Here is a 72,089-nt window from a genome sequence, read left to right as displayed (position 1 = left end):
ACGTTTAGCTAAAGCATGCTAGACGGCATCTTCACCTGTGAGAGCAAAAGTGAATATGTCATTCTGATCTGTCGAGAGAAGGTTAGAAGAATGTGTTAACAAAAACAAGAAGTACTTCCAGAGATGGAAGCAACCTTGCGTTCAATACATTTGTCCCTGTTTCACCACAGAGATGTGAGAATGCAGCCGATCACCGATAGGTATACATCAAGGGAAAAGTGAGACCGTATGTATGTCGTTAACGCAATTAAAGAACTTGCGATGTTTGTACTAATTATCTTTTCTCTTTCTGTTTCACACATAAGACTTGTCACCGCATAACACGATCTATGTATATCTTCGCAGTCAGCCTTGACCTCAGTATCTTGTATCATGAAACCTGTATCTTGTATTATCTTAGATTAGATTTACTTTATTGTAATTTACTTTAACGCAATTTATTTTATTATCGCAACTTTACCGCTTTACTTTACTTTATCGCAAGTTTATATTCTTGTACACAACAACTTTTATAAATTGAAAAATCCCTAGTCACATGTATCACAAACATAACACAATAACCTCAGACAGTCCCTGTGTTCGACCTCGGATCACACCGAGAAACTTGCGATAGAATTATACTTGGTTTCAATGCAAGAAACTTATGACAACACATAGTATACTACTAGATTCTTATAAATAACGCATATCTACAAGTAGTATCGCATATAGACAATAAAGTCATCATTCTATTCTTGCATTACATTCTAGGTCCACAAGTTTATGCGTATGCCTAAGATAGAAACCTTGCATCAAAAGATGCATAACAACAGTCCAATAATAACATTAGCCAATCACATTGCAGTAGTAATATTAATATCATGAACAAAAATTTTGTTTCTATAAATTGGAGATTAAAAAGTATTATGCAACTATCTTGATTAGAATTATTTTTTTGTTCAAATATTCCATTTTTAGATTGGAATTTGATCGCTTTCACAAATATATGGTGATGTGGTATTTTATAAAATGACGACACAGACAACGTGGCATCGTGGGCTTCCACCAATCAATATTTTCCAATTAACCAAACACGTTGCCTTCATTCTTCTAACTTGCAAGATAGTTCAAAATGAAAGGAAAAAAAAAAAAAACAAATAACATAATAAAATAATGTTTTTTTCCCAAATTATCATAGCTTTAGCCAACCTGCCATATAATGTTGGTATTATCAGTTTCAAAATTAGAGATTTTATTCTCTCACCTCATATATTCATATTGAAAAAAAAGAAAAGAAAATATAACTCACGTGAGATCATGTAATGTCGATTTCGAAATCAGAGATTTGATTTCTCATCCCCACATATTATGAAAATAATCAATTTAAAAATTTTATTTTTATTCTTTTGTGTTTTTATTAAATTTGATTAAAAAAAATATGAAAACTATAATAAAAAATTAGAAGAAAATAAGTATAAATTTAAAAAACTTAAAATGAAATTGTAAATCAATGAAACTTAAAACTCTGTTTAGTAATTATTTAGTTTTTTTGTTTTCTATTTTTTAAAATTGTACTTGTTTCATACATGCATCTTCTTAATCATGATTTTCAAATTTTCTATGTTAACATTTGAATCCTTAACTATATTCTAAATCTTAAAAACTAGTTTTCAAATTTTGATTTTGATTTTGAAAGTATTTTATAAAATGTTGATAAAAAGAATTATAATAATAAATTTATGAAAGTGGCATTTAAATATAGATTTGATTTTCAAAACCAAAAAATAAATGGTCACTAAATTGAATAATTTTTAAAGAAACAAAAATATGAAACATAAATGTCTATTTGATTACCATTGGTTTTATTTACATTACTAAAAAAAATAGAGGTAAATAGTAGTAATTAGATTATAGTCGAATTTAAGCAATGCATTTTTTTTCTTTTTTGTAATATTGTTGTTTTTTTAATATAAATATTAATATAGTGTTTGTTATTTGGATCTTTAACATATTTGGTTATTTGCCTTGGATATTGCTATTGAAAATTTAACATATCTCCAAGTATATATATATAGTGGTTTTGTTTTAAAAACATACATATAAGTCATGAAAAATATTACAGTTATGCTCCCTTCCAATTTTAAAGTATAATATTTCTACTCCTAAGTTTTGAATTAAATTTATATTTGATAACTAAATTTCAAAATATTATATTATCTCATTTTTTAATTTAATTTCTATTTGATTCTTAGATTAATAGATTTTATACTTTTGCTCCCGTAGTTAATGCTTGCTTTTGGTCTATTGTGTTCACTTTCAAGTTTAATTTAAAATTATTATGATGTTGATTTTTCAATTAATTCTAATGGTGACAAAGAATGAATATAATTAATTAAAATAAAATAAAATCAACATATCGACTAAAAGTGAGCATTGGTAAAGATTCTTAAGTAAAAATGTGAAATCTTGAAACTTATGAATTAATGGTAGAGTTTATATTGATTTAATTATTAATTTGTAGTTTAAATTGATATTCTCAAATTTAAAGATATAACTTGATTTTTTTTTTTCAAAAATCAAATATTGAGGTTGAGGGAAAAGATCTGATAAGGGACGAGAAGAATGTCAAATTATTGTGGCCCATAAGATATAAATGATGATATAAATTCAAGGGATTTTTATAGGTCCAATACCTTTTCAAAACTTATTTTCATAAATATCCAAATTTTCTTATATTTTTGTATATAAAATTTAATGAATTATTTGAACTAAGATATCCTTGAGTGTGGTGGGTGGTTGGAAAGAGAATGCGCTATTGGATTTTTTTTTTTCATATTTACTAAACACCCTTAATATACTTTATAATTTATTGGTTTATGTGGTGTGTGTGGGTGCGTGCGTGTGCGTAGGGTTTGAGCGAGAAATTGAAGGATATAGAAACTTGTGGGTATTTGAAAATATTATGATTTAATACATTTTTTTAAAAAAAGCATGTCTCATTTAAAACTATTTTTCTCTTTCCTATTAAAAAAAATGTATAATTAATTTATCGTTGGGATTAAATGGTAATTTCACCTTAATTTTATTGTAATTTTTTAAGAAAGTTAGACATTCTTATAAATTATAAGAAAAAAAAACTTGAATATTAATGAAATATAAGTCCCTTATTAGAGCTTCATGTGAAGAAAACCCTAGATTCAATTGGTGACAAATACCTCTCTCAATAATATATATATTGAAAATAGTTCCCTTCAAAAAGAAAAAGAAGGAAAATGTCTATTTATATTTCTAAATCTTAGGATATACCAATTTAACCTATAACTTTTGAAAGTGTATCAATTTACACATTCTATTACATTTCCTTTAGAAAAACATCATACAAGACTTATAATTACATGAATTAAACTCTTACACTTTAAAAAAATAAATAGATCTCGACTTTCAGTTAGAATTTTCTTTGACAATTGTCTATGAATCAACTTTTATCGTCCATTTTGTTAAACCAACATTTGAAGAACTCTACATACCTATGACAATTGTGAACGAACTCTATGAGGAGAGAATCTTGAGTGGAAGTAAGATCATCCTAAATCCATTTTTCATTGAATATAAGTTTTACAGTAAAACAAGAACAAGATATGCATTTACATAAATTATAGCATGTATTAATAAATGAAAACTTAGGGTTTCAGAAACCCTTACCTTTGAAGACTATTCTTCAAGAATTCCTCGAACAAGTCACGAATGGATCTTCTTCTCCAAAAGAGACACTACCAAATGGAGTCTCCTATATTCTCCTTAGGGATTGAAAATGGCAGGAGGTGTAGGTTCTGCCTTAGGGTTTTGGAAAAGGGAAGGAGATGGAGAGGAGGAAAGGGAGGAGAAGAATTTTTCTACACTTTTCGCTTTTTCCAGAGAGAACTATTCTCTCGGTGTTTCATGGAGGAAGATGAATCTTGCACCATCACTCTCTATGACACCTCTCATCACGTATTATTTGGCTGAGAGAAATTAGGGGAGGAAGTTAATTCCCACCCTTTAATTAATTAATATTAATTTAATAAAATTAAATTAGTAATAATTATACATATAATAACAACCTTACTATATGTATATAAACTATATGTTATATCTCATATAACACATAATCTATAGTTACATATTATATCAAATACAATATAACCTATAGATATATTTTCTCTCAACCATACATGACGTTTAATATAAATCACATTTATAATAAACTCACTTATATGATTCTCATTCATATAATTGATATTTGGATCATATCCAAATATTTAATTCCTCTCAACTTATTTATGGTATTTAATATAAATCAAATTCATATCATTACAAGAAAAATGAGTTCTCCCAATGCCTAAATCGAGCGTCGGGAGTTTGGTCGTCGGGAGAAACAGTCTCTCCTGACGACGTAAGAAGGCGTCGGGAGTTCTCTGGGAACTCCCGAGTCGTAAAGGCCCGTCGGGAGTTCCCGGGGAACTTCTGATGCCATACATTAGTCGTCGAGAGTGGAACTCCCGATGGCTCTCCCGACGTCCATCGGGCGGCGTCGGGAGATGGGATCCGGTAAAAACCATATCCCTTCTTCCCCATTTTTCCCCATTCTTCCCCCATTTCTAACCCTAACCCGCACCGCCCAACAATCTCCCCCCGCCGCTGAAGCTTTCCCGGCCGGTCTCTCCCATCTTTCCCCTCATTCCCCGCCGATCTACTCTCCTCGCTCCTCTCCCTCGCGTGCCGACCACTCTCCCTTCAAGAACCCGCCGCCTCTCCTTCATCCTTCAAGAACCCACCTCCGCCGCTCCTTCAACCTCCACTGTCGCCGCCGCCTCCTCCCTTCGGTCAGCAGTCGCATTCAACCGCTCGCCACTGCCGCCATCTCCTCCTCTCGTTCAGTCGTCGCTGCCGGTAATCTTCTCGTTTTATTTTATCTTGTATATTAATTTAAATCATTATTTTCTCTTGTTTATTCATTTGATCATTATTGATCGATTAATTGAAAAATTATGATTTAAATAATTTATGCAAATTGTTATTGTGTTATTGTAGATGTTTCAATTAATCATTATTGATCAATTCCATTTATTGTTGAATGTGAATTAATTTTACTTTCCAAATACCATTTTCAAAAGCTCCAAAAATCAAACCAAAACAAGATTCCCATTTTCACAACATCCAAAAAACCCTTAATTTTAATGTACAAAACACCTCCATATATTCAATTTTATGTCCATACACAATCACATTTTCATTGATATAAATTATATAATGCATTGGAGAATTCAACAATGATTATTCAAAACATGATGATGATGATGATGATAATTCTAATTCAACAACAATAGTTTCCCATGTGATCATCTATCGGTTTAAAAAAGTTTTTTTTTTTAATTTACCAATAAATACCTTTGTTTGCATGATTTTATAAAATCCATAAAATTTTATTGTGGAATGTGAATTAATTTATGGATTGAGTTGTTATTGTTGATGGTAGATGTTTCAATTTATGCAATTTTTTGTGGATTGTGGATTAATTTATAGCATGTTATTGTGGATTAATTTATAACATATTACTATGGATTAAGTTGTTATTGTGGATTGTGGACGTTTCAATTTATGCAACTTTTTGTGGATTGTATATTAATTTATAGCATATTATTGTGGATTGAGTTGTTATTGTGGATTGTGGATGTTTCAATTTATGCAATTTTTTGGAGTATGAATGTTATTGTGGATTGTTTTTAATTAGCATTGTTTTTTATTTAAGCCATTGATTGTGGATGTTTCAACTTATTTAATTTTGGACTTAGTTTAGGGAAAAAACATCAATAACATTAAGGGCAAAAGAAAGTCAAATCACGTATTATAAATTAGTTAAAATTTTAAATACTCCGAACAAACTTGAAAATTTTTAATCAAAGTTCATGCTTAATAAATACTTTGTACTTTGTCCTCTAATCCAGGTTATTGTTTTAGATTACAAGTTGGTCAGAAAAAATTTATTTTTAAGGATGAATAAAGAATGGATTAAACTAAGGAATAAGTTATTAGTGAATAATAAATACTTTGTACTTTTTCCTCTAATACATCACACTTTTGACATTTATTTTTTTGTTGAAATGTAGGAAATGTCTGTGACGAACAGGAAGAATAGAGAGAAATTACCGTTCGACCACGTAGGTGGATCAAAGTCATTCCTGCAAATTCAGAGAGAGTTGCAGGCAAAGGAAGGTCGAGAAATAGGACGTGTTGACCTATTTAGGGAAACACACTCTAAAGGTGGCAAGTTCGTAAACAAGGCAGCTGAAAATGCACATGTAACATTTTTTTGCTTTACTATCGTGTTGTTTTTCATTTCTAACTTTAGTCTCTCGTTCTTACCTATTTAATTGATATGTCTAGAATCAAATATTGGAATTACAATCCAACCCCAGTCTAGAAGGTTCTCAATTACTAACAGGGGATGAAATCGATGAGACGGTTTTGGGTAGACAACTCAGATATTCAAAAGGCCTAGGTTGGGGCCCTAAGCCTAAGTCAAGAAGGGGTAGCATCTCATCAAGCTCGTCATCTACTCAAGGAACGGAGAGGGGAATGGAGGAATTGAGAGCCAATTTCAAACAGTCTCAGTCGAGGATTAAGGAACTTGAAGACATTCAGAAACAAATGAAAGAGGATCATGCAAGACAAATGGAAGAAATGAAAAAAATGATTGAAGACATGATACGATCACAGAGAGAATACCCCCGAATTAGGTATGGTTACTACATTATTTAGTTGTTTAATATGTTGCTATCTTGCAGTTATGGTAGAAAAGTAGTTATGTCTTAAGTAGCTTTATGATAAAGAATTGTTGGCTATCCTATAGTTATGGTAGTCAAACAACTGGATTTTGATGTGTTTTTTGTTGTTTTGTGTGTTTTTTATGTGTTGGCTCTTCATCTTACTTGTTTTGTGTGTTTTTTATGTTCGGGAGGTTCCATATTTGTCGTGGGGGGTGGGTAGAGTTTCATTACACCCGTTTTGTCGTTGAACTTGGAGTTCTTGTGTGTTTATGAATGTTTACGAAGTTCTATTGTATTGTAGGGGGTGGGTTGGGATTGGTTTAAACCATTTTGGGGACAAAGTTTGAGTTTTATGTGTGTTGGTTCTTGTTTACTTGTTTTTTATATTTTTTATGTTCGGGAGGTTCCATGTTTGTCGTGGTGGGTGGGTAGAGTTTCATTACACCCGTCTTGTCGTTGAACTTGGAGTTCTTGTGTGTTTATGAATGCTTACAAAGTTCTAATGTGTTTGGAGAGGGGGGAGGGGGGTTGAGATTAGTTTAAACCATTTTGGGGACAAAGTTTGAGTTTTATGTATGTTGGTCCTTGTTTACTCATTTTGTGTGTTTTTTATGTTCAGGAGGTTTCATGTTTGTCATGGGGGGTGAGTAGAGTTTCATTACACCCGTATTGAAGTTTGAACGTATTGTGGATGTTTACCGACGATGACATTTGAATGTTTTTGTTTTATTGTAGAATGTTGTTCAGAGATGAGCTGGGACAATTGTTGAAGATGTTGTGTTCCAGACGTGTTCTAGACGTTGTTTTCATTTTATTTCTACTATGTATTTGTGATATGAATGTTTATGAAGTTCTAGTATCGACTTTGTTTTGTCTGAGGATATTGTAATTTTTTATTTACTTGTTATAATATGGACTTTATTTTCGTTGTTTAATTATGTGAATCTTTATTTGATTAATTATGTTTTACAAGTTATTCAGATCAAATTTTAAAAAATTACAAACGATAAATTAAAAATATTCGATAGACAATTTTCAACTAACGAATGAACTCCCCACACATATATTACTGCGTCGGGAGTTCTTGTAACTTCCGATGCATTAAATAAAATCGTCGGGAGTTCCGGAACTCCGGACACATGGAACAACTGTCAGGAGTTCGGGAACTCTCGACGCACTTTAAAACGGCGTTGGGAGTTAGTCGGGGAACTCTCGACACACATATAGGGCGTCGGGAGTTCAAATAACTGCCGACGCCTAATAAATGGCGTTGGGAGTTTTGGATCTCCCGACGCTCTATACGTGCGTCGAGAGTTCCCCGACTAACTCCCGATGTTGTTTTAAAGTGCGTGGGGAGTTCCTCTCCCGACCAAACTCCTGGTGACTCTTTATTCGTTGGGAGAGACTCTCACGACGCATTTTCCACACTTTTCCGACGAATTGTGACGTCGGGAGAAGTTAGATTTCTTGTAGTGTATTAAATTTAATTACATTAATCTCATTCATATAATTAGTATTTGAATCATATTCAAATTCCTCTCATATTACCTTATAGTATAATGTATCAAATACATTATATTAATTATATCACATATATAATTAATTTAATTAATTATATTAATATAATTAATTCCCTCAATTAATTTGAACACTTTAAATTAATTAAAAAATAATTATCAATTAAATCCCCGGAGACCTTATGAACCTCTAGATTGAAGCTCCAACGGTATTTGGATAATTAATTAAACTCTTCGACAATTGCACTCTTCACACTACATATAAATTTATGTGTCCATTGTATATAACCAATCAGTTGGATCATGTTATAGTCCAACTATGACTAAGTCTCTCTTGAGCTAGGAGAGGGTGTGGTCACTATGTTCAAGTCTCAAAATCAGCCCTTAAGGAGAAATTTATCTGCTTGTTCTGTATCGGGAAATGAGTGAATTCCGTCTCGTGTAGTTGTGTTCCTAGCTTCCAGTCAAATTAGAAAAAGTAGCACATAAAAAAGCTTAATCTCTTTATCGAAATGGATATTGGTGTGTGAAACTATAGGATTTTATTTAATCAAAACCATAAAATTGAAAAACTTGAACTGGGCTAACGTATTTAATTAAAAAAAAATGATTTTTCTCGAAATTTCGTTGAAATAGAGAAATCAGAATATTCTTGAATTTTTTTCTCAAAATTTCATCAAAATTGGGAGGAAACGAAATTTTCTCCGATCAAAATTCAAGCCCTTCGAAATCTTGAAATTTTGATTTGATAGAAATTTTGAAGATTTCAATAGAAATTTTAAACAATGATTTATACTCATAAATTTAGTTTTAAATTTTAAATTTAAGTTTTTATAAGTCAAACAATTTAGATTCTCATTTAGATTTTATTTGGTAAATTTTGAGTGAAACCTATAACTTGTATCAAATAATCTCTTAAATTATTAATTTAGAAAAGTTTTGACAATAACATTTGAAAATCATCAATGCATCAATTTGTTGGGATTGATGTCCTAAATCTCCTTGTAATCACTTAAAATAAGTGTTAATTTAAATAAGTATGCACAGACATCTTGTTTAAAAAATATCCTAAACGATGGATAAGGCTAGGAACTTTATCCTGGTAACATTACACAAAATCCTGGTAACATTACGGATACGGCTCGCTTTGTAGGTGTTATAAGTGTTAAGTGCTATAAATGATCTGAGATCATCCAGGTAGAGACATATGAGTGGGGTATCCTATACAAAGAGTTTGTATAAGACCGGACCATGAAATGATTAATTTCTGTATATAACGTCGTTAATAATAGAGACTTACATTTCACTAGGATTACCACGGGTGACATGACTTGAATCAGATACTTTCATTTCTAAATAAATTGAATTTGAAAGAACCACAAAAAATAACCTATATTTATTTTTAACCTCATCTAAATTTTTTTCATTAGATTTTCACATTATTTCACCTCAAAATGGAATTGATGTAAGTTATCTTTTCTTTTATCATCCAAAACTTTCATAATTTTCACATTAAAATATTCATAAACTTTATATTATTTTGTAATTATTTTTCATTTCTTTTTTTAAATTTATGCTCTCGCATGAACATATACACATACATTTACAATAGATATCCAAATGATGTCTTACTTTATAGAAATTACGATTAAACATTCTCAATTATAATCTAATTAAGTCACAATGAAAATTTTATTAACTAACTATAACAATTTCCATCCGTTTCCATAATTTTTTCAAAATTTTCATCGATATTGATATTTTCATAAAACTAGGATCTCGATATTTTCATTGACATCGATATTTCAAATTTTGGTATAAATTTATATTTTTTTAAAAAAATAATTGAAAATAGGTGACATATATGTTGAAGAAAGGGTATTCCCTGGAAGTGATAGGAGCACTCCATTGTAGCCGTTGGGAGTGTATATAACAAATTTAAGATTTGGGATTGTGACGCGTAAAGCGGTGGATATAGTAATAGTTACTATCACATGATCGCTTTGAGGCCCCATCTATCTTGATTGAATCCCCGGATTTTTTTGAAAAATGGCATAGTCACAGATGATCTCAAATAAAAGGAAATGAAAGATAGGTACTATTTTGAAAATCAATGAAATTTGACCTTCTGCTTATACTATCACGGTGTAAAATTATCATTTTAATCCTAAAGGCATTATTCTTTTATTTTCTCCGTTTTGCCGCATTTTTTCTCCATTTTTATGAGTTTCTTCTTCTTCCTTCTTCCTTTTATCTGCGATTTTTTTTTTTTTTTGCGTTTTTCTTTCTACATTTCTTCTTCCTTTTTTCTTTTGTATTTTTTTGTGCATTTTTTCTTGTTTCCCCTTTCTTTGCGTGTCTCTTTTTTTTTTTTACGTTTTTCTTTCTGCATTTCTTCTTTCTTTTTTTTTTGTGCATTTCTTCTTTTTTTCCCCTTTCTTTGTATGTCTTTTTTTTTTGTCTTTTTTAATCGAGCATCAAATATAGAGTATATAACATTAGAGTATCGAGTATCAAGTGAACTTTTGAATCAAGCATAGAGCATACAACATAAGGCCTAGAGTATCGAAAATCGAGTGGCATGTAGCTAGTATATAACATAGAGCATATAACATAAAACATAGAGTGTAATGCATCAAACATGAAGCATCAAGTATCGAAGATCGAATAGCATGTAGCTAGCATATTGCATAGATCATATAACATAAAACATAGAGCGTAGAGCATCAAGCATTGAGCATAAAATATTGATGATCAAGTATCAAGTATCGAGTATCGAGTATTGAGTATCGAGTATGAAGTATCAAGTATAAAAAAATCCCAGATTTTTCCCATTTCCCATCTCCAAATTTTATACAAAATCTTCTTAAACTTTTGGCTATATTTTAATTAAGCGTTTCAAATTTTGTAGAATTCCAATTAGGGATTTTTAAAAATTTCTAAAGTGATGGATGTAAATGATGTGTTTGAAAATTTATGAGGTAGATGATTTTAATCATATCTTTGAGTTGAAATATATACCAGTAGCCATCTTAATCTTTTATAGAATGAAAATTAAGTAGTAAACAATGGCATCTATGTTTTTCAATTTATATAGCATCATTTTTTTAGAGTAACAATTGTGTAGACGGGAGATTAAACTTCCAACCTTAGCAGAAGATCACACCAATTATTGTTGAGATAAACTCACTTTCGCTTATATAGCATCCGTTATACTCTAATTTCATATTAACTTTAATGAAAAACTCTCAATTGTTTTTGGACAATTTCAAATTCAAAAGTTGAAATAAAAATTTTGGTTAAATTGTAATTCTGGTTTCTATGATTTAGAAAAAGTTAAAATTTAGTCCATATGATTTATACTCGGAATTTAATCATTATGGTTTGATAAAACCCTTATAAGTAATCCCCACTAAGGAACTATTTATGAACTATTCATATTTTTTAATTATAAAGGTTTTATCAAACCATAAATACCATAAAGATAAATGGTACCTTTTCTCCCAACCTTTTGTAATTTAACCCAAGACTTTTCAAAATTTAATGATTTAATTTAAATGTTATCTTTCTAAGCATAAGGATATTCATATAGTGTAAGCACTTTCATATGATGACTATAAAACATTCTAAAACATTTACGATATTTTTTTTAACAACTTTTAAGAAATTGTATTTCAACCAAGTTATTGATTTATTTCACTAATAAAAGTTGAAGAATATATATTTTGAAAATGATATATTTGATGAATAATCTACTCTAAGAGGAACTTTGTCCAGGTAAAATAATAGTTGAAAACAATGGAGAGAATTCGAGAGATTTAAAAAAAAAAATAAAATAGTTATCAGAGAGAATTAAATTTGAACCAATTCCAACATACGAAGACTAAAATGATATTTTTAACGTAGTAAATTAAAAAAATGTTCTAAAATTTAAAAACCAATCAATAATTAAGTCAAAGGAAATCTAAGCACAAAATCCCTCCAATATTATAATTTATTTATTTCCATCTGTTTTTTGGAATGCATTAAATAATTAGACATCCTTCAAACTTGTATTACTTTTATTAACTTAATAGTTTCATTAATTTGTTTGTTGATATATTTTGTTTTTTTTTAAAAAAAGAAAATCATGTTTTTTTTAATACAACAATGATGGGTGGGAGATCGAACCTCCGACTTTTAGGAGCAGAACACATAAAACTTATTTTGACTGGGATATCTTATTTTGCTTTTACATTTAGTTTAGGAATACTTTTATTTACTTTTTGCATATACTCTAAATATAATCCATTTAAAATGGGAAATTGTCAGAAAAGTCGTTAAACTAGTTTTTCTTAATTAGACGAGATCGACCATTGAAATTTAGTTAAAAAAAATTATTTTCTTTTTTTATTGTTTTGGTTCTTTTGGGCCATCTCGAAGAGATTGAATGTGAGATTTTAGTAACTTTTCTATAATCTATCCAAATCTTATATATTTTCAAATTTCTCTAAATTTGTTATATTCACCGAGTATTATATTCAATTTATGTAATTTTATGTCAATCTCTATTCCATGATTATATAAATTTATAAATTTCCAAATGAATTTATCAATTAGATTTTTTTGGATGATTGCATTTTGATTTTTAAATTTTGGGGAAGACTAAATTTTGCCAAAAAAAAAAAAAAATCGATTTTCTGCCATTTGCGGGTCCAATGCTTCGGGCGAAACCCATTCCCAGGGGGGCAACCTGTGAAGCATTCCATGGCGGCTTAGAAGATCCATGGCGTACTTCAGACAGTAAACTGGTCGAAAAGCCTCTGGCACCGAGTTTTCCGGGGGGGGGGGGGGGGGGGGGGGGGGTGACTACAAGGTGGGTAGTTTATGGAAAATATATAAAATCTTGATATTAATATGCCCGAGAATTCACCGATCGGTGTTAATCTACTCGAGATTCATATCGAGATTTTATATATTTTTCATAATCCATCTAAAAAATTCATTTGGACAATTGGTAAATTGATTTGAAAATTAGAAATTTGGCTAAAGATTTTAAAAATTACGTAAGATTTTGATATAATATTTAGTAAATATAATTAAGATTTAGGAAGATCATGTGATATTTTGGAAAAATTATTAAAATCTAGCTGTAATCTCTCCGAAGATGTATGAAGAAAGGCCAAAACAATCGATTAAGCTAATTTTTTTAACTAAATCTCAATGGTCAATCTTACCCGATAGATCGAGAAAAACTATTTGAACGAATTTAAAAAAAATGGTGCTAGTTTTATAAAGTAAAAATTGAAAGGTATCATTTTCGACAATTTTCATTAAAAATTTCTACCAAAATTAATAATTATACTGTGTACATTTTTTTTTATAAATAACAGGAAAAAAACAAAAATTGTGCATTGCTTTTCTAAAGATGGTTATTTATTATTATTTGTGCATTAAATTGATAAAAACAGCTCTTCGTTCTGTGTGGTTAGCACATTTAATTTTATTCTATTTTTCAATATAGATAAAATATTAATATATCTGATTCGTTCAATATATTATTTCTAAAAAAACCGTGGAATCAAAACGTATTAATGAGATATTTTCGGGGCGGATGTGTTATTTGTGAAAGTTTTGCAGTCAGCACGTCTTCTTCTTGATTTTTGTAATTAAAAAATATTAATTAAACGGACACGTCGGCCTAAGCCAACTAATTTAACAATATTAATTTTAATAAATTAAATATGAACCATACATTAACAGGGTGTTTGGCTCATGCTCACAAAGATGAGTTGAGTTAATATAATATACCAACTCATTGTTTTGGTCCACCAACTTTAAATGAACTCTCCCTTTCCTCCCATGTTTTCAGTGGCTCCACTCATCAACCACTGTCACACTCCGAGAATTAGCTCTGGGCTCCGACAACCACCACTAATGACAATTTTGGACTCTAACAACCACCTTCGATGACAACTTCGATGATCAACTTCAGGCTCTGACAACCCTCCAATGACAATTTGAGCAACAAAATTCGGACTCCGACAACCGCCTTTGATAACAACTCTGGCAACCGCTCCGACAACCTTCGTGCGACCAACTCCGACAACCAATTATGGCCTCTGACAACTACCTTCGGTGACCCAACTCCGACGACCACCTTCGAGCTACCAATTTCGGCGAACAATTGGCTCCAACAACAAACTTCGATGATCGATTCTGACAACCATCTTCGTAGGCTCCAATAACTACCTCTGACTACAAACTCCGATGAAAATCACCTTCGATGATCACTTTTGAGCAAGTAACTCCAATGACCAACTCGAGGCTTAACAACCACCTTCGACGAAAAACTTTGAAAGCCAACTCTAATACCACCTTCATGCGACTAACTTCGGGCTCCTACAGTCACCTCCGACTACCATCTTCGTAGGCTCCAATAACTACCTCTGACTACAAACTCCGATGAAAATCACCTTCGATGATCACCTTTGAGCAAGTAACTCCGACGACCAACTCGAGGCTTTAACAACCACCTTCGATGAAAAGCTCTAAAAGTCAACTCTAATACCACCTTCATGCGACTAACTTAGGGCTCCGACAGTCACCTCCGACTACAATCTTCAGGGAAAATAATTTTCGATGATCAACTTTGACGATCACTTCCGTTCGACCAACTTCAAGATTCGAAAATCATCTTTGATGACAAACTTCAACAACCAACTTCAATACACCTTTATGTGACCAACTTCAGACTTCGACAACCATCTCCGACTACAAAACTCCAACAAAAATCATCTTTGATAATCAACTTTGACAACCACTTCCGATTACTATAAGACTGATAACTGTTAAAGTATGTTGTAGGATTGTTAATTATATATATATATATATATATAAATACTATTTTGTCTTCATTAAATGTAATATTTATACGTAATGAATTCACATATCAATTGAGTGTTAAGAATATTTAGATGAAAAGTATGTATGTAGTTGAAAAGTACGTAACATGTAACAAAAAAAAACATAAAATGAATTTTTTTTTTCCTGAAACATTTTCCAGCAGTAATTAGTGAAAAATAGAGATGTGTTATATCCTCCCGATTTAGAGGAAATGAAAGTAAAACTGTTGAAGAAATGTGATGACATTCAATTACCTGTTATAAAGATGAGGGAGATTTAATTTAAAAAAAAAACCATGACATAGTACAATACAGGGCAACGATAGGAAGAAGAAAAAGAAGAAGATGATAATCAAATTCATGGAGAAAAAATAGTTAGAATCAAAAGTTTTGATTTCACTTTAGTTTCTCATTTTATAACCATATTTCTACAAGAAAGGTAATGGGTTAATTATTGTTCATTACCAAAGAAAGAAAGAAAGAAAAGTTCTAAAAATTAAAAAAAAATGCAATTCATATTTTATTCATACAAAGATGAATAGAATTATTGAATAAAAAATTTTCAAAACAAAAATAGTAATGAGAAAAACATATTATTTCAAAAATCTGCATTAGATATCCATACATATGAACTCAACTTTGCACTCAAAACACAGACATATGAACTCAGACCAAATGACTTTGCACCCAAACATAGACAATAAACTCCATAAATATATGAACTTTACATATTTATAAACTACAGACATCCTATCTCAAACTCAGTACTCCAAACAGCCCCTAATATTAAGAAAAAAAACCCATATATTTACATCAAATGGACGAGATAACAACCCCACTTAAAAAGGAGTTTATCGTACGATTAAAACTTTACTTTTTCAAAGTCACGTGTTTAGTTTAATTCAATTTCAAATCAATTTTTTTTTAATTTTTAATTATTTTTATCCGTTCATCTTCCTTTCTTTTTTTTGAACAATTACAAGAGTGAAAGGAATTTTCTATTAACATTATTAGAAATTATGGCCATTCTAAATTTACTAGTGAAATACTATAATTTTATTAATCATCGTCTTTTGAAAAAACGAAGGGCAGTCCTCATCTCTTCAAAAGATAAGGATGATTAAATTTATTAAAATAATATACATTAAAGCACATAAACTCATAAAAAATAAATATAAAAATGATAAGTATCTATGTTGTCGAGACACACTCACCAATTTAAGGGACAGGGGCTCGAACCTCCCCTTGAGTTGGTAGGTGAATACCTTTGCCTATATAGACACTAATCATTTCCAATTTGTTTGAATGTTATCAATTGAACTATAGATCATCTTATGAAAATGAATTGGAAATAACATAAATATAAAAAAGTTAGGTCGGAAGAAATTTGACCGTTTAATTTTTTAAAATGAAGATGTGTGTTCAAACTAATTAGACTATTAACTTACAAAATTTATTTTTTTAAGTAGAGAATATTATACTAAAATGATAATAGTAGTAAAGTAATTCCAACAAAAAGTTAGTACTAGGTTTGTTGAAATAAAAACAAAAGAAAACATGATAGTGAGGAGAGTACCAAGAAGATCCTGTTCTTCCTCAACCAACTTCTGTAAGGAGGATCTCTATTCTAAATACACATTACTATTTGGCACAAGGTACACTTTAGTTTAAAGTATGTTTCTTCTTAAGTAACTAATTGCACATATTTTGTATTCACCTTCATCAATTCGATAATTTAATCTCTTTTGCAAGAGTTTATATGGTATTCACAAGATTGGTCATACATACTTGTTTAGTTTATTTTTAAAATATGTGTCAAACAAGAAAGTTAACTAATCTAACATGTTAACAATATGTTCATTGATGTTAATGTGATTACAAACTCTTAATTTAAAAGAAACAACGAAAACCAATATAGTTCAACCAACATCGTGATTCGAAGTTAGAGGTTATACTTTTCTCCTCTTACATATTATGGGTAAAAAAATACTTTAAAAACAACAAGTTGCACACATTTGATCATTTATCTTACGAGACAAAAGTGGTGCTTTAAGTACTGAGCCATATCATACAATCCAAAGTAGTGAGATTCCTTTTTCATGGTAAATGGGATTCGATAAAAGGCGACTCTTTAAAGCAAGGATATGTATTATTGAGTAGTAAATAAAACTTTTCGAGTTTTTTTCTTTTTTCTCTCTCTTTTTGGCGCAGAGACAGAATGAAAGGATCGGACTGTAACTGACTCTCCCACTGCTTCAAAACCAAAACGCTCTTCTTTGTACATTTTCTGTGCTTCGTGGGAGCTTAACGTTGGTGGGTCGTCCTCATTTTCGCTCCCAACTGATTTGCTCTAATCAAAATCACTTCTTTGGCATTTGGGTGTACGCATTTGTTTGTTTCGGTTGTGCATATTCTTGGAGCTCGTTCTTGGGATTTTTCTGATGAGTTAGGATTTGAATGTGCTTGCACAGATAATTAGTGAGATATACATAGAGAGAAGTGTAAGGAGTGAAAGGAAGAAATGGGGGAAAAGCCGGAAGTGTTGGAGGCCGTGTTGAAGGAAGCTGTGGATTTGGTAACAGATCTGAGCATTTTGAAGCCCTTTTGGTGTTTGGGTGTTTGTTTAAGTTGCCTTATTCTCATTTTGTTTAATTGCAGGAAAATATACCCATTGATGAGGTTTTTGAAAATCTGAGATGTAGCAAAGAGGGTCTTACCAGTGAGGGTGCTGAGGAAAGGCTGAAGATTTTTGGGCATAATAAGCTCGAGGAAAAGAAGGTAACGCTTTACCTACGAGGAGCATTGTAACCACCTCTGTTAGTTTGGTCTGAATTTTTGTTGTTGTATGCTTTCAGGAAAGCAAAGTTTTGAAGTTTTTGGGGTTTATGTGGAATCCTCTATCATGGGTTATGGAAGCTGCTGCAATTATGGCTATTGCACTTGCAAATGGAGGAGTAAATGCGCAGCTACATGGATTGTTATTTATGTTTCTTTCTTTCACATCTCCATTTCTGTTCATTGTTCTGATTACTATTTACTCATTTGCAGGGAAAGCCACCCGACTGGCAAGATTTTGTTGGTATCATTACCCTGCTTATCATTAACTCCACAATCAGTTTTATTGAGGAAAACAATGCAGGAAACGCCGCAGCTGCTCTCATGGCTCGTCTTGCTCCCAAAGCCAAGGTATTAGAGATGAATTCTTGTATGTGTTGCATTTTTGCTGGAAACTGTACCTTGTTGGCTTAATTTCATCTTTGTCTTTGAGATGCTTAAAGTTTCGTGGAAGCACAATTTGAGGTGATATGTACTTGAATTTCTGTGTTTGGCTTTTGATTTTCTGTGGAAGGTTCTTAGAGATGGAAGGTGGAGCGAGCAAGATGCTTCCATTTTGGTTCCTGGCGATGTAATCAGTGTTAAACTTGGGGACATTATTCCAGCTGATGCACGTCTTCTGGATGGGGATCCACTAAAAATTGACCAGGTTGGTAACCAACCATGATATCTGGAGATTTTAACTTGATTTCTCACACACCCCATTACCCTGTAATCCTCAGGTTGTAACTGTCTATCTCCTTACTAAGTTTGGCTTTGGGCTTTGTAGTCTGCGCTTACAGGTGAATCTCTCCCGGTAACAAAAGGTCCTGGTGATGGTGTGTACTCTGGTTCTACTTGCAAGCAAGGAGAGATTGAAGCTGTGGTCATTGCTACTGGTGTCCACACCTTTTTTGGTAAAGCTGCTCATCTTGTTGACACCACCAATCAAGTGGGACACTTCCAAAAGGCAAGATTTGTCATTGTATTGCTTGATTTTTGGTTCGTGCGACTTCTTTCTTTTAACTGTCTTACTTTTATCACTGTCAATTTCTTTGTAGGTCTTGACAGCCATAGGGAATTTCTGCATATGTTCCATTGCTGTGGGAATGGTAATAGAGATCATTGTAATGTACCCAATTCAGGATCGTGAGTATCGTCCTGGAATTGATAACCTCCTTGTGCTACTGATTGGAGGAATTCCAATAGCCATGCCTACAGTTCTATCTGTGACAATGGCTATAGGTTCTCATAGGTTATCCCAACAGGTTGGCTCTTGGCTTAGTTATTTTGGAGGCTTCCTGTTGAATGTTGTCTGACATATGAGTTTTGGAATAAACAATGGGATCATTTGATGTCGATTTCAGGGTGCCATCACAAAGAGGATGACGGCTATTGAAGAAATGGCAGGCATGGATGTGCTTTGCAGTGATAAGACAGGAACCCTGACTTTGAACAAGTTAACGGTTGACAAAAATCTTGTTGAGGTTGGCAGGGAGTTGCTTCTTGCTTGTTAATGGGAGATCTCTTCCTCCCAGGAGCATTTATATTGTTTGTTTCTAATTTTGTGTCTAAATGTAACTTTAGGTTTTCGGTAAAGGGATAGATGCAGACACTGTTGTTCTAATGGCTGCTCGAGCATCAAGAATTGAGAATCAAGATGCTATTGATACTGCCATTGTTGGGATGCTAGCTGATCCAAAGGAGGTAAGTCATCAATATCTGAATCTCTCTACACTTTTCATATGGCTATCAAAATGTTTAAAATGTTCATTGCATCTTCCTTGCTTTCAAAGGCACGTGCTGGGATTCAGGAAGTACATTTCCTTCCTTTCAATCCTACTGATAAGCGAACAGCTTTGACTTATATTGACCATGAGGGAAAGATGCACAGAGTCAGTAAAGGCGCTCCAGAACAGGTAAAAAGGCTGCTCTATTTGTTCTTGTGGAAATATTGTCTCTGTTTTACCTGAGAACAGATTACTGAATATAGGTTCCGGTTTTTACTCTCTCTTTTAGATTCTAAATCTTGCATACAACAAGTCAGAGATTGAGAGAAAAGTTCATGCAGTGATTGATAAATTTGCTGAACGAGGTTTGCGTTCACTTGCTGTAGCATACCAGGTCAGTTGAACATCGGGATATAGATTTATTGATCCCTTGGTTATAAGACCACTATGCATCTTCTTTAGCCCAGCAGTTAAAAGTGTATTTGATTGCGAGTCTTCCGACATCTATCTGAATCATATCAGGAAGTTCCAGAAGGAAGAAAAGAAAGTGCCGGAGGTCCTTGGCAATTCATGGGCCTCTTGCCTTTGTTTGATCCACCAAGACATGATAGTGCAGAGACAATTAGGAGAGCTTTAAATCTTGGTGTAAATGTGAAAATGATTACCGGTACGTTTCACATTTACCCTGCTCGTGTACATGCCTGGTAAAAATGCTCTCCATGTATGGAATGCCACCAATATTCTTGTGTGATTCTGACTGGAGATTGCTAAAACATTGCCACATCTATTAAGCTGACTAATTTATCTAGCTTGTTGGTTCATTTAACTTGCTTTATTTATTAGGAGATCAGTTGGCTATAGGCAAGGAAACAGGACGTCGATTGGGCATGGGAACCAACATGTATCCATCATCTGCTTTGCTAGGACAAGAAAAGGATGAGTCCATTGCTGCTTTACCTGTTGACGACCTTATAGAAAAAGCAGATGGTTTTGCGGGTGTATTCCCTGGTATTTTTTTCAGTAATTGACTCAAAATGTTAGTTTGGAGAACAAAAAAAAAAAAATTGTTTTTGTCCTTGAATACTGGCTCACCATGATATTTTGTTGGTTCAGAGCACAAATATGAGATTGTAAAACGCTTGCAAGCTATGAAACATATCTGTGGGATGACTGGTGATGGAGTGAATGATGCTCCTGCGCTTAAAAAAGCAGACATAGGAATAGCTGTTGCAGATGCAACTGATGCTGCTCGGAGTGCTTCTGATATTGTTCTTACTGAACCTGGTCTTAGTGTTATCATCAGTGCTGTTTTGACTAGTAGAGCAATATTTCAGAGGATGAAGAATTACACGGTAACCTTGACCTTAATTTTTCTTCATTGAGTAGTTGGTTTTTCAGGTTGCAGCCTGTGAGATAGCATGATTAGCATCTCGCTTTCTTCTTATGAAATTCTAATTTGTGTTGGCTATTCTCTGACTTGCGTTTAACTTTTGTCCATGTCAGATTTATGCAGTTTCCATTACAATACGTATTGTGGTAAGTTGTGATTAGAATATATATATTAATTATGTGTAAAGTCTGCTGTTCTGTTCTGCCATGTCCTGAATGACAAGTTATGTTGCTTTTATAATCATAAATTCACATGATATTTCTAACATATGCTTCTGATTTTGTTTGTTGCAGCTTGGTTTCATGTTGCTGGCTCTCATTTGGAAATTTGATTTTCCACCATTTATGGTGCTTATCATTGCTATCCTTAATGATGGTTTGTTCAAAATCCCTGTATTTGATATGCAGATTATTTGAAGTTCATATAAATCAATGTCATTCTTTTGCCACTGTCAATGGTAACTCATCAAAATGATTAATGTGTAGGTACAATCATGACAATTTCAAAGGATAGGGTTAAACCATCTCCTCTCCCAGATAGTTGGAAGTTGGCTGAAATTTTTACCACTGGCATTGTACTCGGTAGTTACTTGGCAATGATGACGGTCATATTTTTTTGGGCATCGTATAAAACTAACTTTTTCCCTGTAAGACAATCCAATTTCCTTAATACTAATTAATAATCTGTTAATGATGGGTTCAGAAGGACCCATTGTTTATGTCGTGTTCTGTAATCTAATATCTAATACTCTTTTTTCCTGCTTTTTTTTAGTTCTCTTGTATTTAGCTTGCTTGTAGTCACTGCAGTTCTTCTGATTTCTGCTGTGCTGATCTGTCTCATTTTGTGAAAAATTCAGCGAGTCTTTGGGGTACCAACCCTTGAAAAAACAGCTCACGATGATTTCCGGAAGCTAGCCTCAGCTATATATCTGCAAGTGAGCACTATCAGTCAGGCCCTCATTTTTGTTACGCGATCTCGAAGTTGGTCCTACGTCGAGCGTCCTGGGGTATTTCTTGTAGTGGCTTTTATTCTTGCTCAACTGGTAAGGCAAAACTTGTTTGAATTGTTGCACCTGTATTTTCAATTATACTTTGGAATAAAACACCAAGTTTGTATCTATTGTTGAACAGGTTGCCACTCTGATTGCTGTCTATGCTAATTGGAGTTTTGCTGCCATTGAAGGAATTGGTTGGGGTTGGGCTGGTGTAATTTGGCTTTATAACATCATCTTTTACATTCCTCTTGATCCAATAAAATTTGCTATTCGATATGCTTTGAGTGGGAAGGCTTGGGATCTCATGCTTGAGCAAAGGGTAGAAAATTTGCACTGTTTCCTGCATTTAACCTGTCAAAGTTGTGCATCAGTTGGTTTATTCACTTGTATTTTCTTTCTTTTATAGGTTGCTTTCACAAGACAAAAGGATTTCGGTAAGGAACAACGTGAGCTGCAATGGGCTCATGCACAAAGAACGCTGCACGGTTTGCAACCGCCTGATACTAAGATGTTCACCGAGAGAACTCATTTCACAGAACTCAATCACATGGCTGAAGAAGCCAAAAGGAGAGCTGAAATTGCTAGGTATGTTGCAAAACTTCATCTTTGGTTTGACATATATCTGTTTCTGAAATTGTGAGCTAGTTTAAGTTATCATTCTGCAACTGCCAATTCGGTTTCATTTCATAAATCTTGCAGATTGAGGGAACTCCATACACTGAAAGGTCATGTAGAATCAGTAGTGAGATTGAAAGGTCTCGATATCGAGACGATTCAACAAGCATACACGGTGTGATGGGAAGTCCAATACTGTAATATACTGTCTTGTAGTTGTATGTTGACTGCTGGCATTAAGATATGCAATTGGCACATGCTATTTGCAAGTTAAAGAAGGATGAAACAACGGTTAACACCGGTACTTGGCTTTTGGTCTTTTAGCATATTAGTGGACTCTGTCGTTTTCGACGTTATTCTGTGTTATATTAGTCTTTTTTCCATTGCCGGACTTGGCATATCTTGTAATGCACTGCGCTCCCAGAAGGAATTCTTATGAAATGTGTCATTTATGTTCATTCCAAACTTTTTGATACCTTTTCTACTGGATTCTCATGGCGTTTACCGTTGTCAGCATTTCCAAATGAACCAAATATAGACGGTGTTTGGCCCAAAAAGATGGTGAATCCTACGACTAGAAAACATCAATTTTATGTGTTATTAACTCCATACGCAGTGGGCCTTAGAAGTTCATAACTCTCTGAACTTTACACCTCAATGTAGTTCACAACTCTACTCCTTGCCCACAAAAGTCCAACAACCTTAAAATTTGCCATTTTCTGCAACATGAAGACAAACAGAAATGCTGACGCGATTCTATTGACATTACGTTACATGTCTCCTTGTTTCTGTCAAAACAGTTGATACTGTGAAGGTGAAAGTTCTTACAGGATCTCATGATCCTGAACTGATCTTACCTAGGTTTGCAAATCCCAAGTTGTCTATGAAGAGCAGATCTAATTATATTAATGTCTATAATTGTTTTCTTCTGCTTTTCAATTAACAAGAGTTATGCAGGATCTTACGACTTTCTAAAAGCTAAAAAGTACACAAAATTTAGAGCTCGTAACTCGGCTCCCAGGCAGTAGAAATTTCTAATCTTTCTTTGTTAAGATCCTCAGCAGACAATTTCCAGTGGCACTACCATTTGTCTTCTCATGAACCAATATAAAATCAAGAAATATCAAGGTAGGTAGATATTGCACACCCGACAAAAAAACGACCCTCTGATGGGATTTCTTTGGAAGGGAACTTAATCTGAGCAATGGATGTGAAAGCTTCAGAAATGTCTTCTCTTGTCTTTAACAGAAGCAGAAAGAAGCATGGCGACAATGTTAGGTGCCACGCCAATGCCTATCCTTTCTTAGACGTGGTCTGCCACTTCATTTGCCAGGGAATCTAGAGAATGATGGTACAAGGATTCTGTCTAATCATTGTAAACATGATGATTGATGCTGCCAGGATCTCGAAACCATGGTGGCCAAGATGACAAAAGTAAACCAAAGATCGAGGATCTATCCAGTAATTCTTAATCTTCTGATTTTTCAACATAAAATTTAATAGAGAATCAACACTAGAGAGAGAGAGACAGAGAATCCAAAGTCTTGTAGTGGCCAAAGTATCAGAAAGGAATGATCCAGTCAAGGATGTGAACCTGTTGGTTCCATTAAAGATGTTGACAAGATTGGTTACAGTTATGGCTTTCAGGTGAAAGTGGAACACAAAAGTGAAGTAAACCAATAGGTTTGATGCTGTCTCAATTGTTCCCTGTCTCTCTAATATCTCATTTCCTGCAGCATTCAGATGAAACTCAGAGAGAGAGAGAGAGAGAGAGAGAGAGAGAGAGGGTGTACCTATAATGAAGGACATGACTTTGATTCCTTGATTCTTGATCTTTGGTGCTGATCCGCATCAGTAACAACAGCACTATTCTCAGCATTGTCCATGGCTTCAAAAATCTTGGAAGTCTCTTTCTGATCTTCTCCTAATTTCTTGGAATTTCTGTAAATGGGTAAGAACCCCCACCAGCAGTTTCAGTACGAGAAGATGGAGCAAAGGTCTGGAAAGGTCACTGTTTCTGCGATATGAATGTTATTAGAGGGATCTTAAGGGTATATTAGTTATTAGTTAAAGAGTTTGTTAGAGAAGTTTGGTTATAAATACAGTGAGTAGAGAAGAAGGGAGGGAGCAATATATTTTGGTAAGTGCCTCTAATAACTTGGTTTATCTTGTAATTTAGTTACCTATTATATCTCAATATATTTAGGTTCTTTCAGTTTAATTGTGTGGGATCTATTGTATTTTTAGTTAGAAAGAGGACCATTGGAGGTGAGATATTATATTGGTGAATATTTGTTGGGTGGAGGTATCTCTTATTAGGGGTGTTCAAATACCCGATAATCCAAATAATCTGAACTATCCAACCCAAAATATAAGGGTTGGGTTGGGTTAATTTTGTTTTTGGGTTGGGTCGTGGGTTGGCTAGAAAAGATTTTGGGTTGATCCAACCAAACCCGAATTTTATATATATTAATAATAAATATTTTTCTTTGTTTAAAGTTTGATTACTTTGTGAATTTTTAATTTTTTTAAAAAATTGTTATGATATTTATCTTTGTTGAAAGTTTGCAATAAATATCTTAGATATTTGATATTTAACATTTGAATTTTATGAGATTTTTGTTATTAGTCATGTGTTGTATATAAATTTACATAATTTTAATTAAAAAGAAAAAAATAAGTTATAACACGTGTCGGAAATAATGGTTTGACCAAGGTACGTTTTTGTAATTTACCATGCCCCTAGGGTTTCCTACTTGTCTATTTATTTGTGCAATCTTCTTGTATTCAGTGTATCAGAATAATAATAAATCAGTCTTCTATCGTGGTTTTTTCTCTTTGTTCTAGGGTTTTTCATGTAAAAACTCTGTGTTCTTTTTTTTTATTTATTTTTTTTTTTATTTTTTTTATTTTTTTTTTATCATGGTATTAGAGCATGACGACGAAACCTTAGTCGTCACTAGCGAGAATCAACCACAGTCTCCTTCAGCAGCCTCCGTCCGAATCAGTGGAGCCGCGAATGTTGATATTACCACAGCGATACAGGCAACCGTCGAAAGGTATCTCCAAATCGCATTGCCACAACTCCTTCAACCGACAGCTCCAGTCGTCCAGCTGATTCAGACCAGCGCCAAATCTAGACCAGCCAATCGCCGCGGTGCTTCCGTCAATCGACGTCGCTCCAGCCGAATCCTCTTGCCGCTCGCAGCCGACCGGCTTCGGCCAGCAACCAACGCTTCTCCCACTCACAGCTGAGTCCTCCCGATCACAGCCAATCTCTTTGCCCAATAGCCGCTAGTCTTCAGTCAGTTGATCGGTGATGGTTCTCTGCAACTGGGCCGAGGCACCTCCTTTGATCAATGTACTCCAGTCGCGCCTAACAACAGCGGCGCGACTCACGGCCCAAATGAGGTCCAATGTCGATTTACCCATCTTCAGCAGCAGATTGCAGATTTCGAAACAGTTCTTGGCACAAACCCACAAATAGTCCAACTAGAGTTCTCTGCTAACCTACCGATGTATTATAAGAATACGGTAAATTCTTTCCCTGTTTTACCCATAACAAATTTTCTGTCTGGAAACTTTGCAAGGTTTATTATTGGAGAAAAGTTGAATGGCCAGAACTATTTTTCCTGGTCTCAATAAATCAGAATGGCTCTGGAAGGACGTCATAAATTCTGATACTTGATGGGAGAGATACTGAAACCAGGGCCAGGTGACCCTCAAGAATGTATCTGGAAAGGAGAGGATTCTTTGTTGCGATCAATTCTGGTTAACAACATGGAACCCCAGATTGGCAAGTCATTACTTTATGCTGCAACCGCCAAAGAAATTTGGGATGCTGTGCAGAAGTTATATTAAAAAAGACAGAATGCGTATCGCCTGTACACATTATGCAAGCAGGCCCATGAATGTAAATAGGAATCAATGGATGTGACATCCTACTTTAACAAATTATCCCTACTGTGGCAAGAAATGAACTTGTGTCAAGAAATGGTTTGGGATTATTCTTGTGGGGGAGTTCAACACTACAAAATTGAAGAAACTGATAGAGTGTATGACTTCCTAGCTGGGTTGAATTCAAAGTTCGACGCTGCTCGGAGTCGAATATTGGGCCAATATTCTATACCTTCCCTTATGGAGGTGTGTTCGGAGATACGTTTAGAAGAGGACAGATTAAAGGCCATGAATAATCCAGTAATCACATCAACAGATGCTGTTACGTTTGCTACGAAGTCTTCCGAGTCTGACAATGATAAGTAGATAATAGACCCCCTCATGTTTATGAGCACTGTAAAAAGCCCTGGCATACGAAAGATCAATGTTGGAAGCTGCACGGGAGACCTCCAAATAGCAGACGATGTCAGTCATATGACAAATTAAACCTTGGACGTGCTCTTGTGAGTAACTCGACAAGTGGAAACCCTCAGACTTAATCTTCAGCAAATGGTCAAGATAATTCAAGTGCTGTTGGAGTCAGTACTATTGCGCAGTCAGGTATGGTTCAATCCTTTGGCCTTTTTAGTGTTCATGGTAAAAAACCCTGGATTGTTGACTCAGGAGCTACAAATCATTTAACTGTATCATCTGACCAATTTACTTCATACTGTCTGAGTACTGGTAATGAAAGGATTAGAATCGCAGATGAGTCATTTGCTCCTGTTACAGGAAAAGGCCATCTCTCTCCATGTGAGGGTCTAGTATTGCGTGATGTGTTACATGTTCCCAAGATTTCATATAATTTATTATCTGTTAGCAAAATTACAAGAGATCTGAGTTATCAAGCTGTTTTCTCAACCGACTCTGTTTTATTTCAGGATCTGAGCTTGGGGACGACGATTGACACTGCCCGATATGATAAGAGACTCTACTTCCTGCCTGATGATACTTCCTCTAGAGATTGTTATAGGACTAGTTTCATTTCTTTGAATTTTTCTACTTTTGAAAGTGATTTTATGTTATGGTATTTTCGCCTTAGGCATCCCAGTTTTTAGTACATGAAATATTTGTTCCCGCATTTGTTTTGTATATTAATATCTTTTCCTTAAATTGTGATGTGTGTATATGGGCCAAACAGAGTTGTGTCTCTTTTTACTCTCAGCCTTACAAACCATTAAGACCCTTCACTCTTATCCCCAGTGATGTTTGGGGTTCCTCACTAATCACCACCTCTACAGGTAAACGCTGGTTTGTCATCTTTATCGACGACCACACTCGACTTACTTGAGTTTTCCTTCTTACTCATAAGTTCGAGGTGTCATCTATGTTCCAGCAATTCTATGCCACTGTGGAAACCCAGTTTAACATGAAAATTGCAATTCTGTGAAGTGACAATGGGCGTGAGTTTTTTAACAACTCTTTTTGGGATTTCCTTGCTTCCAAGGGAATTGTCCACCAAAGCTCTTGTGCCTACACTCCTCAGTAAAATGGAGTAGCCGAACGAAAAAATTGCCATTTGGTGGAAGTCGCTAGTTCTCTCATGTTGTCCACCTCTCTTCCGTCTTACTTATGTGGGGATGTTATTCTTACTACTGCAGACCTAATTAATCACATGCTTTCTGGTGTTTTAAACTTTCATAATCCTCTTGATTGTTTTAAAGAGTCGTATCCAACCACCCGCCTTATTCCTGATGTGCCACTCCGGGTGTTTGGTTGTATTATCTTTGTTCATACCCACGGTTCAAATCGCACGAAGTTTACCCCTCGTGATCAGAAATGTGTGTTTGTTGGGTATCCTCTCCACCAACGTGGATATAAATTTTACCACCCACCTTCTCGAAAATATTTCGTTTCCATGGATGTTACCTTTCTCGAGGATCGACCGTTCTTTTCTATTAGTCATCTTCAGGGGGAGAATTATAGTGAAAAGATTAATTGGTCCACTTATTCAGTACCCTTAGAGTTGTCTCCTGAACTTGATCCTGTTGAGTCTGTCCTTCCTACCAATCAAGTCCCGTGGATAACATACTAAATGAAGAATCTCAGGAAGGAAACAGTGTCACCTGTCGTTCCTCCAGCTCCGGTTCATGAGTCTGACCCAAAATCAGCTCCAGGTATTTGTATTCCTGCCACTAATGATATTGGTACTTGGGTTGAGACTGATACTTATAGAGTGGGTAAAAATGAAAAAGGTGTCGACGGTGCTGCCAAGGACACCATGGGAGATGTAGAGACAGCTAAAAATAACAGTGCTGAGGAAACGACTTCAGAGAATGAAAGTGGTACTAATGAAGATGAATGTGTGAAAGGTTCTTCAGAAGATGAACCCCTGGAGCAAACAACCGAATATGGTGAAAAACTAGACAAGATGGAGAGCTATGACGTTTCTCTCAATCTTCCCATTGCCCTAAGGAAAGGCACTAGATCCTGTACAAAGCATCCTATGCACAGTTACATGATGTACAGTAACCTGTCACCCGAGTTCTAGGCTCTTACTACCAGTTTAGATATAGTGATGATATTGAGTAGCATACATGTAGTGATGGAGACTCCTGAATGGAAGGCTGTAGTTATGGAAGAAATGAGAGCTCTTGAGAAAACTGGGACATGGGATTAAGTTGTTCTCCCCGAAGGACACAGATGGTTGGATGCAAATGGGTCTTTACCATAAAATACAAGTCTGATGGGACGATTGATAGATACAATGCTAGACTGGTTGCCAAAGGGTTTACTCAGACCTTTGGAATAGACTACTCTGAGACCTTCTCTCCCGTGGCCAAGCTTAATATTGTCCGGGTGCTATTGTTCGTTGTAGTGAACAAAGATTGGCCTTTTCATCAACTGGATGTAAAAAATGTGTTCCTTAATGGGGAACTGGAAGAAGAAGTCTACATGAGTCCTCCCCCCGATTTTGAGAGTCAGTTTAAACACCAGGTTTGTAGACTGAGGAAGTCACTTTATGGGTTGAAACAGCCTCTGAAGGCGTGGTTTGATAGATTCACCACCTTTGTTAAAGCCCAAGAGTATAACTAAGGGCACTTAGACCACACGTTGTTTACAAAGAAGTCAGTTTCAGGGAAGATTGCAGTCCTCATTGTTTATGTTGATGATATTGTTTTATCTGGTGACGATGCTGTTGAAATTATGAGACTTAAAATGAAAATGGCCGAGGAGTTTGAGATTAAAGATTTGAGAAAGTTAAGATATTTCCTCGGGATGGAAGTGGCTCGATCAAAAGAGGGTATTTCAATTTCTCAATGGAAGTACACTCTTGACTTACTCAAAGAGACAGGTATGACTGAGTGTAAACCTATTGACACCCCTATGAAGTATAATGCGAAGTTTAGTAATACATATAGCAGAGTTCCCATCAACAAAGAAAGATACCGTCGAGTAGTTGGGAAATTAATCTACTTATCCCATACTAGACCCGATATATCCTATGTAGTGAGTGTTGTCAGTAAGTTTATGCAAGCCCCCTATGTGGAACATATGACGGTCGTTGAGCGCATTTTATGATATTTGAAGGCAACTTCTGGTAAGGGCTTAAAGTTCAGGAAGTCCGATAAACGCTACATTGAAGCTTACACAGGTTCTGACTGGGCAGGTTATGTGGTTGATAGAAAGTCAATGTCTGGGTATTACACCTTTGTCAGGGGTAATCTGGTTACTTGGAGAAGTAAAAAACAAGAAGTTGTAGCCAAAAGTAGCGCTGAAGTTGAGTACAGAGCCATGAGCTTAGGAATATGTGAAAAGATCTGGTTGAAGAAAGTTTTGTCAGATCTCCATCAAGACAGTGAACTTCTGATGAAACTGTTTTGTGACAATAAAGCAACAACAAGTATTGCAAATAATCTGGTTCAGCATGATAGAACAAAATATGTGGAGGTCGATAGACATTTCATCAAGGAGGGACTGAACAATGGAAGCATATGTATTCCCTATATCCCTTCAAATCAGCAAGTCGCAGATGTCTCATGAAAGGGTTGCTCAGACAAAGCTTTGATTATTGTGTTAGTAAGTTGAGTCTTATTGATATCTACGCCCCAACTTGAGAGGGAGTGTCGACTCTGACCTAGGGGCATTTTTGTAATTTATCATGCCCCTAGGGTTTCCTACTTCTCTATTTATTTGAGCAGTCTTCTTGTATTTAGTGTATCAAAATAATAATAAAAATCAGTCTTCTATCGTGGGTTTTTCTTCTTGTTCTAGGGTTTTCCACGTAAAAACTCCATGTTCTTTCTTCTCTCTTTTTCATCAACCCGAAAATCCAATCCAATCCAACTCAACCTGAATTTTAAGGGTTGGGTTGGAGACTTTATTTGGGTTGCCAACCCAACCGACCGAATTTTCGTGTTGATCCTCAAAACATCCTCAACCAACCCAACCCAACCCATGTACACCCCTATCTGTTATGATAGAAGTGAAAGGAACAAACAAAGAATAAAGAACCAGAAAAAATCTACAGAGATTTACGTGGTTCATTAATAGCGTGTTAGTTACATCCAAGGATAGAGGAAGAGAGCAAATTCAAGGCATTCCAAGAGTATCTTTTTTAAGACATATTTTATGTACATTCACTGGTAAGAATTGAGAGAGATAGAGAGCTCATATATATATATATGTATATAATATGTATATATATATTTTTAAAACCTTTTTTTTTTTGTTGACTGTTGGCTTAGGCCAGATTGATCAAACCATTAGATCAAAGTGGTATACAGAAAGACAAAAAAAAGTTAACAAAGCTGGGTTTTTTTTCAAGAGATTGATCAAATTTAGCTGTTCAAATTGATTAAATATATTTAAAACTTGAAGATTACATTTAAACTAGTTTCACAGCCAAATAAACATTCCTCTCTCTTAAATCACACTAAGGGTTACTTACATCAAGATCCTTGCTACCAAATTCTTTGTACCTATACCACTTTGCACAAACTAAAAAATAAACCAAATTTAAGATTTGCAATCCAGCATCTAGACAGTAGAAATTCTTCAGCCAACCAATCCCACATTGGCACCTCCCTCCTTTGTCTTTCCATGAACAAACTTCCCAAGTAGCTAGATATTGCATACCCAACAAACAAGAAAGACCCTCGAATGCTTATCATGTTCTCTGGAACTTACTTGTAATAGAACTCATTATGAGCAATAGATGTGAAAGCTTCAGAAATGCCTATCAAGATGAACTGAGGTATCAACCACAAACTAGACATTGAAGAAAGGGCACCTCTTCCAAATTCTGTCCCAATTGGTTTTTCAAGAGCTAAATGCCTTCTCCTACTTTCAATAAAAGCAGAGAGAAAAAGGGTTGCAATGTTGAGTACCAAGCCAACACTCATCTTTTGGAGAAGAGTTGTGCCACTTTCTTTTCCGGTGAGTTTACGGAGAGCCAGTATGAGAATTCTGTCATAGATTGGTAGCCAGACGGTGACGCCAATCATTGTAAAGATGTAGAAGGAGGCTGTCGGTATCTTGAAACCAGAAGCGCCTAGACGGCGATTAGATTGGAGAGCTTGAAACACTCCATAAGTTTGATGGACTATGGGGGCAAAGTAAATGATATTGGTAAACCATATAGGAATGATCCTTAGAATGCACTTCAGTTCTTCAACTTGCTGAATGCTGCAAAGCCTCCATGGATGAGCGGCTGATCCATCATGATTGATTTCGTCTTCTTGAGTTATAATTGCAGCCTTGTCAAGGAACCTACCATGAACGAGAGTATCAAATAAGTCAGTTTTTAGAAAAATGAGAAACAAGAAACAAGAAATAGGGAACGGAAACATAATCAAATGAGCCCTAAAAAAACTCGAGCTTGAGTTAGAACTAGAGAGCATAATCTAACCTGAACTTAATTTCAAATGCTTTTTGATTACCTGAACTACTTGCTATGACAAAGCCCGGAATTAATGGAGTTGGTTGGAACATAGTTGAAAAGAGATGCAATTGGTGGTTATTCAGGCAGCTTCAACTTTCGCTTCTTAAATGAAACCACAGCAACATTCACAACATTTATCAAAGGATTGCCAAATGGTTTCACTCTGACATAAATTCAATGAAGAAGAAAAAGCATGAAAAGAACATACAAAATGCAGGAATGGAAAACCCCAAGCCCAGCTGATATCAGATTGGACATAGACAATGGCTGTAAGAGAGATCATTGCTGCGAAAGTGTAGGTAAAATAGTACCAATTGAAGAAACTATTGACTGTTCTTTTGCCTGATTCTGTATTGGGGTTAAATTGGTCTGCTCCAAATGCCAGATTACATGGCCTGATGCCGCCGACTCCAATGACCAGAAATCCGAGTCCGCCGATCAGAAAGGCCATTTGCCATGGCTTTGCTCCGTTGCAGTTGGCGACGTTGATCACCAATTGGCTACATGGTGGTGGATGTAGCATTCGGATTCCAGCCGTTAGTGCCATTGTTGTCATCCCCTGTGCCACAACCGTTATATTATGTCTTATGAGACATGCAGATCTTTGAAAATCTACATCCAACGGTTATTAAGCTATCTCGTTGAATAATTTATCCTAGATATTTAAAACAAAACATCAAAATTGTCTCGACTCTATGGTTCACTTAATGTCAAATTCAATTGAAGGACATTACATAATAAATTCAACCCAAAATAATCCAGAAGTTAACCATATTACTTTAAAGCACCCTATTTGATTCTAATAACAAGATTGATAATAAATGTAGTTATTAAGAACTACCAACCAAAATATACAAATATGAGCAATTAGCTTTAAGAATAAATATTGCAATTAATTTTATGTAATCAACTATAATAACACATTAATTGCAAAAATAAAGTAGTATATGGATAGAGAAATTAACACCAGAAATTTTTATTGTGGTTCGGTCATACTTGACCTACATCTACTTTTCTAAGTGCCTCTTGAGATTTTGAATAAAGATCTCACAACTCTTTTCATGGATTAGAGCCCAACCGCTACACCACTCTTTTTTGCAAATTCAAGAGCAAAGTCAATCCTTTCTATGGATTAAGATCAAACCACTACAACCACTCTTTTTGAGATCAAGAGCAACCCTTACAAAATGTTTGTTAAAATTAAAGCACACATGAGAAACTCTCTAACAGAGTGGATTTACAATTTTTGAGCTCACAACAAATCAATTCTCCTCATACATAAATCTCTCTCAAGAATAAGATGAAAAAGATGAAAACTGAAACTTGAAGAGAGGATTGTAAAAAGATGTGAAATTGTTATTTGATTTTGGAGAAGATGAAGAGTTTAAAAAGAGGTGGATTATGTGAAAATTAAATTCAATTTGAGCCATTAGATGTTGGTAAAAGAAAATTGAATGGTGAAGATTTAACCTCAACTTACAAACAAAATATAATATTAAATTCTTTTTCTTTTTAAATTCATTTTTTTTTAAAATCCAACAAAAAAACAAAAATTGTCCAAAACTAACCGTTAAACACAAACATAGATAATATTAAATTCATTTTCCTTTTAAATTCATTTTCTTTTTAAAAACCAATCCAAAAATCAAAAGCCCACCGTGCGTCATTTCTCCATTACTCCAAATGACACTTTGGTTTACTTTGATGAGAAAAAATTTGCCACGTCATCAATTTGAAATTTTCCAGTTAAATTTGTTTCGGTCATATCTTCATTGTTTAAACTCCGATTTGAGTGATTCAAATTGTGTTGGAACCCTTGTTCCAAGCTCTATAAAGTGGATACTTTAAACAATCAAATTGTTAATAAATAAAAGTAAGTTTGTTATTATCAAAATATTAATTAATTAATTAATCAAAATTAATTAATTTGAGATTAAAGTCCAAAAAGCTAACAATCTCCCCTTTTTATGATGACAAAAAACTCAAGAAAAATGAAATTCAAAGAGGTCTGTGATATAAATTATGTCCAACTTTACCACATGAATAACAAGTAACATTAGGTAAGAATTTCTTTTTAACTAATTGATTTTTTACAATCTTTTTCTCAAAGAAATTCTTTATAGGAGCATTTTTCAATTTAATATGATCTTTAACTCCACAAAAATGACATGTAGGTACAAATTTTAGTTTTCCATGATCTCTATCAGTTTTATGATTAGACACAAATTTAGCAACATTCATGCGATGAGTTTTAGCATGGGAATGTTTAGGCATAAACTTTGACTTTTCAAGGACATTGCTAGCATTTTCATGCTCATTAACAAAATTCTTATTATGAGCACATCTTGATCTAGCATGAAATTGTTTAGGTACAAATTTTGATTTTTCAAGAACATGTCTAGATTTTTCATGCTTTGTCACATATTTAGATTCAACAAATTTAGGTGCAACAAAATTGGGCACATTAGGTAAAACATCTTTAGACATAATAGGGTGGCTTTCACAGAAATAGTGCTCTTAAAAGTAGATGAACATTTTTCATTCATATAACCTAATCCCTTTTTATCATTCAAAGGCTTACTTTTATCTAATTTTTTAGCACCTATAGTCCTTTTTTTATTACTTTCTTTAACACATTCAAGCTCATTTAAAAGATTTGATTCTTTTTCTCTTAGAGTTTTAACAAGTTCTTTTTTATCAAAAACATCTTACGCAAGAAATTTAAAATTTTATCAATAAGAGAAAATTTTTCTTTTTTCTAAATAAATATTGTTAGTTTGTAACTCAGTAATTCTATTTTTCAACAGAGCAATTTCATCAATTAATTATAAAGAGAAAAATCTAAGTTTTTCATTTTCATTCCTCAAATTATTTAAATCAATTTTCATTTCACATGATAAAGATTTAAGTTCATCACTTTTTAAAGAAAGGTAATTCTATCATTCAATACGATTTTCTCATTACAATACTCATCATGCAACAAAGAGTTATTAGCCCTATTTTTTAAATAAGAATTTTCATCTATCAAATATTTATTCTCAAGAGATAATGCTCTATACTTCTTTGATAATTTCATATATTTAGAACCAACATTTTCAAGATCACACTGCATACTTTCAAATGCATCAAATAGTTCATCATAAGAAGGGTTTTATGATTCACCTCATTTTTGTCACTTTCAGGCGTCGTTCTCCGAATGAGCCATTAACCACAATGAGGATCTATCACATTTATCTTTCTCTACTTTATGGATTTTTCCTTGATTTTGAGAGTAATAAATCCCCTTTACACCAAATAAATCATTAGTACTATAAGGAAAATTTTCTACATTATACAATATTATCAAGAAATTTTCAAACATCATATGCATAATCAAAATGTAAGATTTTGTCACATATTTATCTTTCTAATGCACAAAATATGATATTCATAGCTTTGACATTAAAAGGGAGCAAATCATTATTCAATTGCAATTTAGATAAATCATGCTCACAAACATACATAATGTTAAAATTCAAAGTAAACATAAAGGTTATCATTTTGTTTATCCAAATATTGTAATTTCTAATACCATCAAAGAATGGGGTCTGTTAATACCATCAACTTTCACCTTTTAAAGTTTTCATAGCTCTACCAATTAAGATTTTCAAATAATTTTTAAAAGTATTAATAAGAGACTTTATATATCAAAATAATATTTGAAAATGATTTAGGTAAAAGAGCTCCTTGCTCCGATACCAATCATCGGATTAACATATTTTTTGTTAACAAGTAATCTAAACAATAAATTCAATACAAAATATCTGAGAACTTAACAATATTACTTTAAAGCACCCTATTTGATTCTAATAACAAGATTGACAATGAATGTAGAAATTTAAGAACTACCAACCAAAATATACAAATATGAGCAATTGGCTTCAAGAATACAATTAATTTCATGTAATCAACTATAATAACACATTAATTGCAAAATTAAAATAGTATAGGGATAAAGAAATTAACACCGAAAATTTTTATAGCAGTTCGGTTGGACTCAACCTACATCCACTTTCCTTAGTGCCTCATGAGATTTTGAATAAGGATCTTGCAACTCTTTCTACGGATTAAAGCCCAACCGCTACATTGCTCTTTTTACTTACAAAATGTCTCGAAAAATTAGAACACACTTAGAAATTCTCTAAAATAGTGGATTTACAAATTTTGAGCTCACAACAAATCAATCCTCACCATACTTAAACCTCTCTCAAGAATAAGATGAAAAAGATGAAAATTGAAGCTTGTAGAGAGCAACAATTGAGGTTTAATGAAATTATTGGGGATTCTAAAAAGATGTGAAATTGTTATTTAATTTTGGAGAAGATAGTTTAAAAAGAGGTGAGATATGTGAAAACTAAATTCAATTTGGGCTATTAGATGTTGGTAAAAGAAAATTGAATAGTAAAGATTTAACCTCAACTAGCCGTTAGCCATAAACAAAATATAATATTAAATTCTTTTTCTTTTTAAATTAATTTTATTTTTAAAAACTCAACAAAAAAAAAAAAGCAAAAATTGTCCAAAATTAGTTGTTAGACACAAACATAAGATAATATTAAATTCCTTTTCCTCTTAAATCTATTTTCTTTTTAAAAACCATCTAAAAATAAAAAGTCCACCATGTGTTCATCCTCCATTACTTCAAATGACACTTTTCAATTGGTCCACTTTGATGAGAAAAATTTTGCCACGTCATCAACTCGGAATTTTTCCGCTAAGCTTATTTTGACCATAGTTTCTTCGTTTGAACTCCAATTTGAATGATTCAAATTGCGTTGGAATCCTTGTTCCAAGTTCTACACAATGGATACTTTAAAAATACTCAAACTGTTAATAAATAAAAGTAGATTTGTATCATCAAAATATTAATTAATTAATTAATTTGAGATTAAGATCCAAAAAGCCAACATCATTTACAACTATATAGAAGATTAAGATTGTTGTTAACATTATCTTTTATTTCATCTCAAAATATGTAATTGGCATGTTTGGAAATGATTCTGAAATGGTTAAAATCACTTTTGTCATTTTTAAATTCACTCAAAAGCATGTTTTTAATATTCAAAATCAATTTCTATCCATTGAAAACGGTATTCAAAAGTGTAAAATTAAACATTAAATTGATTTTATGTGATTAAAGATGAGTTTCAAAGTGATTTTAAACTGTATAGAATTGATTTTAACAATTTCAAAATCATTCTCAAATATACTCTAAAATCACTTACATAATCAATGTACATAAATGATATTGTAAATGGTGTTACTTTGAATACAATAGTTATCGCCTCAATTTACACTTTATTGTAACAGAAAAACTCTCTAAGGATATTTTTCAAAACTCAAAAGGTAAAAATGAAAATGTCAAAGTTTAGATATATATAATTGATAGAAACTCCAAAATTCAGTGGTATTTTATTTAATTTAACCTTAAAATAAATTATCAATTTAGAAGTTAATCACCCACAAAAATTGGATGTCACCCAAAGTGTGATCTCCATTCATATGCAAAACAGAAAGGCAACTGTGAAAGAAGTGTGAGCCATTTTATGTGCGTCATTGTATATACAAATTACAATAATGATGAGCGTAGACTTCAACCTAACCATTATTTCACAGAATTTATTATAATTAATTAATTAATTCGTATTCACAACCACTTATCCATCTTTCATTGTATCCTATTTGTATAAGTTTTATAGGTATTCTTCATCCTTTTATCTTGACCTACTTCTTATGCTTCAAACTAACTATATATATACACCTTGTTTTACGTGAGATATATAGTTTTGTCTTTTATTACAAAATTATTTAATGAGACCATCACGATAATGATCATTAGATCTAGATTAAAAAATCTATGTCTTTTAACTATTTGTAGTGAAATTTAACTTTGTTTATACATGTCATAATTTATGTGCAACAATAAACTCCTCCATGATATGCAAAAATTATATAGCACTCAAATCAAAGTCTCACAACACTTTTTTTACACTCAGCTTTTCTATTTTTCTCACTATGTTTTTCTAGGCAAAAGCACAATAAATAGCAACAACGGAATCATCTAAAATCACACCTCTCCATAAAAAATGATGGGAAAATGCTATATAGAAAAACATATTTTTAGGACGAAGGCCGAAGTTGACAAAGCAAGAACATATTTTATTCTCCACACCATATTTTACATTACAACAACATAGTATTTATTACGAAATTACATCATAGTTAAAAGTAATCTGGGGACGTTTCACACGAGATAAAAAACGGAGAATTGAGTTGGTAATTATTGTTTGGGGAGTTAAATTATATGGAGAGTTAGATTATTTGTGTTTGAGATATAGAGTTGGATGAATTGGTAATGTCTGTATTTGGGGATGCAGAGTTGAGTTGAGATAGAGTATTTAGTGCAGTTTTTTTTAAAGACAATTTTTTTTTTTTTTTTTTTTTTTTTTTTTTTTTTTTTTAACTTTGCTATTGTTGATTTATTTTCAACTATACACCTACTTTTTTTTAACTATTTTATGAAAAAAAAATTCTAATTTTTTTAAATTTGTAAAACATAACAGATTTTTTTCAACGTATTCATGTACTAAACACAAAATCTTCCATCCATTTTTTGAACACTCAATTACATAGTATATCTTTTTCTTCATTTCTAAACAACAAACATATTCCAAATAGACTATAAGTAAACATAAGTACTTGCACTCAAACATTGACACCCATTAATCTTAAAAATTAGACAACATTTCATATTTTCTCTTTTTGAAAAATATAACAAAAAATGTAATGTGTTTAATTGTAATCACACAACTTGGAGACTTAATTGCGAAACAATATTATGTTTAACACTAAAATACATGTCATATTGTAATAAAATGAACATTCTTCCTTCTATCTGATAATCACTTTTTAATCTTCAATTACTATATATATATATATATATATATATATATATATATATATATATATATATATATATAAAGTCTTGCTAATTTAACATTATTATTAAAAAAAATTAAATATTCTACACATAAAAATTGAAGCAATCAATAATTTAACAGTTTAAGTTTATATAATATGCATCGTCTATGTCAAATGAAACTGTTGGATCGATATGGTAACCCTAGAGGGGGTGAATGTGGTTTAATTAAATTTTTTTCTAAATTAACCCAATTAAACTAATAAATACACTTTTTATAAATAATAAGAAAAATTCAATTTATGCAACAAATAAGATGACAAAAAATGTAATAATTTAATTCTATCAAATTTTAACAAATAAATAAGAACAAACTAAAACATACAATAAATTGCTTAAATTGATTTCAAAAATAAAAAGGAAAGAGTTAGAGAAGAAGACATTGTAATTTTTATAGTGGTTCGGTCAAACTCGACCTACTCCACTCCCCAAGCGCCTCTTGGGAATTTGAATAAAATCTTTTCGACTCTTTCTATGGATTAGAGCCCAATCATTATACCACCGCTCCTTTTACGGGTTCAAGAGTAAACCCAATCCTTTTCACGGTTTAGGATCAAACCGTTACAAATGTTGCAATTTTTGAAGAACACAATACAACCCTCACTAGAGTGGATTTACAAGTTTAAGCCCTCAACAAATTTATCATCACAATACAAAAATACACTCTCAAGAATAAGAAAGGGAACTTAGAGAGAGCAACAATGGAACTTTTGAGTTTTGGAGGATTATGAAATGTAAAATTTGTTGGTTTAAAATTTGGAGAGGAAGATGGTTTATATAGAGATGGAAAAATTTTTAGAAACCACAATTAATTTGGATCATTGGATTTTGGAAAAGAAAAATCAATGGTGGAGATTTTAAACTATACAAGTCATTAGATACAAATAAAATATAATATTAAATTCATTTTCTTTTGAAATTCATTTTCTTTTTAAAATTAATCCAAAAAAATAAAAAAAACATACCATGTGTCAAAAACTAGCCGTTAGACACAAACATAAAATAATATTAAATTCATTTTCCTTTTAATTCATTTTCTTTTTAAATTCATTCTTTTTAAAGTCAATCCAAAAATAAAAAAACATATCATGTGTAAAAAACTAGCCGTTAGACACAAACATAAAATAATATTAAATTTATTTTCCTTTTAATTCATTTTCTTTTTAAATTCATTCTTTTTAAAGTCAATCAAAAAATAAAAATATATACCATGTGTAAAAAACTAGCCGTAAGACACAAACATAAATTAATATTAAATTTATTTTCCTTTTAATTTATTTTTTTTAAATTCATTCTTTTTAAATTTTAAATCAATCCAAAAATCAAAAGTTCATCATGTGTTAATCTCTTAATGATCCACCATTCAACCAATATGCTGTCACATGTCTACATGCAAATGGTCTGGTTATATCACGTTATCCACCATAGTATTTTCTTTATAGATTTGTTTCGGTCAAATCGTCTTCGTTTTAGCTCCGATTTGAGTGATTCAAGAGGGATTGCTGTTTTATCCTACTGAAGCGAACATTATGAAAGTTGAGGTGTTAGAATCGTTGTTCCGAGCTCTACGCTATGGACATATTAAAACACTAAAATTTTTCGTAATTAAAAATTGAGTTTGTTATCATCAAAACATTGATTGATTAATTAATTAAAATTAATTAATTTGATATTAAGGGCCCAAAAGCCAACATAAATTGTATGTAGAATATTTACCCTTCATTTCATAATAATGTTGAGAATGTGATAGTATAGTAAAGTTACATTCTTTTGAACATCACAAAATCATATCGAACGGTCGAACATGTGCCCGTTCCAAAAAAAAAAAAATCACAAAACATATATTTTTGGATTGAAATATTAGGTGGTCAATCTAAAGGGTCCGAGAAAGTAAGCGGATGCAATACCGTTTTCATGCCTCTTCCGATACAATAAGGAAGATATCTGTCTTTTTTATGTCTATACCAATGATATCAATTAGATTGAATCTATCATCCTCAGTCAGCCTCTCAATACCAAATATAGCGTCAACTACCTCCTTTCGACCTCCGAATTCCATCTCGTACTTCTCCATTTCCCACGTAACGAGTCTGCCCATGTGTGCTGATTATATATCAACAGTTAATCGCATGATGTTGATCATTTCATTCTAGAATGTTAGCCATTTCTTTTTACTCCCTCTGGATGGCTCGACTGATACACTTGTCCTGCTTGAGGAGATATCTGGTGCACCTGCTCTTCCCGTGGACATATCTACGTGATCTTCTTCCATTGCATCCTCAAACAAATGGATTTGTTTATTATCTGGGTTAGGATATTTCCGTGATCCTAGCTAAATCTTGTCCTCTATTTTTCAGAACAAATTTGGCACCACCACCATTGGGGGCTCTCAAGAATGTCCAGTTGCCCTGTCCTTCCCAAATACATTTGATAATTCATCATAATAGGGAAATGACTAGTTCCACAATCCCTTCGCATTGAGATGTCTCTGCGTTAGTACATGGAAGCAATATTATAATTTATACGAAAATAAGTATGGCGTATATTATTTAATTTTTTTTATCTTACCCAAACCCAGAGGTTAAAGATCTCCATATCCACCTGAACGCTCTTGAACTCCTTGTTCCATCTAAACCCTGATTAATTTAACGTATCTGATACTATCATGTATTATTTCTTTAAACTCCCAACCTTGCATTCGATGGTGTCTTGGTTTAGCCCACACCCCGGCAACTTGTCCTCCATCATTCGCTCTAAGTGCTATAGATATCCTGGTCGAAACATTCCATTGTTGGACTACACTCCACCAGAGAGACTGGGGCATTCACCAACCCAGCATCCTCGACTTTCATCCATGTGTGTTTCGATTTTTTTCCATCATCTACTATTCTGATGCATGCATGTATATGTGGTAAAGACATTATTCAAAATTAAATAACTTTGTGCCCCATTATAAAAAGAAAAAAAAACCATGAAGTTACATAGTTGAATTAAACATGTTCACGACATAAATGAACTATGTAAATATCGTTCAATAAGTAGATAAGATGTTCAAATATTTTTTTATCAGAAACACAAACATGATTGTGCCACTAAGAAAACATTTCATCAGTCAAATCATCTCTAAATTGGGTTCATTTGTTTGATATCTTAATGAATTCAATATTCTCCTCCTCGTAACAATAGATGCAGAATTCTCGTCCATAAACTCATCATGTAAAGCACCTATCTCCATCTTTCTTATGATTAGGTTGTGAATTAGGCAATACGCAACTACCATTTAACATTGGACCCGTGTACAAGGATTTGCTCCTAAGAATTTTCAACATTTCTTGTTGAAGAATACTTTTGTTGGGATGTATGCCCTAAAACCTTGTAGTTATATGTTATTTAAATCAATGGTTGATTAGTTTTGTATGCAACAATCCATTAAAGAAAGACCTAAGGTTATTTTATGTAACTTAAATATGTATGTAGTTGACATATAGGTGGATCATGTTTAAGTAATAACCTAAAAGGTCTATAGTATATAGATAAGGTTGGGTGTCTTATCCTGGCAACATTACTCATATGACCCACTTTGTAATTGTTACAATTATTGTAAAGTGTTGCAAATGATCTGATCCTAATCATTCATGTGGAGAAATATGAATGAGGGTATCCTATATAAAAGTTTTTTATAAGACTAGACTAGGATGACTATAGGTGACTTGACCTTTATCCTGAGTGAATCGTGAACTTCTGCCTATGAGGGTGGTTTTTTTATCTGCATAGGTGAGAGTGACCAAATTCGTGAACTTAATATGCCTACTATTTTGGGGTTCATTTGATTGAGAAGCTAGGAACACAACTACACAAGAAGAAATACACTCCTTCCCGATTGTTGAGGCAAGTAGATAAGTTGCTCCCTTAGGGGCTGATTCCAGAGCTTGAACAATGAGACACCTCACTCTCCGTCTAATGAACAATTAGTTATAGTCCACTGTAACTGAACCTCTCCTAGCCCAATAGAGGTTCAGTTACAGTTGGACTATAACTAATTGTTCATTAGATGGATCAACGGTACTTAAGAAGTTAGATGTAACTACAAGGGTAAAACGATAATTTTGACTTAGCTGTACTTAAGAGTAATTTATGGAGGGTCAACATATCATTAATTGGTTATATCCAATAGACACAAAAATACATCTATAATGCAAATAGTGCAGCTGTCGATCTTTAGTAGAGTGACCGACAGTTAATGAAGGCTGATTAATTTAATTAAAGAGTTTAATTAATTTATCAAGTATCATTGGAGCTTCAATCTATAGATCCATAAGGTCCCCTTGTTAGCTCAATAAGGACTAATGAGAATCATATTATTTTTTGTTTTAATTTGAATTATTCAAATTAATTAAAGGGAATTAATTGTATAAGATACAATTAATATGGTGTATGTTGATCCATTATAAAGTATAATGTACAGTTTTATGAGAGAGATAAGTAGTTGAATATGATTCAAACATTTATTATACGAATGAGATTCATATAAAAATTATATGTTAAAGTTAATGTGAATATGATTCATATTAAATCTATATAGTTTTATGAGAGAAATAAATATTTGAATATGATTCAAATATAAATTATATGAATGTGATTCATATACAAATTATAGGTTAAAATTAATATGAATATGATTCATATTAATACTTTAGGTTTTATGAGAGATCATAAATTATAGGTTATATTATATGTGCTATAGTATAAACTATAGTTTATAGGTTATATTTAATATAACCTATAGTTTAATATGCATATATATTAAATTCAAATTTTGAATTTGAATTCATATTAGTAACTTCCTTTGGGAGTTATCTTCTCAAATTAATTAAAATGAAAAAGGGAGTTATCTTGGGAAGGTAAGTGTATGTGAAAAAATAGTTTTTCAGAGATGCCATCATCTTCTTCATCCCTCTTCTTCTTAGAGATGTCCACGGGGCGCGGCGGGGATGGGGAAGGCTTCCCCGCTCCCCTATTTTATTCCCCGTCCTCGCGAAATTTTTCGTGTGGATCAGAGCAAGGATTCTGGAGAATTCACGGGGATCAGGTTCCCCGCAGGGAAAATTTCCTCGTTTGTTTTTTTTGATATATTCATTTTTAGCAATTTTATTTATTCTCAACCAGATAAAATTATATATATTAAATGAGTTATTTTCAATAAATTTTTCATTCAAAGAAAGTAGTATAAAAATGATACTATTATACGTGTAAAAATATAATTTAATCCTATAATTTTTAAAAGTTAAAATTTAAATATTTCAATATCATAGTCAAGCTTTCTATCTAAATACTACAACATTTATGACTTAAGGTATAAAGTCTTAAATGTTAAAACAATTTAGAAATGTATTAAAGTATGAAAAGGTTGAAATGAAAATTAGAGAATAACTAAGTTTTTGTACCACAATTTTTGTAAAAAGGTATATAGATAAAATAATGAGACAATTGCAAATATAGACACTAGACCAAAAGTATTAGCAGATATAACATAATGTAAAAAAATTGCAAATACAACAAAATTTAAATAGTTTATCAGTGATAGACCATATTATTGGTAGGAGTCTATTAGTGATAGACCATATCACTAGTAAAAGTAGAAGTTTATCGCTGATAGACTTGTCTATATTTGCAATTTTTTAAAATTATGTTATACATTGGTTATTGTTTCTAAAAATGCTACAAATTGCAATTATCCAAAGAATTTTTTTTAATTTAAATAATATATATTTATATAATAACTAATTTACTATATATAACATATATCAAACTAAATGTTATATCTAATATAACATATAACTTATAGTTCATATTATATCATATATAATATTACCTATAGTTTAATACTCTCTCAATTAACATGTAGTATTTAATATGAATCAAATTTACATTAAATTTAACCTATAGCATTTATATGAATCATATTCATATAAATAATATTTGAATCATATTCAAATATTTATTTCCCTCAAATAAAACTTCATATTATAATGTATCAAATATATTATATTAATTATATCATATATAATCAATTTTCTCTTAATTTGAACAATTCAAATTAATCCAAAATTAATTTGATTCTCAATAACCCTAGTTGAGCTATTGAGAGGTCCTTATAGACCTATAGATTGAAGCTCCAATGGTACTTGGTTAATTTATTGAACTCTTTATTCCAATTAACCAACTTCCATTAACTACCGGTCACTCCATTAAAGATCGATAATTGCACTCTTCGCACCATAGATATATTTCTGTGTCCATTGGATATAACCAATCAACGATGCATTGACCCTTCACAAATTGCTCGTAAGTACAACTGGGCCAAAATTACCGTTTTGTCTCTGTAGATACATCTAACTCTTTAAATACCATCAACCCTTAATGAACAATAAATCATAGTCCAACAATGTCCAAACTCCTCTCGGGTCAGGAGCGGGTGTGAGGCCATATTGTTCAAGCCCCAGAATCAGCCCTTAAGGGAGCAATTTCTCTACTTTTCCTAACAATAGGGAAGAAGTGAATTCGTTCTTGTGAAGTTGTGTTCTCAACTCCCCAATCAGACGAATCCCCAAAATGGAAGGTATATTGAGTCAGGCTATTCTCACCTATGCAAATCAAATGATTGCCTTCATAGGCAGGAGTTCACAATTCACTAATGATTTAAGTCAAGTCATCTATGGTCATCCTGGTGAAATATAAGTCTCTTCTATCAACGATGCTATATAGCAAGGCTAATCATTTCGTGGTCCACTCTGATACAAACTTTTTGTGTAGAACACCCTCACTCACTTATCTCCACATGAATGATCAGGATCAAATCACTTGTAACACTTTACAATAATTGTAACAACTACAAAGCGGGTCATGTTCATAGTGTCACTAGGATAAAGTACCCAGTCTTATCCATTTACTACAGACCATTTAGGTTATATCTTAAACATGATCTACCTGTATGTCTCCACATATATGTTTAAGTTACAAAAGATAACCTTGGATCTTAGTTTATTGGTTTTTTGGGGTTAATGCTATATATCAAATAAAATATCTTTTTATTTTATTAGATAAATAAATTGTTTATACATTTTGATTACAAACTATAGAACCCACAAAGTTTAGGGCATCAACCCCAACAATAATAATTTAACTCTAACTCTTAGAGAATTACCTACAACTGTCATTTAAAAGCCAAAGACATGTATCCCTTTAGGAGAATAGAATCTATCTTCTTTTCTTGATTCATTAATCCTTAAACTCTCTCAGTTAGTAAGTGGATGTGTTAACCTTTAACATATAAAAATGTTTTTATTTAAAGTTGAACATATTTTCAAAACAACTTTTGAAAACATGTCTTATCACTAAAACCATTATACTCTGTGAAATATTTAGTAAAAATTTTTGGAGAAATTGAATTTCTCTTTGAAGAAACTCTAAATGTAGAGGACCCTTGAGCGGAAGCAGATCGTTCCAAACTTCATTGTGAAATAACTCAAACATGTACAATCATACTAAACAGATTATGCACATAAGTTAAATTACAGCATGCTTCGAATCAAATACAAAGGATACGAGAGACAATACCTTTGAAGAACTCTTTCTTCACGTATATCTCTCGAACAAACTCGAATGCAACGAGCAAGAACTCGATCTCCTTCGAACACCAACAACAAGTAAAACTCGATCCTCAAACACTCAGACATTACCACAAGATTGCCTTGGTATTCTCGATGTGAGAATCTAGGAGTTGTGGGCTCTAACTTATTTTGGATAGAGGGATGGATTGGTGTAAACGATCGAGTAAGCAACAGAAGTTTCGTGTAGAAGAAGGAAGCCTATCGCATAGACTCGATACTCGGTCGTTTAGAAAAAAAATACTATCGTATAGAAAACTCGATCTCTATCGTGTAGTCTCTCGATTAGTTATCTAATAACTTGTTTTCGTAGTAGATTTTGAAATCTAATTTCCTTTTATCTTATAGTTGTCATAAAACGGTGTAACTACCCACTAAGGCCGGTTATTGAGAAAAAGAAATATCAACTATCATATAATTAATAAATTATAAATAAATACAATAACTAACTTATCATATTATATTTATAACCTATAGTTTTAATATTGCATCATATGCAACATATAAACCATAGTTCTTTTTCTATTTTATGGCATTTAATATAAATCATATTTATATTAATTCCTCCAATCAAATAATAATGTATCAACTAAATCATATCAATTATATCATATATAATTGAATTAATTTAATTATATCATATATAATCAAATTCCCTCTTATTAATTTGAACATTTCAAACTAACCCAAAAACTGATTCTCAACTTGAATCCCTTGAGCCACCAAGGGGACCTTATGGACCTATAACTTGAAGCTCCAACAGTACATAAATAACTGACTAAACTCTTTAATCACATTATCCACCATCTATTAACTGTCGGACACTCTACTAAAGACCGACAACTGCACTCTTCGCACTACAAATATATTTATGTGTCCATTAGATATAACCAATCAACAGTACGATGACCCTTCATAAATCGCTCGTAAGTACAACTAGACCAAATTACCGTTTTGCTTATGTAGTTACATCTAACTTCTTAAGTACCATGAATCCCTCTAATGAACAATAGATCATAATCCCACTATGACTAAACCCTTCTCTGGCCAAGAGAAGGTGTGGCGCCACATTGTTCAAGTCCCAGAATCAGTCCTTAAGAGAGAAATTTATTCACTTATCCCTGCTTTGGGGAAGGAGTGAATTACATCTTGTGTAGTTGAGTTCCTAGCTCCCCAATCAGAAAAATCTCCAAAATGGTAGGCGTGTTGAGTCGGCGATCTGATCACTCTCACCCATGCAAATCAAAGGACCACCCTCATAAGCAGGATTTCACAACTCACTAAGGATTAAGGTCATGTTACCTATGGTCATCCTAGTGAAATGAAAGTCTTAATTATGAACGACGTTATATAACGGGACTAAACATTTTGTGGTCCGGTCTTATACAAATTCCTTTGTATAGAATATTTTCGCTCGCATATCTAATACATGAATGATCAGGATCAAATCATTTGTAGCACTTTACAACATTTGTAACACCTACAAAGCGGGTCACACTCGTAGTGTCACAAGGATAAGGTATCACTCCTTAATCCATATACTATAGACCATTTAGGTTATCACTTAAAACACAATCCACTTGTATGTCTCCACATACATGTTTAAGTTACAACAATAACCATGGATCTTTGTTTATTGGTTTGTGGTTAATGCAACTAAAATATCAAATATTTCATAGACTGAAGTGAATAAAATATCATAATTATAAATCACAAAATATTTGTTCATACAAGTGTTTACAAACTATAGGACCCTATGAGATTTAGGGCATCAATCCTAAAACTCTTATGGTGATAAAAGCACCATATTCAACATAAATAAACAACATTTTAATGTCTCCCACTACTTTAACTGAGATGAGCTTCTCGTTGACAACAAGTAGAATTATTCCACTAAATTAAGTATTCACCAAGATTTATAACTTAATTGTAATAAAGAAATATTCTGATAGTGAATCATTAATCGACTATCAAGGCGTGAATTTGTATTCTCCATCAAGAACTTAGTAAATCAAATTCACTTATTCTTTTTTTTCCCTTCTTTTTGAGGTATTTCTAAAATTCCTCATCATGTGACATTCCAAACTAATTTGGAAACATTTTCCTTCTTAGCTCTAGTCATAATGATTTTCTTGGATGCTAATAATATTTAACTTTGGAGGTCATATAACGTCTCATGACTCCGACAAACAATATGTTTTATCATGACTTTATCTTATATTCCAGATATATCATATGTTATGTAGATAATAAAAGTAAGCTATCATTGCAAAGATTATTCATGAACACTTCATAAATTGACAGCATTTTTTTTTTTATAGAAATTTTCACAAAAAGACAAAATTGTACTGTCATTATGTGTTAATGACATTTTTTGAAGTAACATATTTATCAAACCCTTTGCCTTATATCGGCAATCAAAAAATAAAATTCTTGAGATGAAAAGACATAACTTTGAATTATATAAAACATGTTAATTGACTATACACAATCTATTCATTCTAATTCAATATAGAAATTAAAAGATGAACTCAATAGATTTAATGTGAATCTCATTCATATTAATTCAAAATTTCTATTACTATGATACTCCAATGAGTTAGAATAAAAGCCACATTAGGTCAGTCAGTTACTCCTTCACTGAATTGAGACATACTTAACCAAATATTACACCAGAATAACTTTTATTCCTATAATATTTAGTTACCATATTTTGGTCAAGGAACCAGTAACTTGCTTAACAATTTCTTGTAAGTGTAACCCTTTATTTTAGACTCTAAAGTTTCGTCTTAATGAGTCAATCGTAGGGAAAAATCGATTGAGGCAACAACTAAAGCAATCCTATCCATTTTTGGAATTTAAGTAAAATTTTATGCAAATGCCATCCGTAGAGGGACACAAGCAAAAGTGTCTCGAGGTCGAACATGAAATTTCAATACAAAGTAATGAAGAAGACCGTGGGATGTGTTGACATAATTCTCTCTCCCACTTACTATAAACACTCTCTTCATTCACCTTGATATTGACCTACACAAACACCATCCGCAGGGGGACACAAACAAAAGTGTCTCGAGGTCAAGCATAGATCTCACTGTGTGAACTATTTAGGGAGAAATGTGAAAAAGAAATTGAAGTATCATATACATCGTTTTCCTCCCACTGAGTATTTTACAAATGAGGGTTCATTACTTAGGTAAATTAAGCTAATAAATTTATCTAAGTGAATTGTTAAATTGTCCTAATATAACTCTTATATTAGATAGTTTAGCAATATATGATTCTTGTTTATTAAACACTTTAATAAACCTAATCATTTATTGTATGCTTGTAACATTACTGTTTAATTCACCTTTCAAATCGTTTCCCAGGTAAGGATGTTCCTTTTTTGTCAGCTTAAATACTTAACCTTAGATAGAACCTTCCTTAGACAAAGGTCCCTTATAGACAGTTATGTTATAAGTTTAATCTAATTTAATCCAATTAACCAGATATTAAAAGATTAAACCTATTTCTATTCGTATTAGAAATATTATTGATACAAGTCTATGTGAAATCAATTTTAAACCATTTAAAATTAATTTTAATCTATGTTTACATGCAACTCTTGATTATAGATTTTAATTCTAATTTCATTAACTAATAACACTTATTAAGAAAATGAAACAATTAAAACCTATACATGCATCTAATGACATACTTTAAAAATATAACAATTATATTTTTCGAAAATGGTGTCATGCTTCTTGTATCTCCATTTTCATTTCATTACACATAATATTTATATAATAAAGTAATGAGAATAAATAACATACATCCAAACTATATATTATAATAAAAATTATATAAAATGATGCATGGACATGTTATCAATGCATGCAATCATATAATATAATAATTATATATAATATGATGCATAAACATGCTTAATTAGTCATGCAACTATATAATATACCACTTATATTAATAATAATGCATGAAATCATATTTATCCTATGGTGGAATTTTTATACTATATGACATATACTATGCAATATAATAAATAAATCATACATCACATATATAACAAAAAATTAAAGCAATTTCCAATCGAAATTAACATTCTAAACATTAATTAAATTAATATAACTTTTATATTAATTTAATTAATGAAAATATCATAAACAATTGATTATTATAAATTAATAATAAAATAAATACAAAACTGCTCCACAAAACTGTTGGCAAGGCTCGAACCACGATTCAGAATAGCAACTGATGCGTGCGAACCGTCTTTGAAGCATCGACGCTTCAGCCAAGCGACGCAACGCTGGCTTTTGATTTGCTACAGCATTGCCCTACACTACACACAACATCCCAACGCTCTACTGCAACGTTGCAACATTGCTGCCGAGCATTACGATATTGGGCATTCTACCTTACAACGTAGGGTACCGCGTCACAACGTTGTGTACTACACTCAAAGGCAGAATGTTTCCTCTGCTTCGATTTTTCATCTGTTCTTGTTCTAATGGCCATCGAACACTTCAGCAACCCTAGCAATTGAATAGACATGGACATACAGACTTAATAGCGAAAATTAAAAACCCAAATTATCGGGCAATTAAAACTTTAAGCACTTTTAAAGCGGTAGATCTAAGCCAATTTCGAAAACATCCAAACTGCAAATCTAGAACATACATTCACAATGAAATGCTTTAAATCCCATTTAAACTCTGAATTGATATTCGAAAATGAAAATCAGAAACAAAACCTGGATTTGATACCAATTAATGAGATTTTGAATATCCCCGAAGCAGAAGCAATTGACTGTCGTTGTCTCTCGATTTCGTTTTACAAAACATCAAGCATACAGAGTGACGGAAACATATGAAAAACAAAATAACTAAGCATGTTATTCTACTTAAGTTTAACAGAGAGGAAAAGGGATCTAGAGAAATTCACCTTTGAAGAACACCGTCTTCTACTTCCTCTTCACAGCACGAATACGACCACTGCTTCTCTCGATATCCCGAACTTGGCACCACCACGAACACAGCAGTTAATGAAGAGGATGCCATCACAATGTCTTTCTCGTTATTCTCAAGGTGAAAATCAAAGCGGAGTTTCATAGGCTCGTTTGGATTAATTTTGGTGAAGGGAGATTTTTGGTTGAGAGAACACAAAATCACAGAGAGAAGGAAAGAGGATGAAGAAGATGAATCTCTTCTGTGAAACTGTTTCACATTCTCTTCATCCCCAAAATTAACTCCCCATTATTTTAATTAAAATGAGAGAAGTTAAATAACTCCAGGAGTTATTAATTTAAATTCAAAATTTGAATTTAATTAATATATATTAACTACTTTCATATATATATATATAGAGGTTATATCACATATAATCTATAACCTATAGTTTATATTATATCACATATAATATAACCTATAGTTTATGATCTCTCTAAAACCTATAGCATTGATATGAATCATATCCATATTAATTTTAACCTATAATTTTTATATGAAACACATTCATATAATTAATATTTGAATTATATTCAAATATTTATTTATCTCATAAACTATATAGATTTTAATATAAATCATATTCACATTAATTTTAACATATAGTTTTTATATGAATCACATTCATATAATAAATGCTTTAATCATATTCGACTACTTATCTATCTCATAAAACTATATAATGTATCAAAATATATTATACTTTTTAATATATCAACATACACTATATTAATTGTATCTTATACGATTAATTTCCTTTAATTAATTTGAACAATTCAAATTAAACCTAAATTAATTTGATTCTCACTAATCCTTATTGAGCTAATGTGAGGACCTTATGAACCTATATCACATTCGAATGAATGGGATCCCGAGGAAATGGAAGCATGGTTAATTGTGGAGTTCTGATGGGATCTAATGCATTAGTGCTAGTATGATCACACCCCAAGTTCAGGGGTATATAAATGAACCGATATCACATCCGAATGAGAGGGATCTTGAGGATATGAAAGCATGGTTAAGAAAGGCTTAAAAGAATTGAAAGTTACTACCTATACCAATAAGGTGCACCTTCTTTTTCGGTGGTTCAACCATATGAACTCCAAAGTTATGCATGTGAGTGAGGACGCATGTGAGTGAGGACAAAGCATGCTGAAAGGATCGTAGAGGAATGTCAGGACGTCATAACTTATGTCTAGGATATCCCCACTCACGTGTCTTCACATGAACATATTTAAGTTACATACATGATCACCGGTGTATTAACCACATAACATACATGTTTAAGTTACATAAAATAATCTTGGATCGTTCTTTAATGAATTATTGCATATAAAATTAATCAACCATTGATTTAAATAACATATAATCGCAAGTCTTTAGGGCATACATCCCAACAATATCAATATCATAAATAGACATGTGATATAACAATGATAGATACGTATACAAAATTTTGATAAAAACTTTCTCGGTGGCTTTACAGTTTAGTACATTATTAATAAAACATTATGTGCTGACATGAAATGGCAACATTGTTTAATGTGTTATTAGTTAAAAAAATATGTAGTCTAACATTAAAATATACTAATTTTCCAAAAGAAAAGCATCTCATTTCGGTATAAAATCTTCAATTCAAAACTAGGAACTTCAATAATAATATTATATGCCTTTCGTGCCTTTTTTTCTTCTTCTTTTAGATTTGTGTTTTTTTGTCGTTTTCAAATTATCGATGTTAGGTGTAAAATTATTAATTATGTGACAAAAAATAGAGGTAATTAGATGATAATCAAAAGGTAGTCAGATGGCAATATCAGATAGCAATCAAATACTTAAAAAATAAAGAATTAATTAAAAATAAGTATATGATTGTAATTAGATAATAATCGAATACAAATCATATGACAATCACATGGTAATCAGATAGCAATTATATGACAATCAGATAACAATCATATGATTGGAAGTCAAAACTGAACAATGATACACACAATTATTCCTAAACACATTTTATTCAAGATTACCAAGAAAAGGACACAAAATTTCAATGAACTATTTAAGCTATCAATGTGATTGATCCAACAAGTACTTAGGGCTTTCGATAGACTGATGAATTCCATGATAACAAGAAATTGAAATGAATTGTTCGATGTCTGCTCATTCTCCCTTTTTCAATTCCCAGTGAACAATATGATCTTGACCAATCATTTGTTTAATTTAGTGGATCTGATACTTAGTTAATTCTTTGATTTTTATGTTCCTGGTGACAGATTAATTATATAATAATAATAAACTATAAATAAACTACTAGTGTTTTAATCATATTTATATATGTCAATGGAGTTTTCCATTTTACCAGGACTGACTAATTTTTATTTTTATTCTACGTATAAAATCGAAAATTGACCACTACATAATTAATTCGGTATGGATTTTATCATGAATTTATGTGTGCTATTGATACAAAATCGAAAATAAAATTAAGAAAGCTAGTTGAATAACAATCATAATGTTTAAATCGGTAAATTAAAATGCCTAAAAAAAAAATCCATAAATTAAAATTGTAATAAAAACAAAATAATAATAATAAATAATAGACAAACTACTCGTCCTTTTGAAAACAAGACCCTAATTTTAGTGTACAAAACTAAACTACTAGAGAGAAACCTGAAACCAAAATCCCTATATATTTGCCATGGTGCGCTCTGTTTCTGGTGCATTCAACATTCTTCATCCTTCACCGGCAAATCGCTCCGATCAACATTTTCCGTCAACTTCACTTTGCTATCATAACCCCTCACGAAACGGCTTGCGAAGAAGACGAAGTACAGTAGATTCAAAGTTCCGATCACGGCGATCGTGACATAGTAGTAGTCGAGCCTGTTCTGGTTTAGGTCGTGCCCACCTACCCATGGCGATTTTGCAGTTTTCGCGCTAACAATGTGTATCACATCAACTAGGAAAGAGCTTAAATAGCTCGCTACTGAGAGTGTGAGGAAGAAGATGGCTCCTGCAACTGTTCTCATATGCTCCGGCATATGCATTGTGAAGAACTCCATTAGGGCTACCAATGCAAATGCCTCCATTAAACCGGTGAGAGCATGCTGCGGTATCAGAAACGCGAAACTTGTTGGTGAAACGAACGACCCAGTTTTCAAAGCAGCGTCTCTTCGATGTTTCTCGACAATCCCTGAGACGATCATACTCAGAATCGACAAGACGATCCCTATAGTGATTCTCTGTTCCATTGTAAGTCTTCTCTCTTTTCCGGTGAATTTTTTTCCCAGTTTGATGAAAACCCTCTCGTAGATTATGATCCATATAGATAGAGATATCATACCGGCTAAGTTCATCCAGCCGGGTGGGAATTTGAAATGGGGTCCGATTGATCTGTTTGATTGCATTGCTTGAAGAATCCCAAATGTGTTTGGTTGATTGAATACTATGAAACACCCAATTCCTGATATCCAAACGGGAATAATCGACACTAGGCATTTGAGTCCTTCCACTTGTTGTAAACTGCATAATCTCCATGGATTCTTAGGTTTTCCCTGTTCATCCAATTCCTCTTCTGGGTTCACTATAATCGCAGCTCTATCCAGCCATTTGAATCTCTCTGTGTGAATGAGCTTTTCCCCACATGAAGAATCCTCCATTGGTGGGTCATAAAACGAGTAAGATGAAACAGAATGTTTTCGTCTTCTACAGGCAGCAATAATGACCCTGGACATATCAGTAAACATGCTTCCTCTAGGCTCAGCGATGATGTAAGTATGGCGACCCATCAAGAAAATCGAGATGGAGAAGAAGAAACAAATGGTGGGTATGGCAAATCCAAGGGTCCAACTTACATTGGTCTGAACATAAACGACACCAGTGAGAGCTACAAGCAAAGCAATGGTGAAAGAAAGGTACCACCAATTAAAGAAGCTTTCTAATTGAGACTTCCCCTTTTCTGTGGTGGTGTCGAATTGATCAGCTCCAAATGCAACATTGCAGGGACGAATGCCACCGGCGCCAATCGACAACAGACCGAGACCGGCAAATAGAACAAGGAGCTGCCAAAGATGTGGCTGTGGGCAATGGCCTGAATCTTCAGCATTGCAATGAGGAGGCCTGAGCTGGTGGAGAGCTGCGGTGAGCATAACAGTCCCCATTCCCTTTTTTAAGACAAAGAAGATTAGATTCGACATAAATGATGATGAATTCAACAAGGGAAAAGTAAAAGTAGTACCAAGAGTGATGCAATGGAGCCATAGAGGAGGGTGCGGTAGCGGCCAAGACAAGTATCAGCAATGAAAGCACCGGCTAAAGTGGCAACATTGGAGGTTCCACTCCAAATATTAACCACATTAACAACAAAAATGCCATTGACATTGTATTGGGTGCTGAGATACACAGTGATATTGGATATCAAACTCATGGATGACAGCTTCTCAAAAGATTCATTCCCTTCAAAAGAGGAAGAAGATCCATTCAAAACCAAAGAAAGCACAGATCAGTTTATAGTGTATGATGTTTAAGTAATGACTGTTACTGACCGATGATGTATTTGACGGCGCGCCATCCTCCTAGTCTCCGGCGAGGGGTTGGAGTGGGGTGGGAGGAGGAAAGTGAAGATTCCAAATCCATGGTGGCTGTGTAAGGAGGTTGTGGAAGGAGAAGTACTAAAAGGGAGTGAAGGAAATTAACAGTGGTGGAAAAGGTCTAAATAGAAGTAAGTGGTTGATGAGGATTTTTTTATTGATCCTATTTTCCCGTTTTCAGCTTCCCCATCCCCAACTGCTTCACTCTTCTTCTCCAACACCAATTCCATGGCTATACAGTTATACATTTTGTTCAATTCTTTTTTTTTTTTTTTTTTAAAAAAAAAAATTTATTCAATAATTTTATTGAAGTTTCATATTTTTACTTTCGTACTTGGAATTCTATTCCATCAAATTGTTCCCAAAAATATTTTTACTTTAAAGTAAAAGTGTGTAAAAATTAGAATAAGTTTGTGATATTATTTCCTGTTATATAGAAAATTAAGATTGTTCTTATTTATTTCGTTTAAATCATATACATAGGAAATTAAAATGGTTGTTTTATTACATCTCAAAAGATGACATTAAGTCAATAAGAACGTAGCTCAACCAGCATAGTGTTCATACTATCAACCTCGTGGTTTGAGGTTCGATTTCTCCACCCCATGTTCATGTATGTTTTTCAATTTTTACATTTGAGTTATTGCATCATTTTTCATATTATTCTAAGGAAAAAAATTATCAGTGTTTTTTAGACAAATTTCAAGTTCAAGAGTAAAATTAAAGTTTAATCTGGTAATTATTTGATTTTTTATTTTTAATTTTTGAAAATTAATGTTACAAATACTTCTATCATGTAAATTATTGTGCAAAATATGATTAATTTTCAATGATATTTTGTATAATCTAATATTTTAAAAATTATAGATATGTTAATTGTGAAAATCGAATTTTGTGTCTACCTAAGACGTTAAGTTGTAAACCTAAACATCTATTAAACAAAAACTTTATTACTTTTGGATGCATTCTTGGAATTTCAACATATTTTTTAGGGTAAATATCTACTTATTGTTAGTGATTTTTTTTTTTCACTTGATTCATTTAAAATTAAATCAAAATCACCTGAATGCGATATTCTTTTCAACAAATCATCGCATAAATCTTTCTAAAAATTGCTTTAAGTTTAATGAAAAAACTTTATTAACTACTCGATTCTCATATTTGCCTATAATTTCCATTAATCTATTCAGACATTAACAGTTGATTTTTTTTTTTTTTTAATTTTTTAATAAAGTGGTTTAGGTTCAAATTGATAATTATTTGTTTGAAAATTTAATTCATCAACCCCAATCTTATAAATTGATTTCTTACCACTATCCTAGAAGTTCCAAATTCCAACTATCGACCAGACTGAAAGTTTCTGGTGTTTTACCTTTTAAGAAATGAACAGTAATTAGAAAAAGTTATAATAATTATTCTTATAAAATAAAATAAACTATAAGAAAAGGTTTTTTTTATCAACAATTTTAAAAACAAGCTAAATTTTGAAAATTAAAACAAATAATTTTTTTTCTTTTTTGAGTTTGACTCAGAATTCAACTATTACATAGATATAATAAATGAAGATGAAATATGCTAAGTTTTAAAAAATAAAAAATAAAATGATTACTAAACATGCATTCTTTGTAAAAATATTTAAAGAAAAATTATTTTAAATAAAAAAATTATTGAAATTATTTATAAATAATAATAAAATATTACTGTCTATGGCAATCACTATAGATTACTGCACAATAAAATTTTGTTATATCTTTAAATATTTTGATTTATTTTTTATATTTAAAACTATTAAAAGCAGGAATATCCTACGGACGTTTCCATTGTATACAACTGATATAAACAATTTCCATCAAACACGTGTCCATGTTTGGAGAAAAGTAACGATCAATCGAGGGAAAAATTCCAAAAATAACTTTTGAATTTTCTCGATTGCGTTTCATTTGCACAACTCTCAATGCCCACTTTGAAAAAAAGCCTGCCCACTCTGCTCTCCTGAATTGCAGGAAACTAAATTTCTCTCTCTCATCTGTTCAAATGATTATTCAGTTTAATAATGGCGCCTTCTTCTTCTTTTCATTTCCATTTTTTCACACATCACAAGCTTCTTTCGCACTCCAACTCTTCTCTTTTTATCATCACTCTCAAAACCCTTGTCTAACTCAACCCCAGCAACCTCAATCTGCAAGAAATTTCAAATGGGCATGTTTGTTTTGGTTGTTTCATCGCTTTTACTATCAACCCTTTTCAGCTCTCGCACTTTTGCTCTCACCCCAGATGGTAATTCTCATTTTCCGTTTCCTCCCCTGGTCCAGTTCTTTCATTTGTCACTTTTTTTCATTTGGGTATGCCGAAAACTGCTATTATGTTGATGCTTTTGAGCTAATCAAATAGAACAAGTGCTTTGTTGTGGCGTATTCTCTGTTTCATTTGAATGATTCGATCAGTTTTTATCATTCTTATCATTATATTCAAATAACACAAAGCAATTTTCTGCGTTCTTAAATTCTTAATTTCACAGGCTTAACGTTGTTGGAAATTAGAAGCGCGTTTAACGATAGCAAAAATCTCCTTGGTGATTGGGAAGCTTCTGACGAGTTTCCCTGCAAATGGTCTGGTATATCTTGTCACCCTGAGGACCAACGGGTTAGCTCAATGTATGTAATCTCACTTTCCACATTTGCCTTCCTCCTTTATTTCAGGATTGTATTGCATCTTCTGCAAATTGTTCTTTTGATTTTTGGTTTGGGATGTTTCAGTAACTTACCTTACATGCAACTTGGAGGAATCATTTCTCCCAGCATTGGTAAACTCGGTAGATTACAAAGACTGTATGTCCTGAAGAGCCATTTCTTCCCCCACATTTTTTATTTTCCCTCCTCTCAATAGTATGATGGGCAAGAGGCTGAAGTTTAGAAACTTTATGATTTAAAGAGATTACGTCTTTCTCCCTCATTTTCTTTTGTATGTTAACCAAACCAGGGCACTTCACGAAAATGGCTTACATGGAAATATTCCTAATGAAATCACTGAATGTACTCAGCTCAGAGCTCTGTAAGTGAAACGTGTTGTAACTACTATTGCCATACCATATATAGACATTATCCTCATGCACTTTTTGACCATCTGCATAGGTATTTGAGGTCTAATTATCTCCAAGGTGGTATACCATCGGATATTGGAAACCTTTCTGCTCTTACGATACTGTAAGTTTTTTCTGATTCGTTTGACATTTTTTGAGTCTGTCATTGTTACATGCTATTTGAGATTGTGATTTAGTCAATATAAAACATGTAATTGACTGGGGGCCATTTTATTTATATTGAAGTTGTTTGACAAAATGCTACCTGATCTTCTTTTTGGCACTATTTGTTTGTACTAAATTAGTAAAATTGGGGACTTCTCCTTTTATATGATTATTGCATTTTTTTTTAATATTGAGGTTTAAATTTAGGGATTTGTCAAGCAATTCATTAACGGGTGCTATTCCATCATCCATTGGTCGTCTCCCGCTTCTGCGTCATTTGTAAGTTGAATTGTAGTTGTGGCACAACAAGAGTTGACTTAACACTTTTTGTTGTTGTTATTTTATCGTTTTCATTTCATTCACAGGAATTTGTCCACAAACTTTTTCTCTGGGGAAATACCTGATTTCGGAGTTCTAAGCACATTTGGAAGCAATTCGTAAGTACTCTACTCTTAAATCACATGTATTTTCCAAAATTTACATTCATACTAATTTTTTTTAATCATATATGAAACGTGATTTCCTATACCTAAAATTTGAACCTCCTAAAGTGTTGAAACTTTAGAATTTTGAACAAGGCTATTATCATGTGTTTTGGTTATATGTGGTTAACCCTTCTATGGTTTTAAAATATTCAAAAGAGACTTTGCAGTTGTCTTCATCAATTCATGTGTCTTGCACCTTGCCAATCAGCTTACATGATTGCAGCTAACTTAACTAGCATGGTTCTGATCAAATAACATTTATAGACTATATTTAGCAACTACGGATGATTTAGTACTTATGTTTACGCAAACATGTAAACAAATAATAGAGTTAGGATTTAATTTTCTTCATCACTAGAAAGGAACTGTGTACTTCTACTGTAAGCATAGAGATGGATATATAACTCATTAGGAACTTCGGGGTATAGAGCATCCTTCTAACCAGGGTGAAGGACATTATAAATCAGGCCTCCAGTTGGCACCGTTTGAAGCAATAAATCGAGAAAGATTTAGATACTGTTCTAACTCCCTTTCTACATCTTCAAAAAATCTTCTCCGTCTTCCTTAGAGTCCAAATTCCATGGGTGGACCATCAGCCATGGGGTACTGCATATAATTGCAGGATGGCAATGGGAGGCATTCTGATAGGGGTACTGTTGTGGTTTTTCTAATTCCTTGCTTTCTCCCTCATAATTTTCTCCCCATTTTCTTCTTTCCTCTTGGATTGGAAGAGGATCCTGGCATTAATAGTATGGGATTCAACATCTCATCTTCTGAGCGTGTTGTATTGATAGTTTAGTGTGTAACTGCAGGTTCATTGGCAATCTAGATCTCTGTGGTCATCAAGTTAACAAGGCTTGCCGAACTTCACTGGGATTCCCTGCAGTGTTGCCCCATGCTGAAAGTGATGAAGCTTCTGGTTAGCTTGCTGATAAATGACATTTCAACTTGAATCATTTCTATCGCCTTGTAAAACTTAAAAGTTCTTGCTCACAATTTTCTGTAGTTCCTGTGAAAAAATCTTCACGCTACATCAAAGGGGTATTAATTGGTGCAATGTCCACTATGGGTGTTGCACTCGTGGTGCTTGTTCCATTCTTGTGGATACGGCGGCTATCAAAACAGGAAGGAGCTGCCAAGAGATATACAGAAGTTAAAAAGCAAGTGGTTCATGAACCAAGTAATCCTCAGTTCTCGTTGCAGGTTAAGTTTCTTCTCAAGTATTGTACAACTGATGCTAAACCTTCGCTGTACAACAGGCACAAAACTTATTACTTTTCACGGTGACCTACCATACCCATCATGTGAGATCATAGAAAAGCTGGAGTCACTGGATGAAGAAGATGTTGTCGGTTCAGGAGGATTTGGCATTGTATACCGAATGGTCATGAATGATTGTGGAACATTTGCTGTGAAAAAGATTGATGGAAGCAGAAAAGGTTCAGATCAAGTATTTGAAAGAGAGTTGGAGATTTTGGGTTGCATCAAACATATAAACTTGGTCAATTTGCGGGGATATTGTAGTCTTCCAACTTCAAAGCTTCTTATCTATGACTTTCTAGCAATGGGCAGCTTAGATGATTTCTTGCATGGTATGACTTTAACATGTACCAAGCCTTTTGACTAGGGTTCATGTTTAATGTCCTGTCAATATTGTTTCATATTTTCCATTTCTTCTGTATCATCATGCAGAACATGGACCAGAAAAACAGCCTTTGGATTGGAGAGCCCGTCTAAGGATAGCCTTTGGCTCTGCTAGGGGGATTGCATACTTGCATCATGATTGTTGTCCAAAGATCGTGCATCGTGATATTAAATCGAGTAACATTCTACTTGATGAAAACTTGGAGCCCCATGTATCTGACTTTGGACTGGCCAAGCTTTTGATTGACGATGATGCTCATGTCACAACTGTTGTTGCTGGAACATTTGGTTATTTGGCTCCAGGTGCTCATTAGTTCTGCATTTGAAAGAAATGTTTGATACAAAAATTCAAGAATGATTTGAAATATTTCCTTGCTCTGTTAAGTGGCTGAATTTGCTATTTCCACGCAGAATACCTACAAAGTGGGAGGGCAACTGAAAAATCAGATGTTTATAGTTTTGGAGTTTTATTACTGGAGCTGGTGACTGGGAAGAGACCAACTGATCCATCATTTGTAAAGCGAGGCTTAAATGTTGTTGGTTGGGTATGCTCTAAACTTTCTTTTTTGCCTTCTGCCCAGAACACTTCTTTAGCAAAAGTCATGTTAAACAATAACGAAAATTACAGTGATAAAATCCATTAGATAAAATCAAGTGAAACTTTAACACAATTTTGTTTGAGAAAATTAGTTTTGGCAATGTTCAAGGACAGTACTTGTACAGACAGACGTATATATTCACGTGCATAATTTATTTCCTTTTTCTGCCGTAAAAGTCCCAGTGTTACCAACATGATGTTATTTTATAGATGCACACATTATTGGGAGAAAACAAAATGGATGAGATAGTTGACAAAAGGTGCAAGGATGTCGATGCCGATACCGTAGAAGCGATTCTCGAAATAGCAGCCAAATGCACAAATGCCGACCCGGACAATCGGCCATCAATGAGTCAAGTTTTACAGTTTCTCGAGCAAGAAGTCATGTCACCTTGTCCTAGTGATTTCTACGAGTCTCAGTCTGATTATTCTTGAAACTTTCTGTAACAGAAATGCTTATTTAACCCCAGACCCGTGAATCTTCTGCAACTCACTTGCAGCATTTGAATATTTCATCTCTCCCAGTGAAATATGCAGATCATGGAGTTTGACAGTTTGGATGACTGTCTTGACTGGTAAGTTATAGATAATGTATGGTTTTGTAGAAAGAAAGTTGTGAATCATAATGATTAACTTTTTTTATATGTTGAAGTTGTGGCAAAAGGGTTGTTAAGTTTCAACTCCAAACGTTAAAAAGTAAACTCAAAGCCACCAAACTTTGCCACCTACTGCCACTAACTTTCTGCTGTCTCCTTTTCCTCTAAATTTTACACAATAGCTTTTTATATATAACTGGACATTCCTGAATCCCTGACAGATAAATGGCAGGTTTTTTTCCCCTTTTCTGTTATTTACTTTCAAGAAAGTCAAATCTGTATCAGAAGTTGACAATCGTTCTGCTAAAGGATTCTTATCAAACTCCTGACCCTCATGGTTGCTGTTCACTTCAAAGTGATTTAATTGCAACTGGGCTTTAAATCCCATTTCACTGATTGGGTGCTTTTAAGATTTTTGTTTAGTAATCCTAGATAAGGACAAGCACGACGGGACAAAAAAATAGAGAGACTGCTATTGTTTATTCATTTTTCCATTATTAATGTGATTTAACTTTTGGGTTTTTTTTTTTTTAATGTTTGAGAAGTGGCAACTATACAGAAATGGAGTTGTCTCTTTATGGGAATGACCTTTGGACCTCTTCAAAGGCCAAGTCTGCAACTGAGCTTCGACTTTTTTTTTTCTTCCTTCAAGTCTTCCTAACCTTTGTCCAAATCCCATTCCTCTCCAAATGGTGTCTTTGTCAGATTCACGTTTGAATTTACATTGCATGCCATTTAATATATTGATAATATTCTATTTTCTATATTTTTGTATATCATAAACGTCGTTTTGCGGCTTTTGCCATACTTTCTCTGTTTCTCTCGATCTTCCCCATATTTTGTCGCCAAATATCCAAAACAACGTCTGGTTGAGATAGAACTACGGAAGTTTGGAGGTGGGTTGAGGGTAAAATCCGGAATGAGCCTGCAATTGAAGCCTATTCATCACCACCTCCACCACCATGGCCGCCGCCATTGCCACAGTCAGGAGCCGTACCAACCCAGTTACAGAGTACAAATTCAAGCTCCATCGGCATCTCTGCACCTGAACCATTCATTCGTTTCTTTGCTGCCGAATTGCCATTTATTGAATGGAAATCGAGGGGTTTCGTTGGGATTATTCAACAATAGGAGGAAAAGACGATGTGGGGGTGGCGGCAGAATCGGTCACAGGGGTATTGTGGCGTCCGGCATTGCGGGGACACCGATTTCAGATGGCTCGAAATCAGAGAAAGGGTTTGTTTCTCCTCCCCTCAGTGACATCCTTTGGCCTTCTGCAGGTTAGTCGAGAAAAAACCCAAAAGGGGCTTAATTCTTGAACTTGTTTTTATGAGAATATCTCCATCAAACCCATGTTGTAAAACTGAAATTCGATGAGAAAACTGCGAATGGGTAATGTTTGTTTTGTAATTGATGAAACAGGGGCATTTGCAGCGATGGCAATGCTGGGGAAAATGGATCAGATTCTAGCGCCAAAGGGGCTCTCTATGACAATTGCACCATTAGGAGCCGTTTGTGCTGTCCTGTTCGCAACGCCCTCATCCCCTGCTGCTCGAGTACTCGCCATTTCTCTGATCTGAACCAAAAAGTTCGTATTGCCATTTTTTGCTGAATTGGGTTCTTTTTCTTCTTCTTTTGGTGCAGAAATACAATGTGTTCATTGCCCAGATTGGGTGTGCGGCAATTGGGGTTTTAGCGTTTACTTTGTTGGGGCCTGGATGGCTGGCTAGAAGCTCTGCTCTGGCTGCATCCATGGCGTTTATGATCTATACTGGTTCGACGCACCCACCAGGTTATAATGAAGCCACTCAATTTGTGAATGTGAGGCTCCATTGTGTTTATTTATGAATATGAATTTGATTTGATTTGATTGTAATTCTAACAGCCGCAAGTTTGCCGATACTGTTCATCGATGGAGCTAAGATGCAGCAGCTGAATTTCTGGTACGCTCTGTTTCCTGGTGCCGCTGGATGTATTCTCCTTTGCTTGATAGTAAGTTCTCTCCCCTCTTCTCTCTTCTTTCTTTTTTCTCAGCCCGTAAATGATTAATGATCTGTCCCAAAATTTAACTTTTTGGTTAAACGTATTATCGCATTTTATACTGTATCGGATTAGAGAGTCATAGACCTAATGCAATGATTATGTCTATTAAGATCTTCATTTTTCTCCACTCCATAGCAATATTCATGGCAAATGTGTGAGAAAAATGAAATTACAATAGACATTGCCAATGCATTAGGACTACAATAAATATGATCATCCATAACGAGATAGTAGTAATATACTTTAACATAAATAGGAAGTTAGATTCCATTTATTTGTAGGAGGCGATAATTAATCATTTAAATGGTTGTGAATGGACCTTCCATACACCTTATAAAATTCTCAATTTTATCTTTAATATATAAAAAAAAGGATGGCGATGACATTTTTTATTATATATATATATATATTACAATATTGGGAGTTGATTTATCATTAAATTATTGTTTAATATTATGCCAGGCTTGGAGCCTTGGATGTTACATGAAACTCAACCAAATCCATTTATTTCATATGACATGTCTACTTCTTAATATGTTATTAAAAGAGGACAAAAAAAAGTAGACAGAGCAATAATTTAAGGACATTATACCTCCTAATCTTTTGAGATTTGTATTTAGTTTTTAGAACTAAATCTCTCAGACTTTTGAGATTTGAATTTAGTTTCTATTTTATTTTTAAAGTTTTAAAATTTGATAGGTTCAATCCTATAGTTTGAGAGTGTATTTAGAATGTATTTTCAAATATTTAATTTAAAAAATAAGTCATTTTAGAAAAAATTAGAATGCTCGACAACCATTCAAAATAGGTTTTGAAGAGTATTTTCAACAATTTTTGTCAAAAGTATTAAAATAAAAATGAATTTTTTGAAAAAAAAAAATTTCCCCTTAAATCAATCCAAATGGGCTTTGAATTTGATTTCTTACTCGTATTAGTTTTAGATTATGTATGGAGTAAGAAAAAGCAATAAATAATCCAAGAAAAATAAATAAATAATCCAACTTATTTTTAAAAAATACACATGAATATAATCTTGACAATGTATATAAATATCTTTGTTGTCAAGTCCACAATTTAACTCTATAGAGACATTTGAAAACTAATCTCAAACGTTGTGGATTAATGAGTAGTTGGTTTCAAATCTCTATAACCACAAGGGAAAAATTTGAAGACCAAATATAAATTAAATTTAAGCTTTAGAAAGGATAAGTATATGTAAGTTCTTACCAAAGGTAGTAATTAGGAAATTTTATAAATTGAGGTTGGAATGAGTAATATAAAAGGTTTAGGGTGAAATTGAGAATTGCATGAGAAATAGGGATCATAAGAGTGAAAATGGAGAGTTTAGGGTCATATTACACAAATTTCAATTTTAAATCTGTCTTTGCATATGTTACAACCTATTAGACACAAAATTGAAAATTTAGAGATGTACCGAAGAATCTTTAACATGAATTTTTTTATACAAAGAATAAAATTGTAATTATTCCATAAAATGTGTATGGTTTTTTTTCTCTCTTGCAGCAAGAGTTAGTGATGTTCTTGAAGGAGAAGTTCAAATTTTAAAAGTGTGGGAAAGAATGTCACACAGTGAACAGCCATTATTGAAGGTCTCCCAAAGCTCATTTTTGTGGGTTTTGATTTAGTGAGAACAACCCTTATGATCTGATGGAAAATAATTCATTCCTCCAATAAATATTTTGGTCCCATAATTCTTAATCCAAGGACATCCTCCTTTGGACCCATCCTAAAAATTTCAACCCCACACACCGCATTCAATCAATTGCCTTTTCATTCTTAAATTAAGTTGTAAATTTATCCCCCCATACTCTCTGTTTTTTGAGCTTTGAAAAGTGTATTTCTTTGGTTTATGGAAAAAGAATGATGTTATTATTACTTTTTTTTTTTTTTTTTTTTTCTGACAATGATTCTTAGATTGATATAATATTAAAATTATCTTCACCTATTAACTTTTGATTAGAGATATCCATTTTTTCATGAGATCCACCCAAATGAGGTGGAGAATTTTCTCCTTGTTGAATGAACGGAACGATGTGTATGTATATATATGTATATAGTGAGTATTTGGTTCACCAACTTCATAAGTTGATGTTAAATAACTTAACTTCAATAGTGTTTACTATTGAAGTTTGCACATTTATCGATGAATAAATTTAAAAGTTGCTAAAAATAAACAAATTAGAAAAGCACGAGGAATTTTCTTTGCAGTGAGCTCGATCCCTACGCCTACATGGATGAGGATTGAAATATGGATGGGGAAGGGATCTCGTGGACTTCTCTACTTTTGGGTCAACAAGTGGTTTAACATGATATTAGAGCAAGTGGTCTAGCAGGTCTCATGCAATGTTATTTTCTCCAATTAATAATAATTTATACTTGTCGGATCTTCTACATATTTAGCTCACAATTGAGGGATCGACTTAGTGAATTAAGAGGTGTTTGATAAATGGGTATGAGTTATTGGGTTGGGTGGGTATTTATTACCCATGTTTGTTAAGCCCATAAAGAAAACCTATGGGTTATTAAAACCCATTTTTTACCCACTCAAAACTATCATTTTTTATCCCCTCAAAACTAATCCTAAAAATCAATATATTTTCATTTCTTTCTCTCTTTGCTGTTTGGATCCCCAAATATACTATCCATATTATATAAAAATAAACTGTATGATATGTGAAATAATAAAGTTAAGTTAGCAAGATTCAATATATATACATACAATATACCAATTAATAATTGGGATAATTACCTTCAATATATATACATACAATATACAATATACCAATTAATTGAGCAGCAATATGAAATATATTTTGTTGGTATGTTTTATCAATCGAAGAGAATTAGAATTATTACAGTTTCTGAAAAGAATATATGAAAAATAATATATTATATTCTACAAATTGAGAAAAAAAATTGAGATTGTCCGGTTTATGTCATAAATGATTTGAGAAAATATGTGTATATTTGAAAATTAATCAACAATACAAAAGCATAAAACTAAAAAATAAAAGAATGAAATAAAAAAAAAAAACAAACAGAAAAAAATATAACTAATCTCATTCACAAAAAAACTGCATCAGATCTTTCAACTCAACTCAACTCTGCACAACAAACACAGACAATAATTACCAACTCAACTCAATTCTACAAACAAACACAGACAATTTAACTCCCCAGATAATTTAACTCTCCAGATAATAATTACCAACTCAACTCAACTCTCTACTTTTATCACATACCAAACACACCTTTAATGTGTTTCTATGGGGTTTTTTCATTATTTATTTTGTATTTTGACTCTCTATAATTTAAAATTTCAAATATTGGTTCTCTAATTTGTATTAGTTTCAGGCTTAACCCTTATTAGATAAGTGAAATTGTAAACACCCTTTAACTTATGGAAAGGGTAATTGAGAGTGAACCTGAAAAATATTACATCTCAATTGATAATCATTTTATTTATTTTTAATTTTTTTAAAAACAAAATTTATAAGTAGAAATAACGTTTATACACCCAATTTTAAAAGATAATAATCAAATTCTGACAAGTTGTTAGGGTTGTAAAGAATGCTTATACAACAATAGCTTCTTCGTAACTTTATATTAATAAAAATAAGTAGAAACTACAATTTGCATAATATAAATAAAAATTTATTTGAGAGATTGTTAGATTGGTTGAGATTATGATGTATATAATTTCTAGGTCAGAAATATAGTTTAGTGGTTAAAACTTATCTTATTGAGCTTGTTAAATAGAGTATTTTTTTTATTTTATAGAAATGGCTTAAAAACCCTTTTTTTTTTTTTTTAATTACACTTCTATTTTTTTTTTTTTTAATTTAATCAAAAGTGTTGCATCTAAAGTTCTTGAAAATGCCAAAATGCACAAACTATCCCTTTAAGTGTTTTTTCAATCAAATCCTTGAACTATAAAATATTCTTATATTATCGATTTTGTGTTTTCTTAAATTGAGATTGCAATTCACCGATCTACAAACTGGTTTTTTAGTGGTTAATATATTATACCTTTTAAATTTTATATAATTAAAAAAAATTGGTGTTAAATTTTAACAAGTTTGTAGTTTGAGAATTCGATCGTAAGAGTCTTTAGAGTTGAAATGTGATTGGTGTATTTTGCAATATTTAAGAGTTTAATGGTAAATTTTCATAAGATTAAGGAGTTATTATTGATGAAATTGAAAATTTGAGGGATGATTATAAGTATAACAACCCGTTTAGTTTAAGGATAGTTTTTACAATTTTCTTTTAGTTTTTATTTTTATTTTTTTAAAAAATAGACCTTCAAGATAAGTAAAAGTAAAATCGTGTTTGTTTTTATAGCATTGATAAGCATTAGTTATTTGTTTTTGCTGAAATAGACAGTTTAATTTAAGATAGAAAACTGCCTAACTCTTACCCAAACTAGTTTTAGCAAGCATAATAATGAAAATTTTTAAATTTATCTTATTTTGCAATACTTCATGATTTAGAATTAAAAGCTACTAAAGGATAGTGAGTAATTTCTTCACTGAATTAAGATACTCTCAACCAAATAATATGCCCAAATAACTCTTATTCTTAATAGTGTTTAGTTACCATTATTTTGGTCAAGAAAACATTAACTTACTTAATCATTCTTATAAGTGTGACCCTCCATTTTAAATCCTAGAGTACTGCCACAATAAGTTCATTGAAGGCAAAGACAATATTGGTGCAAAAACTAAGGTGGCCTTATTCATTTCTGGAGTTTGCCCTGATATTGACTCCATACGAACACCTTCTGAAGGGAGGATGCGCCTAGGGCACCATGAGGCCGAGTATGAAATCTCACTTTACAAACTAATGAAGGAGATTGCATAAATGTTGACACATTTCCTTCTCTCACTTACTATAAGTACTTTCTCCATTCATCTTGATATTAACTCATACAAACACCTTCTGAACGGAGGATGCGCCCAGGACATCATGAGGTCGAGTATGGAAGTCACGGTGTAAATTTTAACGAAGAACATGAGAGAATAAATATATCATATATATAATTTTTCCCACTAGGTATTTTATAAATTAGGGTTCATTACTTAGGTAAAATTAGGCTAAGTCATTTATCTAAGTGATATTTATTTGCCCAATATAATATTTTTGTTGGATAGTTTAACAACATATGATTAATATTTATTAAACAATTTAATCATTTAATCATTTATTGCATGCTTATAAAATGTTGACTAACTGACATTCCAAGTCGGTTTCTAGGTAGGGGTGTTCCATTTCCGACAGCTTAAATACCTCAATCCTAAATAGAACTTTCCTTAGATAAATGTCTATTAGTCAATATTTTATAAATTTACTCTTTCATTATCTTATTTTAATCCTATTAAAACAAGTAAAAGATTTTCCTATTTCTAATCTTATTAGAGACAAATGTCTATTAGTCAGTATTTTATAAATCTAACATTTTATTATCTTATTTTAATCCTATTAAAACAAGTAAAATATTTTTCCTATTTTTAATCTTATTAGATATATTTTAGCATAGTTTCATTTTCCAATTTTTGAACCTTTTAAGAACATTAATTAAAATCTTATGTTCACATGTAACTCTTTATTGTAAATTATAAATTTATGTTATATAACTTTTATACCAAAGAAATTAAAGCCTATAACATGTATCTAATGACATTACTTATATAACAATTATATTCAAAACTATGTAATGCCGTTCTTCATGCATAATTTATTTTTCGTTAACAATCATAATATAACACTTATATAAATATTAATGAAAACCAAACTATATAGTATACATGCTTTAATCATGCATTAAACTATATAATATAACACTTATATTATAATCACACATGCTATAATGTATGCATCATGCATAGAAAATAATCTAAACTTTAAATATAATAATTATATTTAAGTATGATGCATGATTATGTTGGGATTGATGTCCTAAATCTCTTGTATTCTCGTAGTTTGTAAACATTGTATAAACAAGTTATTATTAATAAAATAATAATTATTTTATAAGCATACACTCAATCTAATAAACTAAAGATCCTAGGTTATTTTATGTAATTTAAACAAGTATTAAAGACATACAGGTAGATCTTGTTTAAATAATAACCTAAATGGTCTGTAGTAGATGGATAAGGTTGGGTACCTTATCCTGGTGACACTACGGATACAACCCGTTTTGTAGGTGTTACAAGTGTTGTAAAGTGCTACAAATGATCTGATCCTGATCATTCATGTGGAGACATGTGGATAGGGGTATTATATACAAAAAGTTTGTATAAGACCGGACCATGAAATGATTAGTCTCATTATATAACACCATTCATAATAGAGACTTACATTTTACTAAAATAACCATAGATGACATGCTCTGAATTCTGAGTAAGTTGTGAACTCCTGCTTATGAAGGCGGTCCTTTGATTTGTATGGGTGAAAGTGGCTAGATTGCTAACTCAATAAGCCTACCATTTTAGACATTCGTCTGACTGGGGAGCTGGGAACAAAGCTACACAAGAAAAAATTCACTCCTTTTCCGATGTCGGGTAAGTAGATAAATTACTCTCTTAAGGGCTGATTCTAGGGCTTGAACATAGTGACCACACCCTTTCCTG

The 72,089-nt window shown here is 32.7% G+C and overlaps 5 protein-coding genes and 1 long non-coding RNA gene across 7 annotated transcripts; 4 read left to right on the top strand and 2 right to left on the bottom strand.

Moving 5' to 3' along the window:
- The first annotated feature begins 17,265 nt into the window (after positions 1-17,265).
- On the top strand, positions 17,266-23,187 carry HA11 (H[+]-ATPase 11). 2 transcript variants are annotated; one of them, XM_090316195.1, is made up of 22 exons: positions 17,266-17,499; positions 17,658-17,761; positions 17,845-17,964; positions 18,042-18,140; positions 18,235-18,372; positions 18,536-18,670; positions 18,791-18,970; positions 19,062-19,268; positions 19,368-19,487; positions 19,588-19,707; positions 19,797-19,919; positions 20,020-20,124; positions 20,253-20,397; positions 20,574-20,738; positions 20,844-21,082; positions 21,234-21,266; positions 21,414-21,495; positions 21,606-21,766; positions 21,977-22,162; positions 22,251-22,433; positions 22,521-22,699; positions 22,814-23,187. In XM_090316195.1, exons 2-22 carry the CDS (start codon positions 17,708-17,710, stop codon positions 22,908-22,910), a joined length of 2,871 nt encoding a protein of 956 aa, XP_090172321.1. In that variant the 5' UTR covers positions 17,266-17,499; positions 17,658-17,707; the 3' UTR covers positions 22,911-23,187. The 2 variants fall into 2 exon arrangements, with proteins under 2 accessions (XP_090172321.1, XP_090172322.1); XM_090316196.1 differs by having other exon boundaries at positions 17,269-17,567.
- An 8,283-nt stretch (positions 23,188-31,470) lies between these two features.
- Positions 31,471-33,160, bottom strand: LOC120084055 (protein NRT1/ PTR FAMILY 2.10). The gene is given in 5 exon segments (XM_039039957.2): positions 31,471-31,659; positions 31,661-32,377; positions 32,548-32,725; positions 32,728-32,784; positions 32,787-33,160. Coding segments are annotated over 5 exon segments (1,389 nt in total). The 5' UTR covers positions 33,106-33,160; the 3' UTR covers positions 31,471-31,541.
- Positions 33,161-54,950: 21,790 nt separating this feature from the next.
- Positions 54,951-57,294, top strand: LOC150034605 (uncharacterized). Its single transcript, XR_016531294.1, has 3 exons — positions 54,951-55,486; positions 55,946-56,148; positions 56,237-57,294. It is a non-coding gene; the product is annotated as an uncharacterized LOC150034605 (long non-coding RNA).
- On the bottom strand, positions 54,956-56,869 carry LOC120083136 (protein NRT1/ PTR FAMILY 2.8). Its single transcript, XM_039038712.2, has 3 exons — positions 56,779-56,869; positions 56,472-56,689; positions 54,956-56,397 (listed from the first exon to the last, which is right to left on the bottom strand). Exons 1-3 carry the CDS (start codon positions 56,867-56,869, stop codon positions 54,958-54,960), a joined length of 1,749 nt encoding a protein of 582 aa, XP_038894640.1. The 3' UTR covers positions 54,956-54,957.
- A 1,471-nt stretch (positions 57,295-58,765) lies between the features above and the next one.
- LOC120083134 (Leucine-rich repeat protein kinase family protein) lies at positions 58,766-63,436 on the top strand. The gene is made up of 13 exons (XM_039038709.2): positions 58,766-59,100; positions 59,342-59,477; positions 59,580-59,651; positions 59,803-59,874; positions 59,955-60,026; positions 60,275-60,346; positions 60,433-60,504; positions 61,365-61,471; positions 61,559-61,732; positions 61,812-62,144; positions 62,245-62,499; positions 62,608-62,741; positions 63,005-63,436. Exons 1-13 carry the CDS (start codon positions 59,019-59,021, stop codon positions 63,227-63,229), a joined length of 1,806 nt encoding a protein of 601 aa, XP_038894637.1. The 5' UTR covers positions 58,766-59,018; the 3' UTR covers positions 63,230-63,436.
- A 177-nt stretch (positions 63,437-63,613) lies between these two features.
- Positions 63,614-67,403, top strand: LOC120083135 (Integral membrane HPP family protein). Its single transcript, XM_039038710.2, has 5 exons — positions 63,614-64,670; positions 64,813-64,946; positions 65,035-65,182; positions 65,276-65,382; positions 66,958-67,403. The coding sequence occupies exons 1-5, from the start codon at positions 64,310-64,312 to the stop codon at positions 66,997-66,999; spliced, it is 792 nt and encodes a 263-aa protein (XP_038894638.1). The 5' UTR covers positions 63,614-64,309; the 3' UTR covers positions 67,000-67,403.
- The last annotated feature ends 4,686 nt before the right edge of the window (positions 67,404-72,089 follow it).

The sequence above is a fragment of the Benincasa hispida genome, chromosome 8 (genome assembly GCF_027475165.1).
Source record: "Benincasa hispida cultivar pf3 chromosome 8, pf3_genome.v1.1, whole genome shotgun sequence".
In the NCBI taxonomy this organism is placed as follows: Eukaryota; Viridiplantae; Streptophyta; class Magnoliopsida; order Cucurbitales; family Cucurbitaceae; genus Benincasa; species Benincasa hispida.
Note: the sequence above shows the minus strand (reverse complement) of the source record. Positions and strands in the feature narration are given on the sequence as shown.

What these genes read in the sequence shown, in the direction of transcription:
- HA11 (XM_090316195.1), top strand. Translation starts at nt 17,708, where the DNA reads ATGGGGGAAAAGCCGGAAGTGTTGGAGGCCGTGTTGAAGGAAGCTGTG. An exon ending in TTGCACTTGCAAATGGAGGA is followed by an intron (nt 18,141 to 18,234) that starts GTAAATGCGCAG and finishes ACTCATTTGCAG; the next exon opens with GGAAAGCCACCCGACTGGCA. An exon ending in TTGACAAAAATCTTGTTGAG is followed by an intron (nt 19,488 to 19,587) that starts GTTGGCAGGGAG and finishes ATGTAACTTTAG; the next exon opens with GTTTTCGGTAAAGGGATAGA.
- LOC120083135 (XM_039038710.2), top strand. Translation starts at nt 64,310, where the DNA reads ATGAGCCTGCAATTGAAGCCTATTCATCACCACCTCCACCACCATGGC. An exon ending in TGGTTCGACGCACCCACCAG is followed by an intron (nt 65,183 to 65,275) that starts GTTATAATGAAG and finishes TAATTCTAACAG; the next exon opens with CCGCAAGTTTGCCGATACTG. An exon ending in GTATTCTCCTTTGCTTGATA is followed by an intron (nt 65,383 to 66,957) that starts GTAAGTTCTCTC and finishes TCTCTCTTGCAG; the next exon opens with CAAGAGTTAGTGATGTTCTT.
- LOC120083134 (XM_039038709.2), top strand. Translation starts at nt 59,019, where the DNA reads ATGGGCATGTTTGTTTTGGTTGTTTCATCGCTTTTACTATCAACCCTT. An exon ending in GACCAACGGGTTAGCTCAAT is followed by an intron (nt 59,478 to 59,579) that starts GTATGTAATCTC and finishes GGGATGTTTCAG; the next exon opens with TAACTTACCTTACATGCAAC. An exon ending in CTTAGATGATTTCTTGCATG is followed by an intron (nt 62,145 to 62,244) that starts GTATGACTTTAA and finishes ATCATCATGCAG; the next exon opens with AACATGGACCAGAAAAACAG.
- LOC120083136 (XM_039038712.2), bottom strand. Translation starts at nt 56,869, where the DNA reads ATGGATTTGGAATCTTCACTTTCCTCCTCCCACCCCACTCCAACCCCT. An exon ending in CGCCGTCAAATACATCATCG is followed by an intron (nt 56,690 to 56,778) that starts GTCAGTAACAGT and finishes CCTCTTTTGAAG; the next exon opens with GGAATGAATCTTTTGAGAAG. An exon ending in GCTCCATTGCATCACTCTTG is followed by an intron (nt 56,398 to 56,471) that starts GTACTACTTTTA and finishes GTCTTAAAAAAG; the next exon opens with GGAATGGGGACTGTTATGCT.